At 39.6% G+C, this 72,089-nt stretch overlaps 1 pseudogene; it reads left to right on the top strand.

Moving 5' to 3' along the window:
* The first annotated feature begins 31,050 nt into the window (after positions 1-31,050).
* LOC132223529 (metaxin-2-like) lies at positions 31,051-60,983 on the top strand (annotated as a pseudogene).
* Positions 60,984-72,089: the final 11,106 nt, after the last annotated feature.

The raw sequence follows: 72,089 nt of genomic DNA, 5'->3' as shown, positions 1-72,089 counted from the left end.
TATTACAAATATTAGTAAATAAGTCTCCGTTTTTCCCCTTGACCTCTCCTCAACCATCCCCACTCCCCAACACATGCCCTCACCCCCCCATCTGTGTCCATTGGTTATGCTCATATGCATGCATACAAGTCCTTTGCTTCATCTCTTTCCCCCTTAACCCCCACCTTCCTTCATAGGTTGGACAGTCTGTTTAATGCTTCTTACTCTGGTTCTATTTTTGCTTATCAGTTTATGTTGCTCATTATATTCCATTAATGAGTGAGATCATGTGATATTTATCTTTCTCTGACTGGCTTATATTCTTAACTAGAGGCCTGATGCATGGAATTCATGCAAGAGTAGGCCTTCCTTCCCCTGGCTACTGGCATCAGCTTACCTCTGGCACCCAGTACCCAGGCTTCCCTCTAGCACCCAGAACCTGGGCTTCCCTCCAGCTGCTGGAAGGCACCCAGGATGTCAGGGGCCCAGGCTTCCCTCTGGCACCAGTAGGCACCTGGGACCTGGGCTTCCTTCGCAACCCCATCTTCCCCTGGAAGGTCATCCAAAAGGACTTCAGTGTAATTAGCATATTACGCTTTTATTATTATAGATGTTTTCTTATCTTACATGACACACTAAAGTTAACTTAAATTCACAAGAATTTTCAAATGTGGACACCCACCTTTGAACAAGAGATGTAGTTTGGCCTCAATCAATATAATTTGTCCAAATTCACAGTTCTAATTGAATATAGGCAAATATTTATTGAGCATCTACTTAATGCTAATAGATACTGTGCTAGGTATTTTTTATATGGTCTTCCAATAATCTTCAAAACATTTCAAAAATTATAGATATTATTGTCTTCACATTACAGATCAGAGACATTGAAAGAAATGCCCAGTACAACTCAACTAGTAAGAGTAGACTTGGTTCATATTTTTCTGACATCTAGCCCTTAAAATCACTTTCAAAAGATTTACAAAAACAACTGCTATTTAGGCATATTCTAACCATGTCAATAGTGCTGCAGATTTTTTACTTCATTTTTAAACATAGTATAAGCTTTAGCTTCTCTATATACTTACTAATTCCCTAAATTACTATCAGAACTTTCCATTATAATGTACTTTGCTCTCTCTGAAAGAGGAAGATAATAAATATATTATTACTCTTTGAGAGAGCATGGAAGAATCTGGAGAGTATTATGCTAAGTGAAATAAGCAGTCAGAGATAAATAAGCATTATGTGATCTTACTTATATAAGGAATCTAATGAACAAAATAAACTAATGAACAAAAAAGATCAAGAGGGAAGGGGGGTAAGAGATTAACCAATGGATTTATATGCATATTTGCATAGCCCATGGACAGACAATAGTGTGGGGAAGGCCTTCGGAGGGGACGGGAGCAGGGTGGAGGGAGTCAATGGGGGGGGGGGAAGGAGACATCTGTAATACTTTCAACAATAAAGATAAATTTTTAAAAATGAAATAAAACCATATTATTTAAGCTCACAGAAGGAATATGAAAAGAATATGAGGTCACCTAACAAGAGATGAAAGTTTGTGGTGCACATTCCAAATTTTAAAATTTTCAAAAAATGGTTGAAAGTGAGCTCACAGAACTATCAATTATAACATCTTGTTGAGAATAGATAGCAACATAAGTAAAAGGAAATAGAACATATGGTGACTACTCAGGAAAAAGAGATGAGAATTTATAGGAAAATTGAACTGAGAAAATTAGACTATGAGGATATACTCTCAAATGGCCTTTTTGAATCTTTCCGTCTATCTATTAATGTAACACACCTGGCATATACTAGTAGTGCTGTCTAATTACCAGGAGAGGACCCTTGGGCTTCTCGGACTTTTGTCACATTCTGATAAGCGATTAGAGCATGAAGTAGGCAGAGATAAGGGGTATCAGTTGCCAAAGTCTCTTTTATATGTTAATATAGCAATGAGGAGGAGTCTGTGCTTAGAGAAAGAAAGGGGTGATTTACACATGTTTTTCAATGAGAAACATTTTGGCAACTACTGCTGGCCTGAACAGTTATGGCTATAACTTACTCTCTTAGAAACTGAAGACATCTGAATATCCTGGAGAGTGCCTATAAATGGAACAGTGCATGCAAATTATAGCTCAGTGTTGGGAGTATTTCACTGAAGAAAAATTGGATGAGATCAATTTGATGTCATTACAAATAAAAGATACCTGTGAAAATACCAACCAGGTAAAAAATAAAACATTGGCAACACCACAGAATCTCTCCTTAACCCTGCCTTGTCACCACCACTCCTTCCATCCCTCAAAGATAACTATTTGCTTACTTGTATAGTAATCACTTCCTTGTTGTTGTTTCCTTAGAGTTTCGTAATCTAAGCATGTACTTCTAAGCACAATAATTTAGTTTCAGGTTTCCTGTTGCTTGAAATTTATATGAATGAATTCAATAATGCAGAAAATGTTTTTTTGCCTTTGTTCTATTTTATTTATTTATTTTTAACCCAATCTTACAATCTTTTTTTAACCCAATCTTTATATATATATATATAAAGATGCAATATACAAATTTGTCTGAGATGCGGTAACAGTCACGACTGAACAAATTTGCATATTACTTCTTAATAGGCTGCGCATGCAAATGGGGGGAGGGGACTGCTGCATGGTGAGGCAAGCCATGGATGGCGCAGGCAATGAGCAGGTTCACAGAGAGCAGGTCAGAGCAGGCCCACAGAGAACAGGACAGAGCAGGGCCTGCCAGTGCCACAGCAAAGAGCAGGTCCAAAGAGAGCAGGGCAGAGCAGGCCCACAGAGAACAGGACAGAACAGGGCCTGACAGTGCCGCAGCAAAGAGCAGGTCCAAAGAGAGCAAGGCAGAGCAGGCTCGCAGAGAGCAGGGTGGAGAAGGACCCCCAGAGAACAGAAAGCAGGGCCTGCCAGTTGCTGCAGCGAAGATCAGGTCCACAGAGAGCATGGTGGAGCAGTCCCACAGAGAACAGGATGGAGCAGGGCCTGCCAGTGCCACAGTGAAGAGCAGGTCCGCAGGGAGCAGGCAGAGCAAGCCCACAGAGGGAGAGAGCACCCAGCAGGCCTGGGAGCAGGAGCAGAGAGGCAGGGGGGGTGTGCCCAGGCTGCCACTTCCCCCAGGAGACAGCACCCCAGTAGGCCCACCTCTGCACGTGAGCTGTAGAGGAAATACCTTTTCTTCCAGTGCATTGGCTAAGCTCCCTGTACGTCACTCTCAGTGTTCTTGATAAGTTTAGTAATAAAAATCCAAGAAGGTGATCTAGGGTTTTTCCACCTCACTCCTGGAGAAAAAAAAAGAAGGTCTGCTGCTGGAGGGGCTAAAAAATGTCATATCCTGCCCTAGCCAGTTTGGTTCAGTGAATAGAGCCTTTGCCTACGGACCGCAGAGTCCAGGTTCAATTCTGATCAAGGGCATGTACCTAGGTTTCAGGCTAGTCCCTGGCCAGGGCCCAGGTCAGGGCTCATGCAGGAGGCAAACAATCGAAGTGGCCCTCTCACATTGATGTTTCTCTCTGTCTTTCCCTCTCTCTTCTGCACTCTCTAAAAGTCAATGGAAAAATATCCTCAGGTGAAGATAAAAAAAAAGAGAGAAAAAGAAACGTCATATTTTATGAAAGAGACATCTTGAAAATGCCTAAAGAAAGTTGTAATTTTTTCGTGGTGAAGGGACTGAAGTCAGTGTTGATAAAAACACCTTAGCGGCATGTGGGTGGTGCTTTCCCCTGATCAGCCTGCAGAAAAATACCTTGGTGGCTGTCAGTGGCAACAGCAGCAGGGTGATGGGGGTGGCACCTTCCCCTGATTAGCCTGCAGAGGGAAACCAGACTGGGGTTTAGGCCTGCTCCCAGATTGTGAGAGGGGGCAGGGTAGGCTGAGAGACCCACCCCCAGTGCATGAATCTCATGCACTGGGCCTCTAGTATATCCTATCTAATAAAGAGGGGATATGCTAATTGACCCTCATGCTATTGCAAAGATGGTGGCGCCCACAGCCAATAAGGAGGGAATATGCTAATTGACTGCCACTCCCTCAAAGATGGTGGCACCCAAAGCAACAAGATGGCCTGCAGGGGAGGGCAGTTAAGGGAGACCAGGTCGGCAGGTGAGGGCAATCAGGGGCGACTGGGCTGGAAGGGGAGGGCAGTCTGGGGCAACTGGGTTGGCAGGGGAGGGCAGTGGGTGTTGACCGAGCTGGCAGCGATGGGCAGTTGGGGGCAATCAGGCCAGCAGGGGAGCAGTTAGGAATCAATCAGGCTGGCAGGGGAGTGGTTAGTTGGTGATCAGGCTGACAGGCAGAAGCGGTTAAGGGCAATTAGGCAGGCAGGCAGGCAAGTGGTTGGGAACCAGCAGTCCTGGACTGTGAGAGGGATCCCTGCAGGACTGGGCCTAAACTGGCAGTCGGACATCCGCCGAGGGGTCCCAGATTGGAGAGAGTGTAGGCTGGGCTGAGGAAACTCTCCCCCCGCCCCCGTGCATAAATTTCGTGCACTGGGCCTCTAGTGTATATATATACACACATACATACTAGTGGCCTGTTGCACAAAGATTCACGCAATAGGCCTTTCTTCCCCTGGCTGCCGGCACCGGTTTTCCTCCAGCACCCAGAACACAGGCCTTTGGTCTTGTCTTGCCTCAGCAGCGAGGCTTGGCTTCTCCACTCTGGCTGCTCCCAGATCCTCCTTTTTTTTTCCAGCTCCTTGAGCAGAGACCAGGGCTAGCTGGAAACCTGGGTCACCCCCAGCGACCCAGGCCCCCAGCCCCTCCTTGAGTGGAGCCCAGGCCCAGCTGTAAACTTGGCTTCCTCCGTTGCCAGGAGCAACCCAAGCCTCCTGCTCTCTCCAGCTCCATGGCCGCTGCCATGTTCAGTAGTCTTCATTTCTCACTCCACACCTGTGCATGCAAATTAACTGCCATCTTTGTTGGGTTAATTTGCATAGCCACTCTCATTGGCTGGTGTGTGTAGCGGAGTGACACCAATTTGCATGTTTCTCTTTTATTAGTGTAGGTATATATAATTTATTGACATCACCATTTATCTCTCCTATATCCTCTTCCATCTCCTCCCACAGCCCTTACCCCTGCAAATCACCATACTGTGGTCTGTCCCCATGAGTTCTTTCTTTTATTTTTTTGTTTTGCTCAATCCCTCCTGTTTCTACCAACTACGCCTCCCAAAGCTGTCTACCTGCTCTCTATCTATGAATCTGTCTCTATTTTGCTTATTAGTTCAGTTTGCTCATTAGATTCCTTATATATTCTTTGTGATGAAATTTTTGTTTAAAATTCTGTTTTTGAGATTTATGCATGCTATGACATTAACTATCATTAAATTATTTAATTTAGAAATATACCACAATTTGTATATTCCTACTATTGATGATGGTCTTTTGGTCATTTCCAGTTTAGACATCTTAAGGATAATAGTGTTTTCAATGGAATATTATGCTGCAATAAAAAGTTCTTGCTATTTGTAACAGCATGGATGGAACTGGAGAGCATTATGCTAAGCAAAATAAGCCAGTCAGAGAAAGATAAATATCACATGATCTCACTCATATGTGGAATATAATGAACAACATAAACTGATGAACAAAAACAGATTCAGAGACAGAGAATCATCGATCAGATCAAACCTCTGACGGAAGGTAGGGGAGGATGGGGGTAAGGGGGAGAGATCAACCAAAGGACTGGACACAGACACCAGGGGAGTGAGGGCATGAATGAGGGGGTGGAGGGCAAAGGGGAATAAGGACACATATGTAATACCTTAATCAATAAAGGAAAAAAAATTGAAAAAGGATAATAGTGTTTTGAACATTTTTGTACATTCTTCTTGGTATATACATTTCAATTGGATAGATACCTAAAGTCAAATTTCCAGCACATGGGAAACAAAATTTCACCATTTTCCAAACAATTTTAGCTATTCACAATCACACACCTTCCCCAAATTTTAGTCATTGCAATGTATGTGTTTTAGTATCTCATTGTTATTTAAATGAGCCCTTTTATTGATTATTAATAATGTAGAACATATTTTCATTGTCAACTTATATATTACAATGGTTAATTTAAATGTCAAATTGAATAAGTCATGATACTCAGATAATGTTCAAGCATTATTCTAGAAGCTTCTGTGAAAGTATTTTTCAGATAAGATTAACGTCTATATCAGTAGACTGAGTACAGGAGCTTACTCATTCAATCACTTCAAGCATTAATAGAGGAAGGTTGACTTTCCAGAAGGGAGAGAAAAGTTTTGCAACAGGCTGCCTTTAAACTTCAACTCAGCATTCACACTTCCCTGGGTTTCCAGCCTGCTATCTTACCTGGCAGATTTTGGATTGGTCACCCTCTACAATTGTGTGAGACAATGTATATTTTTTTATGTGAGCCAATTTGTTAAAATAAAAATCTATCTATCTACACATAATATATACATCTATTCTATTGGTTTATTTCTCTGGAGATCCTTGAGCAATGCCAATAGTTTCTTTAAAAAATATATGTTCTTGCCCTGACCAGTTTGTCTCGGTGGATAGAGCATCAGCCTGTGGTCTAAAGGGTCCCAGGTTCGATTCCAGTCAAGGACATGTACCTTGGTTGCGGGCACATCCCCAGTTGGGAGTTTGCAGGAGGCAGCTGATCGATGTTTCTCTCTCATCGATGTTTCTAACTCTCTATCCCTCTCCCTTACTCTCTGTAAAAAAAGTCAATAAAATATATTTAAATATATATATATATATATATATATATATATATATATATATATATATATATATATATTCTAGGTATTCACATTTTTACTATTGACTGTGTTTTGTTTTGTAATTGTAAACAATTCAAATGGCTTTTCATACATTTTTTTAAATAATTTTTTTCAGTCACTCTCAACATTCAATATTATTTTGTAATAGTTTAGGTGTACAGCACAGTGGTTATACAATCACATACTTTACAAAGTGCCCCCCCCCCCCGATATTTCCAGTTCTCAACTGGCACCATATATAGTTATTACAATATTATCAACTATATTTCCTATGCTGTACTTTACATCCCCATTACTATTTTATAACTACTAATGTGTACTTCTTGATCTGATCACCTTTTTCACTCAGTACCCCAATCCTATGCCCCTCTGACAACCATCAGTATGCTTTCAGTAACTATGAGTCTATTTCTGTTTTGTTTGTTCAATTATAAGGTACCTTAGATTTCACATATAAGTGAAATCATATGGTATTTGCCTGTAGCTAACTAACTTATTGCACTTAGCATAATTCCTTCTAGATCTGTCCATGCTATCATAAATAGTAAGATTTTCTTAAATTATATTTTATTGTTTAAAGTATTACAAATAGTAGTACATGTGTCTCCTTTTTTTCCCCATTGATTTTTCCCAAGCCTCCCTTACCACCCCGCCACATGCCCTCATCCGCCCCTCCCTCCCCCCCCCCCCCGCCAGTGTCTTGCATCCATTGGTTATGCTTATATGCATGCATACAAGTCCTTCAGTTGATCCCTTACCTCCCCACCCACCAACCCGCCCCAGCGTTCCCGCTGTAGTTTGACAGTCTGTTCTATGCTTCTCTGCCTCTGTATCTGTTTTTGTTCATCAGTTTATACTGTTCTTTATTATCCATAAATGAGTGAGATCATGTGGTATTTTACTTCATTGACTGGCTTATTTCATTTAGCATAATCTTCTCCAGTTCCATCCATGCTGTTGCAAATGGTAAGAGTTCCTTCTTTTTTTTACAGCAGCATAGCATTCCATTGTGTAGATGTACCACAGTTTTCTAATCCTTTCATCTGCTGATGGACATTCAGGCTGTTTCCAAAGTATAGTTATTATAAATTGTGCTGATATTAACATAGGGGTGCATATACTTTGATTGGTGTTTCTGTTTTCTTGGAATATAGTCCTGGAAGTGGGAATACTGTGTCAAATAGAAGTTCCATTTTTAACTTTTTGAGGAAACGCCATACCGTTGTCCACAGTGGCTGCACCAGTCTGCATTCCCACCAGCCGTGAAGGAGCGTTCCTTTTTCTCCACATCCTCTCCAGCACTTGTCCTTTGTTGTTTTGTTGATGATAGCCATTCTGACAGGTGTGAGATGGTACCTCACTGTTGTTTTGATTTGCATCTCTTGGATGATTAGTGACTTTGAACATGTTTACATGTCTCTTCACTTTCTGAAAGTCCTCTTTTGAAAAGTGTCTATTTAGGTCCATTGCCAATTTTTTGATTGGATTGTTTATCTTCCTTTCGTTAAGTTGTATGAGTTCCCTGTAAATATTGGAGATTAAACCCTTATATGAGATAACATTGGCAAATATGTTCTCCCATGCAGTGGGCTTTCTTGTTGTTTTGTTGATGGTTTCTTTTGCTGTGCAAAAGCTTTTTGTTTTGATGTAGTCCCATTTGTTTGTTTTCTCTTTAGTTTCCATTGCCCTAAGAGCTGTATCAGTAAAGATATTGCTATGACAAATGTCTGCTATTTTGGTGCCTATGCCTTCTTCTAGGCATCAAAGATTTTTATGGTTTTTAAGACTTTTATGGTTTCCCATCTTATGTTTAAGTCCTTTATCCATTTTTAGTTTATTTTTGTGTATGGTGTAAGTTGGTGGTCTAGTTTCATTTTTTTTGCAAGTATCTGTCCAGTTTTCCCAAGACCATTTATTGAAGAGACTGTCTTGTCTCTATTGTATGCTCTTTCCTCCTTTGTTAAATATTAATTGAGCATCCTGGCTTGTGTTGAGCTCTGGGTTCTCTATTCTGTTCCACTGGTCTATATGTCTATTCTTGTGCCAGTACCAGGCAGTTTTGAGAACAGTGGCTTTATAGTATAGCTTGATATCTGGTATTGTGACCCCTCCAACATTTTTCTTCTTTCTCAAGATTGCTTCAGCTACTCAGGGTCTTTTTCATTCCAGATGAATTTTTGAAGAATTTGTTCTAGGGCTTTTGAAGTATGCCGTTTGTATTTTAATGGGGATTGAATTGAATTTATAGATTGTTTTGGGTAGTATGAACATTTTAATGATGTAGATTGTACAAATCCATGAACATGGTATATTCTTCCATTTGTTCATGTCTTCCTCCATCTCTATTTGTGGTGTCCTGAAATATTCTGAGTACAGGTCCTTTGTTTTCTTGGTTAAGTTTATTCCTAGGTATCTTAATTTTTTGTTGCAATGATAAATGGCATTGCTTTTTTTAAATTTTTCTTTCTGTGAGTTCATTATTGGTGTATAGGAAAGCCATAGACTTCTGGGTGTTAATTTTGTATCCTGCTACATTGCCGAATTCATTTATTAAGTCTAGTAGTTTTTTGATGGAGTCTTTGCGGTTTTCTATGTACAAATTCATGTCATCTGTGAACAAGGACAGTTTTACTTCTTTTCCAATTTGGATGCCTTTTATTTATTCTTCTTGTCTGATCACAATGGCTAGTACTTCTAGTACTATGTCTAACAGGAATATTGAGAGTGAGCATCCATGTTTTGTTCCTGTTTTTAAGGGAAATGGTTTTAGTTTTTGCCCATTGAGTATGATGTTTGCTGTGAGTTTGTCATAGATGGCTTTCATTATGTTGAGGTATGATCCTTCTATTCCCACCTTGCTGAGAGTTTTTATCAAGAAAGGGTGATGGATATTATCAAATGCTTTTTCTGCATCAATTGATATGATTATGTGATTTATGTCTCTCAGTTTGTTTATGTGATGTATCACATTTATTGATTTGCAGATTTTGTACCATCCTTGCATCCCTGGAATAAATCCCACTTGTTCATAGTGTATAATCTTCCTAATGTAAAGCTGAATCAGATTTATTAGAGTTATGTTGAGGATTTTGGCATCTGCATTCACCAGGGATATTGCAGATGTAATTATCTTTCTTTGTATTGTCTTTATCTGGTTTTGGGATTTGGTTGGCAAACTCATTAGTCAACAGAGCCAAATATCAAAGGTACAATGATTGAAATTTCTTTTGAGAACCAAATTTTTTAAACTTAAACTATATAGGTGGGTACATTGTTATTAACTTAATTAGGGTACTCCTAAGGCTTAGGAAGAGCCACACTCAAGGGGCCAAAGAGCTGCATGTGGCTCATGAGCCGCAGTTTGCCGACCACAGGATTAGGGAAATGGTGGCTTCATAGGAAGAGATTGGAGGTGTGCTTTCCTCTTGAAATATTTAAATAGTCTGAGAATGGTAGGTTTTACTTCTACTTTGAATGTTTGATAAAACTCCCCTGTGAAAGCATCTGGCCCCAGGCTTTTGCTTGCTGGAAGCTTTTTTGAAGACTGCTTCAATTACCTCCATATTTATCAGACTTTTCTGATTTTTTATTGTTCCTGAATGAGTTTTGGAATGTCCCATTTTTCTAGGAATATATCCATTTCTTCTAGGCTGACCAGTTTGTTGGAATAGAGTTTTACACAGTATTCTTTACAATCATTTATATTTCTGTGTGTTTTTTTGTTATTGCACCTCTTTTATTTCTAATTTTGTTTATATGGGTCCACTCTCTTTGCTTCTTGGTGAGCCTGGCTAGAGATTCATCAATCTTGCTTATCCTTTCAAACAACCATCTCTTGGTTTCATTGATCTTTTGTATTATTTTTTGGTCTCTATGTTATTTATTTCTGATCTGATCTTTATTATTTCCTTCCTTCTGTTCACACTAGGCTTTTCTTTTTGATCTCTTTCTAAGACTTCAACTTGCAGAGTTAGATGGTTTATTACCAGTTTTTGGTTTTTTGTGGTTTTGTTTGTTTGTTTCTTTGTTGTTGTTTTTTGATGGTAGGCCTGTATAGCTATAAACTTCCCTCTCAAGATTGCTTTCACTATGTACAGATTTTTGTATTGTTGTGTTTTCATTGTAGTTTGTTTCCAGGATTTTTTTTTAAATTTCGTCTTTGATCTCTTTGGTAACCCACCCATTGTTTAATAGTATGTTATTTAGCCTCAAAGTCTTTGAACTTTGGTGATTATTTTTTTCTGCAGTTGACTTCTGATTTTATGCCTTTGTGATCTGAGAAGATGCTTGATATGATTTCAATATTCTTGAATTTGTAGAAACTTTGTCCAGGTCCCAATATGTGGTGTATCTTTGAAAATTCCCCATGTGCGCTTGAGAAGAATGTATATTCTGTAGTTTTGGGGTGGAATGTTCTAAAGATGTTGATTAAGTCCATCTGATCTAGTGAGTCATTTACGATGGATGTTCCTTTGCTAATTTTTTGTCTAGAAGATTTATCCAGTGGGGTATTAATATCTCCTACTATGATTGTGTTGCTGTCAATGTCTCTCCTGATAGCTTCCAGATTTTGTTTTTATGTATTTGGGTGCTCCTGCATTGGGTGCATAAATGTTTACCAGAGTTATATCCTCTTGTTGTATTGATCCTCTTAGAATTTGAAGTTGCCTTTCTTTTTCTCTTGTTATGGTCTTTACTTTGAGGTCTATTTTGTCAGATATAAGTATTGCTACCCCAGCTTTTTTTTTTTTTTTTTTCATTTCCATTTCCCTGGTAGATGTTTTTCTATCCCTTCACTTTCAGTCTGTGTGAGTTCCTTGTTCTGAGGTGGGTCTCCTGTAGACAGCATATATATGGGTCATGTTTTCTTATCCATTCACTTAATGTCTTTTGATTGGAGCATTTAATCCATTTTTGTTTAATGTTATTATTGATAGGTACTTGTTTGTAGCCATTTCTGTATTTTATGCCTGTGTTCCTTCCTCCCTTTCTATTTCTTTTCTTTCTTTCTTTCTTTTTTTTTTTTTTTTTTTTTTTACAGCATTTTCTTTAGCATTTCTTGCATTGCATTGCTGGCTTGGTAGTCATAAACTCCCTTAGCCTTTTTTGTCTGCGATGCTCCTGATTTCCCCTTCAATTTTGATTGATAGTCTTGTTGGATAGAGTATTCTTGGACTCAGTCCTTTGCTTTGAATCACTTTGTATACTTCCTTCCATACCCTTCTAGCTTGATATGTTTTTGTTGAGAAATAATTTGATAATCTGATGGGGGATCCCTTGTAGTTAACTCTCTGTGTCTCTTTTGAGTCTTTAAGATTCTCTCTTTGTTGTTAACATTTGCCATTGTAATTATGACATGTCTTGGTGTGGGTCTTTTGGGATTCATCTTGCTTAGGACCCTCTGTACTTGTGTAACTTTTTTCTTCCCCAAATCAGGGAAGTTTTCAGTCATTATTTCTTCAAATAGATTTTCTAATCCTTGCTGCTCTTCTTGTCCTTCTGGCAGCCCTATTATACATATGTTGCTTTGTACTGTATTGTCCCAAAGCTCCCTTATGCTCTTCTCCTGCTTTAAAATTTTGTTTTTTCTCCAGTTGCTGTTCAGATTGGGCTTGTCTTCTAACTCACTGATTCGGTCCTCTGCTTCTTCTAGTCTATGTTGAAACCTTCCATCGTGTTTTTGATTGTAGCTATATCACTTTTTATTTCTTCCTGATTTTTGCATAGGTTGTTGATTTTCTTGTCCATCCGATGTATGAACTGTACAACCATTACTCTGAATTATTTTTCTGTTATGTTGTATGCTCCATTTCACTTATTTCCTTTCTTGGTGATTTCTCTTTTTCTTTCCTCTGGGGATTGTTTTGTTGTCTCCCCATTCTAACTATCACCAGAAGGTTCAATCACCCAGTTGGGGGGGGGGGGGCGCGCTGGGCCGTGTGCAGTGGGAGTTTCGTGCCACCAGAGTGTCACTGAAAAGCTCTGACACCAAGATGTGTGGCTGCCATGGATTGGTGGGAGCCAAGCCCAGGATCTGAATCACCAGTGCTCAGTGCAGCTTCATGTGCACACATAGTATCAGGAACTCCTCCTGCGCCATGCTGAAAAAGGTACCCCGCTGGTGTGTGCCGAAAATCAGAGTCCCTTAGCGCATGCCAGGAATTAGAGTCCCCCAGCAGCACCAAAAATCGAGTATTGGAGTCTCTGTTGCTTGGTGCGGCCTCCCGCTTAGAATCAGGGTCTCTGTGTGCACATGTGCCGAGAATTGGAGTCACTGGCTCTTAGTGCACATGTACTGGGAATCAGGGGTCCCAGGCGTGCATGATGAGAAACAGAGTCAAGTCACTGGAGCTCAGTGCTGCCTCTCATGCAGAGAATCAATGTCCCTGGTCTGCTTGGGGGACTGGGTTGCACAGCCGACATATGTCAGCAGGAGGTCCACTCCTGTGCTGTGGAAAAACAGACTGTCATGTGTGCTTGCCCAGAATCAAAGTCAGGCGTCACTTCCACCCTGTGTGGACATGGGGTCTGGTCATGAGAGTCGCTCTGTGGGAAACAGATTCCTAGTGTCGTGCTCCTAGGCTCAAATTCAGGCAACGGAGCCAGAACTGCCCAGTGTGGGTGTGGTGTCTGGTCGTGCAATTGTGCTCTGTGGGAAACCGATTCCCAGTGTCTGCACTCCCAAGCTCAAATTCAGGCAGTGGAGCTGGAGCCGCCCTATGTGGGCAGGAGGCCTGATTGCAAGGGGCAGGTCCAGCAGTTCCTATGGCACTATAGGGAGCCTGTGGGAAGGGGGATGGGCTTTGTGACACACAGAAATCTGCAGCCTGGATGTCTGTATTCTTGGTGTATGTGGATCTGCAGCTGTGGTCACAGGTCTTTGTCCCTAGTGGCTGTAGGGTCCGTTTTGCATCTGAGACCAGATTGGGTGGTGGTGAGGCTAGAATCCTAGCCTCAAACTTTTTTTTTTCAAGATGGCATGGTCCCTGTGCCTGCACTGGCAGCCCCCAGAGTGTCCGCAGTGGCAGCGGGGTTTTGCTGTCTAAGGCTGCACGGTTTGGCAGCCCCTTGGAAGACCTGCAGGATCTAACTGTCCCTAGCTCACACACATATTCCACACACCCTGCTATTGCTCCCTCACTCTCTCTCACACTCTCCCTCCCTACCTTCTTACCAGTTGCCATCTTTTCACTCTGCAAATAGTAAGATTTTGTTCATTTTTATGTCTAAGTAATATTCTATTACATATATACACTGAGTGGCCAGATTATTATGACCACCCATCAGTACTTCATTGGGCCACCTTTTGCCTTCAATACTGAGGCAATTCTTCTTGGAATTGACTCCATGAGATGTTGAAAGGTGATGCGAGGAATCTGACACCATGCCTGATGAATAGCACTCTCCAATTCTGTGACATTTGATGGTTATGGAACCAGCTGCCTGATGGCTCTTTTAACTTTGTCCCACAAATGCTCAATTGGATTGAGATCTGGTGATTGTGGGGGCCACCTAAGCAAGGTAAAGTCTCCCTCATGTTCTTGAAAGCACTCCTGCACAATACGAGCACCATGGCATGGCACATTGTTTTGTTGGAAGAAGCCATCTCCATTGGGATATGCCATCAACATGATAGGATGAACTTGATCAGCAACGATACTTAGGTATGTTGTGCTATTCAGACGTTGTTCCACATGAATTAAAGGACCCAAATCATGCCAGGAAATCATGCCCCAAACCATAACACTGCCCCCACCAGCTTGAGGGTTGTACTCATGCATGTGGGGTGCATGCTTTCGTGCTGTTTCCACCAAATTCTCACTCTGCCATCTGCATGATGCAACTGGAAAAGTGATTCATTGGACCACATGACTTTTTCCCCCATGCTCAACTGTCCAATCCTTGTGTTCCTGTGCGAATTGGAGACGTTTTATCTTGGTAACTGCAGACAGCAAAGGTGTTCCAACAGGCCTTCAGCTTCCATATCCCATACAATGCAGTGTACGGCTAATTTGCCTACAAATGCCAGATGGTCATAATAATGTGGCCACTCATGTTCAAATATATCCCACATTCAAAGGCTGTTAAATTGCGTTTTTTTCCCATATGTTCAGAAAAAACTCACTTCTGTCATTGTAAACAACCTGCTTCCCTATTTATAATGGTATGGCCCTGTAGCAACTTCAGCGCAAAAGTATAGCTAATTTGCTTACAAACTTCAGGTGGTCATAATAATCTGGCCACTCAGTGTGTGTGTGTGTGTGTGTGTGTGTGTGTGTGTGTTTGTGTGTGTGTGTATAATTTTCTTTTTTCTTTTAAAAAATTATCTTTATTGTTGAAAGTATAACAGATGTCCCCATTTTCCTCCATTGACCCCCTCCACCCCACACCACTGCCTAGGTCTTCATGGCTTGTCTATGTCCATGGGTTATGCTTATCCTATATAATCCTATCTAATAATAGAGAAACATGGTAATTAGCGTACGACCGCTACCCTTCCCATTGACTAATCAGGGAGATATGAAAATTAACTGCCAACTAAGATGGCGGTTAACCACCAACAAAGATGGCGGTTAATTTGCATATGTAGGTACAATGCTGGGAGGTGAAATAGAAAGGACGGAAGAAGCCCCCTGCCACTGACAGTGATCCGAAACCCGGGGGAAGCTAAGAGCCTTTGTCCTGCCCCCCAGCCATGATCAGAGAACCGGGGGCCTTTGCCACCACCGACCAGTGATTGCGGGAAGCAGGGATGGAGCCCGCGATGGGAGCTGGACAGGGGCAGAGCCGGCAGTCCAGGGAGCTAGGGGTCCCTCACCCAGGCCTAAAGCATTGGCCAAAGATGTTAAGCCTGGGCAGGGGTGGAGCCTGAAATCCAGGGAGCTGGAGGTCCCCTGCACAGACCTAATGCCTTGGCCAGAGGCTTAGGCCTGGGCAGGGGCGGAACCAGCCATTGCAGGGAGCAGGGGCAGAGTCAGCAATCCTGGCAAACTGGGGGTCCCCTGCCCAGGCCTAATGCCTTGGCCAGAGGCGTTAGGCCTGGGAAGGGGCGGAGCCTGCTACCGCGGGGAGCTGGGGGTCCCTTGCCCAGGCCTAATGCCTCGGCCAGAGGCGTTAGGCTTAGGCAGGGGAGGAACCAGCCATCGCAGGGAACAGGAGCAGAGTCAGCAATCGTGAGCAGCTGGGGGTCCCTTGCCCAGGCCTAATGCCTTGGCCAGAGGCATTAGGCCTGGGCAGGGGCAGAGCCTGCAATCGCAGGGAGCTGGGGGTCCCCTGCCCAGGCCTAATGCCTTGGTCAGAGGCGTTAGGCCTGGGCAGGGGCGGAGTCAGCAATCATGAGCAGCTGGGGGTCCCCTGCCCAGGCCTAATGCCTTGGCCAGAGGCATTAAGTCTAGGCCGGGGCAGAGCAGGAGATTGCGGGGAGCTGGGGGTCTCCTTCCCAGGACTAATTCCTCCACCAGAGGCCTTAGGTCTGGGCAGGGGCGGTGCCAGAGATCATGGGTAGCAGGGGTGGATCCAGGGATGGTGGGAGCTGGGGGTCCCCTGCCCAGGCCTCATACCGCTGCCAGAGGCCTCAGGCCTGGGCAAGGGGCCTATCCGAGGATCGGAGTGTGATGAGGGTCAACTCCTCTGGCTGAGGCATCAGGCCTGGGCAGGGGGCGGAGCCAGCAATCGGAGGGGGCTGGGGGTCCCCTGCCCAGGCCTTACACCTCTGGCAGAGGCATCAGGCCTGGGCAAGGGGCCAATCTGGCAATCAGAGGGTGATGGGGGTCAACGCCTCTGGCCAAGGGATCAGGCCTGGGCAAGGGTGGAGCCTGTGATCAGGGGAGATGGGGTTCCCCTGCCCAGGCCTGAAGCCTGTGCCAGAGGCGTCAAGCCTGGGGCGGGGGTGGGTGGGGTGCCAAGCCGCAGATTAGTGTGAAGTACAGAGGAAGCACCTTTTCTGACCGCTCATTGGTTAAGCTCCCTGTATGCCACTGGTAATATTCTTAGTAACTCGGGTAATAAGAATCCAAAATGGTGATCTAGGGTTTTTCACCACACTCCTGGTGAAAAAAATGAAGGTCCGCTGCTGGAGGGCTAAGAAATGTCATATCCTGCCCTAGCCACTTTGGCTCAGTGGATAATGCCTTGGCCTGCCGATGGCAGGGTCTGAGTTCAATTCTGACCAAGGGCATGTACCTAGGTTGAAGGAATCCTCCCTGGCCGGGGCCCAGATCAGGGCTCATGCAGGTGGCAACCAAACAAAGTGTTCCTCTCATTTTTATGTTTCTCTCTGTCTTTCCCTTTCTCTTCCACATTCTCTAAAAATCAATGGAAAGATATCCTCAGGTGAGGATAAAAAAATAATAAAAAAATTATTATTATATGAAAGACACATCTTGAAAATGCCTAAAAAAAGTTGTCATTTTTTCATGGTGATGGGACTGGAGTCCGTGTTGATGAAAAAACCTTGCTGGCTGCGGTGACTGGCAGTGGCTGCAGCAACGGGGTGATGGGGCTGGTGCCTTCCCCTGATCAGCCCGGTCACCTCCCACAAAGGGAGGCCAGACTGTGGCTTAGGCCCGCTCCCCAAGGGGAGCTGGGAGCGGGCCTAAGCCGTCAATAGGACATCCCCTGAGGGCTCCCAGTATGTGAGAGGGGGCAGACTGGGCTGAGAGACACTGCCCCCCCCCAGTGCACTAATTTCGTGCACCGGGCCCCTAGTCCTATATAATAAAAGTGTAATATGCAAATTGACCAAACAGCAGAATGACAGGCAGAATGACCAGTCGCTATGACATGCACTGACCATCTGGGGGAAGACACTCAATGGAGGAGGTGCTGCCAGCCTGTAGGCCCTGACAGGCAGCAGTGCCAGGCCAGCCAAAGCGGGTGCCAGCGGGGTCCATCAATTGCCCTGCCAGTCACCCCTCAGATTTTGTTTATGTGATGTATCACATTACTTGATTTGTGGGTATTGTACCAATTTTGTATACCAGGAATAAATCCCACTTGATCATGGTGTATGATCTTTTTAATGTACTGCTGAATTTGTTTTGCTAACATTTTGTTCAGGATTTTTTCATAATGTACTGCTGAATTTGTTTTGCTAACATTTTGTTCAGGATTTTTGCATCTATATTCATCAGGGCTACTGGCCTATAATTTTTTCTTTGTACTATCTTTACCTAATTTTAAAAGTAGGATAATGTTGACCAAATAAAATGATATTGGGATTCATCTTTCCTCTCAAATTTCTTGGAATAGTTTGAAAACATATGTGCTAGGTTTTCTTTGAATATTTGGTATCATTAACTATGTAGTCATCCAGTTCAGACTTTTGTTGTTGAAAGTTTTTTTAAAATATATTTTATTGATTTTTTACAGAGAGGAAGGGAGAAAGATAGAGAGTTAGAAACATCGATGAGAGAGAAACATTGATCAGCTGCCTCCTGCACACCCCCTACTGGGGATGTGCCTGCAACCAAGGTACATGCCCTTGACCGGAATCAAACCTGGGACCCTTCAGTCCGCAGGCTGACGCTCTATCCACTGAGCCCAACCAATTAGGGCTAAAGTTTTTGAATTACTACTTTAATTTCATCAGTTGTAATCAGTCTGTTCAGATTTTCTGTTTTTTCTTGATTCAGTTTTTGGAGATTGTATATTTCTATAAAATCATCCATTTTGTTCAGATTGTCCAGTTTGTTGGCATATAGATGTTTGTCATATTTTCTTATAATCCTTTGTATTTCTGTGGTCTCAGTAGTTACTTCTGTTTCATTTCTTTTATTTGGATCCTCTCTTTATGTTGATGAGTCTGGTTAAAGGTTTATCAGTACAGTGGGGTCTTGACTTACGAGTGTCCCGACTAACGAGTTTTTCGAGATACGAGCCATCTCTGGGACGATTTTTTGCTTTGAGTTGCAAGCTAAAATTCGGGTTATGAGCCAGCTTCAGATACCCCACCGCTAGTTGGCGCAGCGAACGTCACAGTGAACGCCACAACATCAGCCCAGCATCATGTGTCTCACTCGTTCATTTTTTGATTTGACATACGAGTAATTTGAGTTACGAGCTCCATCATGGAACAAATTAAACTCGTAAGTCAAGGTCCCACTGTATTGCTTATCTTTTCAAAGAACCTGTTCTTATTTTCATTATTTCTTTGTTTTATTTTTTAGTCTTATCCTAGTTCTGCTCTGATTATTATTATTATTTCCTTTCTTTTACTCTGAGCTTTGTGCTTCTTTTTCTACTTCCTTTAAGTGTAAAGTTAGATTGTTTATTTGTTTTTACTTGGTTCTTGCAGTAGGCCAGTACAGTAATGATGTAAGTTACACTTTTAGGACTGCTTTCTCTGTGTCCCATAGATTTTGGCTTGTGTTCTAATTTTCATTTGTCTCAAGGTATCTTTTGATTTCTTTTTTATCTCATTGTTAACCCATTAATTTTTTAGAAACATGTTATTTAGCTTTCATATGTTTGTGTGTTTTTTAAGGTTTTTTCTTTTGATATAATTGTTTTCTCGTTTCATATCATTGTCATTGGAGACAATTCTTGAAATGATTTCAATTTTCTTAAATTATTGAGGCTTGTTTTATGTCCTAACATGTGGCCTATTCTGGAAAATGATCCATGTGCACTTGAAAAAAATGTATATCCTGAGCTTGTAAGGTGTAATGTTCTGAAAATATCAAATCCATACTGTGTAATGTCTTATATTTAGGTGTTCCTATGTTGGAGGCATAAATATTTACAAGGGTTATTTCCTCTTGTTGGATTGACCCATTTATTATTGTGTAATGATCTTCTTTGTCTCTTGCTGTAGCCTTTGTTATAAAGTCTATTTTGTCTGATACCAGTATAAGTATTGCTATTCTGGCTTTTTCTGGTTTCTATTTGCATGAAACGTATTTTTTCATCCCTTTATTTTCAGGTTTTATGTATCTTGTTGTGCGGTGGGTCTCTTGTAGACAGTGGGTCTTGATTGGAGCATTTAATTGATACTCATTTAAAATGTTTATTGGTAGATACATACTTATTGCCATTTTAATCTTAATAAGTATTTCCCTCTTTTTTTTCTTTTTAAGAAGTCCCTTTAAAATTTATTGTAACATTAATTCATTGGCGATAAACTTCTTTAGCTTTTTTTTTGTTTGGGAGGCTGTTTATTTCTCCTTCAGTTTTAAATGATAGTCTTGTTGGGTAGAGTAGTAGAGTAGACTTGGTTGTATATCCTTGTCTTTTTTTAATCCCTTTGTATATTTTGTGCCAATCTCTTCTGGCCTGAATTGTTGCTGTTGAGACATCAGCTGAAAGTCTTACAGGAGTTCTCTTATAGGTAACTAACTATTTCTCTTGATGCTTTTAAGGTGCTCTCTTTGTCTTTAATATTTTCCATTTTAATTATAATGTGTCCTTGTGTGGGCCTCTTTGGATTCATCTTGTTTGGGAAAATTAAAATCATTTCAAGAATTGTCTCCAATGACAATGATATGAAACTAGAAAACAATTATAACAAAAGAAAAAAAAAACCTAAAAAACACACAAACATATGAAAGTGCTTTCTGGACTTTTGTGTCTTTTTTCTTCACAGGTTAGGTAAGTTTTCAGTCATTGTTTCTTCAAATAGTTTCTTAATCACTTGTTTTCTGTCTTCTTCTGGAACACCTATGATGTAGGTTTTGTTATCCTTCATGTCCCAGAGGTCCCTTAGACCAGTGGTTGGCAAACTGTGGCTCGCAAGCCACATGTGGCTCTTTGCCCCCTTGAGTGTGGCTCTTCCACAAAATACCACATGCAGGCGCGCACGTACAGTGTGATTGAAACTTCATGGCCCATGTGCAGAAGTCGGTATTTTGTGGAAGAGCCACACTCAAGGGGCCAAAGAGCTGCATGTGGCTCATGAGCTGCAGTTTGCCAACCACTGTCTTAGACATTTTTTCTTTCTTTTCTTTTTTCTCTTTCTTGCTCTGGTTGAGTATATTTTGCTATCTTGCACTCCAATTCAATAATTTGATCCTCTATTTCATGTAGCCTGCTGTTGATTTTTTCCAGTGTGTTCTTCATTTCAGATATGGTATTCTTCATTTCTGACTGGTTCTTTTTTTATGATTTCTATCTCCATTTTTATGTTTCTGATCTCTTTGCTTAAGTTCTTACTGAATTCATTCATTCTTCTCCTAAATTCCTTGAACATCCTTATAACCATTCTTTTGAACTCCGTACCTGGCAAGTGTGATTGCCTCCATTACATTCAGTTCTTTTTCTGGGATTTTCTGTTGTTCTTTCATTTGGTTCATATTTGTCTGACTCTCCATTTTAGTTGCTCGTTATATTTGTTTCTGTGTATCAGTTATAATTGCTCTGCCTTTCAATCTCTGTTTTTTTTTTAATACAAACTTTGTTGTTGTTGTTAATCCTCATCTAAGGATATTTTTCCCCATTGACTTAAAGAGAGTGGAAGAGAGGGGGAGAAACAGAAAGAGAGAAAAATCAATGTGGGAGACACACATTGATTGGTTGCCTAATGCATGTGCCCTACCCAGGGCCAGGGATCAAGCCTGCAACCAAGGTACATGCCCTTGAAAAGAATCAAGCCCAGAACCCTTCAGTCCACAGGATGACACTCTATCCACTGAGCTAAACCAGGTAGGGCTGTGCTTGTCGGTCATGTGTTGGCTTTATATAGTAGGTTTCTTGTGGGGTCAGTCGCACAGTCTCTTGGATCTCCTGACCTGAGTGCTCCAGGAATGTTCCTTGTGTAGTTTATGTGAGCCTCTCTATTGTAGTTAAGTCTTAATTGCTGTTGGCCTGTTAATGTGTGGGGTTGACCTTCAAGCTGGCTGATTATGAGGATCAACCTTGACTATACTTTACAAGTTGCTGTGTTGGGACTGACCCCCTCCCCCACAAAGCAAAATTGCTCCAACAGTGTTTGGTACCTCAGAGGATCTTCCGTTGGGTGTTCCACTTTTGTGGACAATTGGGTTGTGCTCTGGTGTGGTCTGAAGCTTGCTACCATTGTGGTTTTTTTCTGGGGCCTCTTGGAAGAGACTTTATTTCAGGTCAATATCAGATACTGCTTGTAACCAGCCTTGGGCTACCTGTTTTGGTAAAGCAATCCTGTGTGTGGCTGACTCTTCTGGGCCTGGGTGTGCATGGGAGAGGCCAAGTTGTGTACCATGATAGGCCACCAATAGCTCTGAGCCCAACGAACAGATCAGCAAAAGGCATAAGGCACCTCGAGATAGACCTGCACCTGTTGGGCTTTCTCAAGAGCCTTTCCAAAAAATCTGTAGAGTGGGTCCAGGCTGCTTGCAGTTTGTAGTCTTCTTCAAAAGGCATGAAGTTGGCAGGGAAGGTGCACTGGGAGTGAGGAGGACAGGGGTAATGAATATCCTCTTGGAGGAAGATACTGTTCAGACATGCAGTGGGGGAGGAAATGGTCCATACTCTGGAACCATACAACTCAGTCTCTTGTTAATGTAAAAACATACAAACCTGTAAAAAATTTTTGTGAGTTTATTTGAGCCAAACTGTCAACAATTTCTGGGAAGCAGAATCTCAATGGATTGGAATAATTCTCCAGAGAATGGCAGTTTTACACCTATTTTTATACATTACAACCAAAAAAGGAGATGTAGGTGGGTAACATGAAATCCATTGGTGATAGATTAGAGAGGTGGGAGAAAGCAAACGGGGGAAGCCTCTGGGGTTGAATATAAAGTAAAATGATAGACACATAATTCTTTTACTTAGGTGAGTACAGGATAGTTAACAGTCAACAATTAACATGATAACAATAACAATGAAGAAATTTGTGGTATCTTTACTGGCACACAGGGCATTTGGTTGTGCCGTGAGGGGTCTGGAAACAAGGGAAGTTACAAGTTACCTTGACATTTCAAGGATATGTTATCTATGTTATCATAGATCCAAAAAGACAAGAGGCTCAGTTAAGATAAAGATTGACCTTGTCAGGGAAAATACCGGCCTAGGATGTGACTACCCATCATAACTGCTTTTAGTTAAAGTTTTAATTTCAGACCATCCTTTGTGGTTACTTTAGGTCTTTGAGTTTGCAAGACTGCCATGGAAGCCTCCCCTGAGTTTATTAGGTTCTCATGTAGCCTTTTATTCATCCACACTCTGCTCTAGTCTCTGACAATCTCTCAGATCACCTGCATCTCCTCAAGTGCTTCCCAAAAAAGAGCACACCTTGGTTCCAGGGTAGATGTAGCCAGCAGATTTTTCTGAAGGTCACCAGATTGATAGTGTAGGGTCACTGGAATCTGAAAGATGATGATAGAGGGTCTCTGGTTGAGCGATAACACCAGCCAGGTATGCACCAGTGGAAAAATGTCTCCTTCTCTATAGCCACACAACTCAATCTTTGCCCGTCTTCAACAATTCCTAGCTTGCCTCAAATGTCCTCAAGTGTTGCCCAAGACAGAGTGTACTGAGGGTCTGAGTCAGGTACTGCCAGTAGACTTTTCTGCAAGGTGTAATCTTGGCAGGGTAGGGCCACTGGGATTCAGGAGAATGGGGCTAGTAGATCTCCTGTTGGAGGACAACATTGGTCAGGCTGCAGGGGGCATTGATCCCCACTCCAGATCCACAAACTCAGTCTCTGCTTGAATGTCTATAAGAGTTTCCCAAGAAAGATTGCAATGTGGGTCCAGGCTAGGTGCACCCAGCATACTTTTCTGCAGGATGTGAACTCTATAAGATGGGACCATTAGGATTCAGGAGAATGGGGCTAATGAATTCTCTATTGGAGGATAGTGCCAGTGAGGTCCATCAGGGGAGTAATGTTCTTCACTACAGGGCCATACAACTGAGTTTTTGTCCAAGTCTCTGACAATCCCTGAGACTGCCCAGATCTCCTTAAGTGTTTCTCAAGACAAAGCATACCATGGGTGCAGCCAGCAGACATGTCTGTGGGGCATGAACTTGGCAGGACAGGGCCACTGGAAGTTGAGAAGATGGGGTAAGTGCACTCCCTCAGGCTGGTGCTATATGGAGAGTAGTGCTTGACCCAGGGAAGATGGTATCTGTGGGCAGTGTGGGATAGGGACTCAGCACAAGGATCTTTGTGTCTGACCCTCTGGTTCATTCCGCAGGTCCGTATAACCAAGATCTTCTCTGTATGACTCCAGTTTTCTCTGAGTCACCTTCCTTCCACCAGAGTCATGGGTGAGTGACCCAGAACAATATTTTGTGTGGTGGCCCTTTAAGAGGGTGCCTGGGCCCGGCCAGTGTGGCTAGTGGTTGAACATCAACCCATGAACCAGGTTACCAGTTTGATTCCCGGTCAAAGGACACACAGCCTTATTGTGTGCTCAATCCTCCAGTACGGGGTGTGCAAGGAGGCAGCCGATCAATGTCCATCTTTCATCAATGTTTCTATCTCTCTATCCCTCTTCCTACATCTTTCTCTAAAATCAATAAAAAACATATTTTTTTAAAAAAGAGGGGGCCTGAGTTTCTAGGAGTGTCCAGTCTCTTCCTGGCAAACAGAGTCCCTGCTGGTTTTTATAGTCATACTAGAGGCCCGGTGCATGGATCTGTGCACCAGTGGGGTCCCTCAGCCTGGCCTGTGCCCTCTCACAAACCTCGAGGGATGTCGGACTACCAGTTTTGGCCCAATCTGCAGGGATCTAGCTGAAACCGGCAGTCCAACATCCCCCAAGGGAGGTAGTAGTGCACGAAGCAGCAGGCGGCTGATGAGGAGCCGGAGACCAGGCTGGGCACCACGCCACTCCCACTCATCCCAGCCCCGATGGACCTGTTGCCTCCACTGCTCTGCTTAGTAGCGCTGCTGCAGTTGTGCTCACCAGCTGTGAGCCCGCCATCTGGCACATCAGTCAGCTAAGTGGCATTCCCACTATGGGAGTGCACTGACAACTGGGGGGCAGCTCCTGCATTGAACGTCTTCCCCCTGGTGGCCAATGTGCATCATAGTGACCAGCTGGTTGTCTGATAGTTCAGTCGTTCGGTCGTTTGGTTGCTTAGACTTTTACATATATAGATTATGTTGGCTCTTCTTTTTAGCTCTGGTGCTTTGTGTAGGGGAGCCCAACATGAGGTTGAGAACTCTGAGAAATATCACTCCTCAGGGGGGAACTTTTCAGTTGAGGTATCCCTTTGGATTCTCACAGGCTGCAAATGAAAGTGGGGCAAGCCCTTTCCATGTCTCTGCCTTTTCTACCAGTCTCTGTGGCTTTTTCTGTAGATCCTTGGTTGTCAAAAGACTTTTGTCCAGCTAATCTTTAGTTAGTTATTCAGGTTGACTGATCTTTATAATTTAGTTGCAAATTTGGTTTGACACTGGGAGGAGGCGATTGTAGTTTCTACCCACTCCTCAGCCTTTTTGGATCCCCTGTTTTGGTTTTTAATACAGTGAAATAAATGTATTGCATTTCTAATATTAAACCTTCATTAATATTATACCACTTCTTATCTTTTTTTCCTGTGTATGTAATGTGGTATTTTTCTCTTACTGCCTTTAAGGTTTTTACTTTAGCACTGATATTTTAACAGTTTGATTAAGCCTCCCTGTGTACTCATACCTCATATGGTAGGCAGCCTCTAGAAATAGCTCCCAATGGTTTCTATTGATGATATTCATGTTCTTGTGCAATTCTCTCTGCTAGATTGTAAACTAGATCTAGTGACTCACTTTTAACAAACTGAATATGACAACACTGATAAAATGTTGCTCTTTAAACGAGGTTACATAAAGACTGACTTTTGCCTTTGGTGCTTCTCTGACTTGCTGACTCACTCATTTGCTCTGGGGGGAGAAAGTTGCCATGTCATGAGTGTCCCTATAGAGCAGCGGTTCTCAACCTTTGGGGGTTGAACGACCCTTTCACAGGGGTTGCCTAAGACCATTGGAAAACACATATATAATTACATATTGTTTTGTGATTAATCACTATGCTTTAATTATGTTCAATTTATAACAATGAAAATACATCCTAAATATCAGATATTTACATTATGATTCATAACAGTAGCAAAATTACAGTTATGAAGTAGCAACAAAAATAATTTTATGTTTGGGGGTCACCACAACATGAGGAACTGTATTAAAGGGTCACAGCATTAGGAAGGTTGAGAACCACTGCTATAGAGAATCATGTATAAAAATGAGCTGATGCTTCAGGCCAGCAATCAGAAATGACCTGAGTCCTTCAATATCTGTGTGAATGAACTTTTGAGAGGACCCATCTCCATTCAAACTGTGATATTACTGCAGGTCTGATGACACCTTGATTGCAAGCCTGTGAAAACCATGAGTCAGAATTACAAAGTAAACTGCACATTGCATCATAATCCAAAGAAACTTTAAGATAATAAACATTTCCTATTTTAAGTTCTTATTTTAAGATGAAAATTAGAGTTAAGCAAGGCATTAGTAATGCATGTAAACTTGTTATAATTTTCCTCATGTTTATTTTTATTGTTGATTTTGAACTTTTTGGATCAGTAGCTTTATAGTTTACCTCAAATTTGGCAGGTTTTTTTTTCAAATACTTTTTTTTTACTTTAACCTCTTCCTGTTCTTTGAAAACTCCAACCACATACAGATTAAGCCACTTGAAATTTTCCTAAAGTTCATTTTCTGTTCTTTACACTTTTGATTTTTTATTTTATATAATATTTATTGCTATCTATTCAAGATCATGACTCTTTTATAATTAAATTTGTTGTTAATAATTTACAGTATATTTTTCATTGCAGCCATGTTTTTCATCTCTGCAAGTTTGATTTGTTTCTTTTTAAAATCTGTCAGGTCTTTATATAATACAGTTATAACAAATATTTTATTGTTTTAACTTAGTGAGGTATAATTGACAAAATAGAAACATATTTAAAGTGCTTATGATCACTTGATATACATACACATTAATAAAGGATTTCCTCCATTGAATTAATTAACACATCTATCATATCATATATTTACTTTCTGGAAAGAGAAAAAAACCTAAGTTCCGGACAGTAAGATATCAGCTCACATCTCTCAGATTGGCTACTGTTAACAAATCAACCGACAAGTGCTGACGAGGATGTGGAGAAAAGGGAACCCTAGTACACTGCTGGTGGGAATGCAGACTGGTGCAACGATTATAGAAAACAGTATGGAGTTTACTAAAACAATTAAATATGGAACTACCATTTGACCCAGTGACCCCACTTCTGGAAATATATCCTAAGAAACCTGAAACACCAATCAAAAATAATGTATTCACCCCTATGTTCATAGCATCACAATTTAAAATAGCTAAGATCTGGAAACAGACCACGTGTCCATCAGTAGACCAGTGGATAAAAAAGTTGTGGTACATTTACACCATGGAATACTATTCAGCAGTAAAAAAAAAAAAAAAAAAGACTATCTTACCATTTGAGACAGCATGGAGGGACTTGGAGAGTATCATGCTATGTGAAGTAAGTCAGTCAGAGAAAGACAAGTATCACATGATCACACTCATATATGAAATCTAAGTAACACAATAAACTGATGAACAGAGTGGATCCAGAATCATGGAAACATGGAACAGAGTGTGAAATCTCAGAGGGAAGGTGGGGGGAGGGTAGGTGGTTGGGTATAATCAACCAAAGACCTTGTACGCATAATACATGGTCCTTGGACACAGACAATAGGGTGCTGAAGGCCTGGGGCAGGGGTAAGGGTGGGCTGGAGGGGGTCAATGGGAGATAAAAGGTAAAAGGGGACATATGTAATACTTTCAACAATAAAAAATTATTAAAAATAAAATAAGAAATGAAGAAGTAACTATTGATACCACAGAAATAGAAAGGATTATAATAGAATATTATAAACAACTACATGCCAAAAAATTGGACAATCTGAATGAAATGGATAAATTCCTAGAAACATACTATCTCCCAAAACTGAATAAAAAAGAAACAGAAAATCTGAACAGACTGATTACAACTAATCAAATTGAAGCAGTATTCCAAAAATTTTCAACAGACAAAAGTCCTGAACTGGATGGCTTCAGAGGCTCATTGTACCAAACTTTAAAGAAGTAACACCTATACTTCTCATACAATTCCAAAAAATTCACAAGGAGGAATGACAATTAAGCTTATTTTGTGAGGCCAGAATTACCTTAATTCCAAAACCAGATAAAGTCACTACAAAGAAAGGAAAGTATAAGCCAATATCCCTGATGAACATAGATGCAAAAATCTTCAAAAAAATATTAGCAAACCAAATTTAGGAATACATAAAAAATATTATACACAATGAGATGTTTCTGTCTCACATCTTACCCCTCTATCCCTTCTTCTCTCTAAAATCAATAAAATACAAAATAAAAATATTCCTATGATGCCAAGTTGGTATAATATACACAAATCAATAAATGGGATACACTGCATAAATAAAATGAAGGGATGAAGGATATAAATCATATGATCATATCAATAGAAGCAAAAAAAGTGTTTGACAAAATCCAACACCCATTTAGGATAAAAATTCTCAGCAAATTGGGAATAGAGGGAATATATATCAACATAATAAAGGCCATATATTTGAAAGCCACAGCTAACAACGCACTCAATGGGAAAAATTAAAAGTGCTTTTTCTTAAGATCAGGAACAAGACAGGGATGTCTGCTTTCACCAGTGTTATTTAACATTGTACTAGAAGTCCTAGCCACAGTGATCAGACAAGAAGAAACAATCCAAAAAGGAGGAAGTAAAACTGTCATTATTTTCAGATGACACAGTATTGTATATAGAGAACCTTAAAGACTCCATGAAAAAACAAACAAACATGACTAGAATGGATAAATGAATTCAATAAAGTAGCAGAATAAAAATATAAGTATCCAGAAATGGTTGCATTTTTATGCAACGATAATAAACTAACATGAAAAGAAACTAAATAAACAATGCTATTTAAAATTTCATTTAAAATTTACAAATTTAACCAAGGAGCTAAAAGAACTATACTCAGAAAATTATAAGACAATGAAGAAAGAAATTTAGGAAGATATAAATAAATGAAATAATATATTGCATTCATGGATAGGAAGAATTAACATTGTTAAAATGTTGATAATGCATAAAGCAATCTAAAGATTCAATTCAATTCCTATCAAAATACAAATAACCTATTTCACAGAACTAGAAAAAAATCATCCAAAAATTTGTGTGTTACCACAAAAGATCTAGAATAGCCAGAGCCATCTTGGGAAAGAAGAATAAAGTTGGAAAAATCATACTCCCTGATATTAAAGTATAGTTCAAGGCCATAGTTATTAAAACATCATGGTACTGGCATAAAATCAGACATCTAGATTAATGGGATAGAGTTCAGAAATAAACCTGAGGCTCTATGGTCAATTAATATTTGACAAAGGAGAGAAGACCATACAACAGTATAAATACAGTACATTCAATAAATGTTGGGGAAATTGGACAGTTACATGCAAAAAAATGAGACTAGACCACCTTACAACACTATATACAAGAATAAACTTAAAATGGATTAAATACTTAAATATAAGGCTATAAATCATAAAAATCATAGAAGAAAACACAGGCAATAAAATCTCAGACCTTTACCTTTGTAATATATTTCTGATATATCTCCTCAGGCAAGGGAAACAAAGGAAAAAAGAAAAAAGGAATGGCGCTACAACAAACTAAAAATTTTTAGCTCAGCAAAAGAAACCATCAACAAAATGAAAAGACAATCCACTGAATGGGATAATATATTTGCTAATGATACATCTGATAAGTGTTTGATATTTTAAATTTATAAAGAACTTATGCAACTCAATACCAACACACACAAAAAAACACACACAATCTAATTAAACATGTGCAAAGGACCTATGGAAAGAGTTCTCCAAAGATGGCCAATAGACATAGGAAAAGATGTTTAACATCACTAATCATCAGAGAAATACATATTAAAACCACAGTGAAATATCACCTCACATCTGCCAGAATATCTGTCATCAATAAAACAACCAACACCAAGTGCTAGAGATGATGTTGAGAAAAGGGAACACTTGTGCACTGTTGGTAGGAATGCAGATTGGTGCAGCCACAATGAAAAACAGTATGGACATTTCTCAAAAAATTAAAAATGGAACTGTGTTATGACACAGCAATTCCACTTCTAGGTGTATATCCAAAGAAATCCAAAATACTAATTTAAATAAAATTGCACCCCTACATTCATTGCAGCATTGTTTACAATAGCCAAGCTATAGAACCAACCCAAGCAAATATCAATAGATGAGTAGATACAAAAGTGGTGTGGAATATAACTTGGCCATAAAAAGAACAAAATCATAGCATTTCCAACAGCGTGGGTGGACCTAGAAGGAATTATGTTAAGTGAAATAAGTCAGTCTGGGAAAGACAAATGCCATATGATTTCACTTTCATGTGAAGTCTAAAAAACAATATAAGTGAACAAACAAAACAGAAACAGACTTACAGAGTACAGACTGATGGTTGCCAAGGGGGGTTAGGGACCTGAGTGAAACAGGTGAAAGGATTGAGAAGTATAGGTTAGTAGTTACAAAATAGTCAAGGGAATGCAAACTACAGCATAGGAAACATCTATATATATAAGCAGCTGGACAACCGACTGACCATCTGACCATCTGGTAGCTATGGCATGCAGTGACCATCATGGGCAGATGCTCCGACTGGTAGCTATGACACTCACTGACCACCAGGGGGAAGACACTCAATGCAGGAGCTGCAGAGCTGCTGTGACTTGGCAGCTGCAGTTCTCGAGTGACACACCCAGGACCAGAGAGGAGGGAGTCCGATTCTGGGATGCATCACCCGAGAACTGCCTTCTCGCAATCCTGGACTGCAGATGTTGGAGAGTCAGTTTCTGCCCAATCCCCAAAGGCCAGGCCAAGGGACTCCATTGGTGCACAAATCCATGCACCGGGCCTCTAGTTGTTAATAATCCTAATATATGAAGAGCCAGGATCCGTCACAACCTAAATAACCGGATGCACAACCGAACACCAGGTTAGGGAGCTGAGGGAGCGGGAGCTGTGGGCCCCTGGCCACCTGTGGTGTGGTGGCAGGAGGAGAGAGCTGTGGGCCCAAACGACCAAAGGACCACTCAAGCTCTCATGGTGTGGCAGGGTGGGGCCACAGAGGCTGAGGAGCCTCACGGGGTGGGGGCTGTGAGCATGGAGCTTCACAGAGTGACTGAGGTGGAGGAGCATCGCGCTGGCGGTGATTGAGGCTGAGGAGCCTCATGGCGGTGGCAGTTGAGGCCGAGGAGCCTCACAGGGCAGGTGCTGTGAATGTGGAGGTTCACAGGGCAGGGGCCACGGAGGTGGAGGAGCGACGCTGGGCTGTGGACATTGCCCTGATTGCAGCTAGGCCTAGGGACCATAACCACACACGATTTAATTGTGAGCTGGGCCTCTAGTATTGTAATAAATATGTATGGTGAAATTTGGGTACTTGAAATACCAGGGAGCCCTGGCCGGTATTGCTTGGTGGTTAGAACATTGGTCCAAGTACCCAAGGGTTGTGGGTTCGATTCCCAGTCAAGGGCACGTACCTGGCTGTGGTTCACTCCCTACCCCTGGTAGGGGTGCTTGTGAGAGAAACCAATCAGTATGTCTCTTATCTCTCTCTCTCTCTCTCTCTCTCTCTCTCTCTCTCTCTCTCTCTCTCATCTTTCCCCCCTCCTTCCCTTACATTCTGTTTGAAAAGCAATGGAAAAAATATCCTCAGGTGAGGATTAGCAATAAATAAATAAATAAATAAATAAATAAATAAATAAAACAAATACCAGGGGAAACATTTTGTAAAGTACATGATTGTCTAACCACACCTTAACATAATACAAAATCATATTGAATGTAATATGTTATTTAAATGTTTTTAAAAATTAAAAAGAAGTTAAAAAAACTATTAAGTTTGTGATAACATTTTTTGTGCCACATTAGGTAACTAATATAGACTAGAAAGAGTGTATAAAATTGTAAGTACTTCAAGTCATCTTGACTAGAAATCTCAGTTAACAACTTTTAAAAATATTAATAAACTCATAAAAACAGTAGTGTATATTATAAAACAAGATGCAAAATTTAAAATAAATATTTAATTAGAACAATACAATGTTGTTAATGAGTCGGGCAGAGTAAATACATTTATTTAGCATTATTAAATACCTTGCATGAGTTAGTCACTGTGTTGCAGTCTCATTTCAATTAATTCAAGCCCTTTTCTCAATGCTTTCATCACAGTATAATAATGGCATTGAACTTGTAAATTTTTGAGAATGTAACTGTTTCCAAATTTGTTATTCAGATAAGGCTGAATATTTTTCACATAGAACTACTTTATAATACTAAAACTGTCATGTCTTATAAGATTTTATTTTTCTCTGAAGAGAAGTACATTATGTGAGTATAAATACAACACACATAGTAATAAAGGATTTTTATGTACATTTTAAATTAGGATTATTAATGCCATTGAAGTGAAGAGGAATAATCTCATCTCTGGGAAAATTGGTTATATTATATTGACCTTTGAAGTCACTATATATGTCATGACATAATAAATATAAACCTTCCTGAAAAGATATTGAGGTGTTAAGTATGTTTTGTTTCAAATTCCAATGAAATAAGATAGTGACATTCAGCTATAATTGTTTAAAATGAAGAAAAATTTTCTACAATCATTAATTTTTATGTTATGGATGCTGACATAAATTAGTGTTACTAGTCCTGATTAAGTTTTTCAAATCTGCCACCAAATCTCGTCAAGTTTGCCTTCAAAGTAAAACTAATCTGAATTGTTCTCATCAGCTCCATTATGACATATCACCCTCATCCTATCATCATATCTCTCCTGAATTTCTGCAATAGCCTTTTAACTGGGCTCCCTTCATTCACTCATTTCTCAGCAGTTTATTTGATGTATAATTGCTGGGGTCCAACCCCAGCAGGTCCAGGGGTCCCCAAAGGTGTGGATGGAGCCGGCGAAGAAGGAATGACACGGAGAGACAGCGTTCAGTTGATCAGCAGCCTAGCCAGGATCTCTAGCCAGGATCTCCAGCCAAGTTCTGGTCTGGATCTCCAGCGAAGTTCTGGTTAGGATCTCCAGCCAGGTTCTGTGTCCATGTTCTCTTGCTAGGTTCTCCAGCCAGGTTCTTTAGGCATGTTCCCTCACTAGGTTCTCCAGCCAGGTTCAGTCACCAGGTTCTAGTCAGGTTCTCTTGCCATGTTCTATCCAGGTTCTGTAGCCAGGTTCTGTCTCTAGGTTCTTCAGCCAGGTTCTCTCGCTAGGTTCTGTCTCTAGGTTCTGTGGCCAGTTTCTGTCCAGGATCTTTTGCCATGTTCTCTCCAGCGAAGTTCTTCTGTCTCTAGGTTCTGTGTAGGTTCTGTCTTCTAAGTTCTGTCTTGTTACATCTGTATTTATACCAGTTGATTCCAATCCTATCAATCTCTATTCCAAAGGTTAGGGCGTTTCTTATCTCCATTCCAGGGAGTAAAGATTATGTAGCTTAAGCATGATTGTCCGTAGTTAAAGTGATTAATTACCCATCTGGCACTTACTTAAGAGGTTTTATTTCCTCCCTAACTTCAGGGGAAAATCCCTACCTGGGGAAACAACCTTTCTCAAAGACCTCGGTTAAAAAACATAGTGCCAAGAAGGTGAGCAAACATATTAAGAACAGTATGCCATATATGCCAGGTCCCTTGAAACAGCAAGCATGGACCGGCTCCCGGCAGTATAATAACTACAAATTCTCTTAAAACTTCTGTTAGAAAATGTGCCTTCTGCTCAAAATCTTGCAGTACCATTCCATTCACTCAGATTAAGTAAACAATCAATGCCTCAATGAATATGCTATATACTGTGTTTTATTTCACCCTGCAAAATTTAACTATCATTATGACTTTGATCTCCTCTTTCTTTTTATTGGTCTTGTTTTACCTGTTTTTGCTCAAACAATCTAAGCATCCTCCTTCATAACTTTTGCACTTGCTGTTTCCTCTACCAGGAATGTTCTTTTCTATAGATATATTTATGTCTTGACCCCCTGTATCCCTGAAGACTTGGCTCAAATGTCACCTGGCTTTATCATTAAAGTGGTAATCACCCCACTTTTAGTCCAGCACACCATTTATCTTCCCTGCTTTTTTTTCTTCATAGCAATTATCAGTATCTAATTTTTTTTTGCTGGAATGAATAATGTATACTACCATAAAGAAACAATTACTGAAAATGATTTAATTAGTATCCAATGCCAATTTTGCCATAAAAATGCACAGAGAGGCAATTACCAATATGTTATTAAAAGTAAGTATGTATAGGACAAAACAAAATTTTATTCATAATTTCACCATTCTATCTATGGATACCAAGTTATGCTTTCTGATGAAATAGCATATATAATGCAATTGCAAATAGTTAGGCCTCTGGAATTGACAAACCCAATAATAAATTTAACTCCATATTTACCAGTCTTTGAAATATTTAACCTGCCTGAATATCAGTATTATTATCTGTAAAATGGTCATTAAAACAATAGCAACATCATTCAGATACTGTCAGAATTAAATAAGACAATGTAAGTTAAACATAAAGTATAGTGACCATAATATAGCATTTACTCCATAAATGTTAGCTCTTTATAGTAATACTGGAGGCCCGGTGCACAAAAATTTGTGCACTCGGTGGGGAGGAGGATGTCCCTCAGCCAGGCCTGTGCCCTCTCGCAGTCTGGGACCTCTCGGGAGATAATGACCTCCTGGCTTAGGCCTGCTCCCAGGTGGCAGAGGGCAGGCCTAATCCCTGGGTGCAGCCCCTGGTTGGGCTCAGAGCAGGGCCGATTGGGGAGTTGGGGCGCCTTCACCTATCATGCACAGAGCAGGGCAGATTGGGAGGTTGTGATGCCACCCTCAGTCATGCTCAGGGCAGAGCCGATTGGGGGGTTGGGGCACCGCCCCCTGTCACACTCAAGGCAGGGTCGATGGGGAGGTTGGCGCGCCTTCCCCTGTCAGGAACAGAGCAGGGTGGATAGGGAGGTTGTGGCCCCTCCCCCTGTCACTCACAGAGCAGAACCCAATAGGGGGTTGAGGAGCTCCCCCCTGTCACTCACAGAGTAGGGCCGATAGGGGAGTTGGGGAGCCACCACTCTCACAATCAGGGCAGGGCCGATGGGGAGGTTATGGCCCTACCCTGTCACACACAGAGCAGGACCCGTGGGTTGGGGGGTTGGGGCGCCACACCCTGTCACACACAGAGCCGCAGGGCCATCAGGGGTTTGGGGAGCTCCCCCCTATCAGGCACAGAGCAGGGCTGATCAGGGGGTTGGGGCACCTTCCCCTGTCAGGAACAGAGCAGGGTGGATAGGGAGGTTGTGGCCCCTCCCCCTGTCACACACAGAGCCGCAGGGCGATCAGGGGGTTTGGGCGCTGCCCCCTGTCATGCTGATCCCGGTGCCGGGAGGCCTCGCGGCTCCACTGATCCCGGTGCTGGGAGGCATATTACCCTTTGACTATATAGAATAGAGGCCTAGTGCATGGGTGGGGGCTGGCTGGTTTGCCCTGAAAGGTGTCCTGGATCAGCGTGGGGGTCCCCACTGGGGTTCCTGGCCAGCCTGGGTAAGGGGATGATGGCTGTTTGCAGCTGGTCACACACCCTTCAGGTGAGGGTCTCCACTGGGGTGCCTCGCCAGCCTGGATGAGGGGATGATGGCTGTTTTCAGCTGCTCACACATCCTTCAGGGTGGGGGTCCCCACTGGGGTGCCTGGCCAGTCTGGGTGAGGGGCTGAGGGCTGTTTTCAGGCTGGCGGGTGACTGAAGCTCCCAACTGCTCCTTTTTTTCTTTTTTCTTTTTTTTTTCTGGGCCAGCTTTAGCCTGGCTCCATCTCTGAGGCCTCAGCTGCTGAAAGCAGATATCTGGTTTGTTTAGGTTCTATAATCGAAACTCTGTATCAACTCCAGCTCTGAGATCCCAGCTCGCTGAAAGCTGGTTTCTGGGGTTTTGTTTAGCTTCTATATTTGTAACAATGTTTCAAACTGCAGGTTCAGAGGCTGGCAAGGCAGGAGGGGAACGTTGGCTTCCTCCGTCACTGAAGCAAGCAAGCCTCATGTTCGCTTCCAGCTGCCTGGCTGCCAGCGGACAACTTTCCTGGCAGTTAATTTGCATATCACCCTGATTAGCCTATGGGAAGGGTAGTGGAGGTATGGCTAATTACCATGTTTCTCTTTTATTAGATAGGATGAAGTATCACATTTTCAAAAGTCAATGGACACCATTTAGTATATTACTTAATTGTATGGACTCAGACATTGGACATACATGGGTTTGCATCTCAGCTCCCACACTCACCAGCTGCATGACTGTGGGTACATTAGTTGGCTTCTTTTTTTAAAATTAAAGTATGGTTGACATACAATTTAGTTTCAGGTGTATACATGGTGATTTGACATTTATATAACTTAAAATATGCTCACCATGATAAATCTAATAACCATTTGTCTCTGTATGAAATTATTACAATATTACAGAGTATCTTAACTGTGGTATTATGTGTATATTACATCCCCATGACTTATTTGTTTTACCTCTTTTTTTAAAAAAATATATTTTATTGATTTTTTACAGGGAGGAAGGGAGAGAGATAGTTAGAAACATCGATGAGAGAGAAACATTGATCAGCTGCCTCCTGCATGCCCCCCATGGAGGATGTGCCCGCAACCCAGGTACATGCCCTTGACCGGAATCGAACCTGGGACCCTTCAGTCCACAGGCCGATGCTCTATCCACTGAGCCAAACCGGTTTCGGCTTGTTTTACCTCTTAATCCTTTTCACCCATCCACCTCACATTCCACACTGGAAACCATCAGTTTGGCCTCTGTATCAATTAGTCAGTTTAGTCTATTTTTGTTTTGTTCTGTTTGTTTTGCATCTGTAGATTCCACATATGAGTGAAATCATATGGTATTTGTCATTCTGTAACATTTTTTTCTTTTGTTTACATTACCTGAGAAGATATATATATAAAAAAAAATGTTGCTATAAGAAATGTCCAAGATTTTACTGCCTATGTTTTCTTCTAGGATTTTAATGGTTTTAAGTCTAACATTTAAGCCTTTAATCAACTTTGAGTCTATTCTTGTGTATGGTGTAAGAAAAGTGGTTTCATTTTTTTTTGTGTCTGTCCAATATTCCCCAAAACCACTTATTGAATAGAATACCCCATTGTATGTTCTTGCCACCGTTATTGAACATAAAGGTGCCACTTTACATCTAGATTATCTATTCTGTTCTAATTATCTACATGTCTGTTTTTATGCCAGTACCATACTGTATTGATTACTATGGCTTCATAGTAGTATATTTTGATATCAGGTAGCATGATTCCTTCAAATTTGTTCTTTTTTCCCCAAGACTGCTGTAGGTATTTGGGATTTTTTTATGGTTCCATAAAAAAATGTGGGGGTTGCCGTAACCGGTTTGGCTCAGTGGATAGAGCGTCGGCCTGCGGACTGAAAGGTCCCGGGTTCAATTCCGGTCAAGGATATGTACCTTGGTTGCGGGCACATCTCCAGTAGGGAGTGTGCAGGAGGCAGCTGATCAATGTTTCTCTCTCATCGATGTTTCTAACTCTCTATCTCTCTCCCTTCTTCTCTGTAAAAAATCAATAAAATATATTTTAAAAAAATGTCGGGGTAGTTTAATAGGAACTGGGTTGAATCTATAGATTGCTTTGGGTAGTATGGGCATTTTAATGATGTTAATTCTTCTTATCCATTAACACAGTATATGCTTCCACTTATTTGTGTCTTCAGTTTTTTTCTTCAGTTTCTTATAATTTTCTGTGTACAGATCTTTGACCTCCTTGTTTAAATTTATTTCTAGTTATTTTTGAAGCAATTATACATGGGATTGCATTATTAACTTCCCTTTCTGATAGTTCGTTTTTGGTGTATAGAAATACAGCTGATTTTTTGACAATTACCTAAAAAAAAATGAAACTGCATTTTGACCCAGCAGTTCCATATCTGAGAATTTATCTGAAGAAATCCGAAACACTAACTTAAAAGAATATATGCATCCCTGTTCACTGCAACATTATTTACAATAGCCAAGATTTGGAAGTAGCCCAAGTTCCCTCTGTTGATGAGTGGATAAAAAAGCTGTGGTACATTACACAATGGAACACTACTCAGCCATAAAAAAATAAGGGAATTTTAGCTTTTGTAACAGCATAGATGGACATGGGGAGTACTATGCTAAGTGAAATAAGTCATTCAGAGGAAGATTAATAACACATAATTTCACCTATATGTGGAACATAATGAACAAAATTATCTAAGAAGCAAATTAGAAACAAACTTATAGCTGTCAGAGGAGAAGGGGTAAGGTTGCTGGGTGAAAGAGGGGAAGAGATTAAGCAAAAATAAATAAATAAATAAATAAATAAATAAATAAATAAATAAATAAATAAATAAATAAAATCCACAAAAAACCTCATAGACAGATAGTGTTATGGTCATTATCAGAGGAAAATGGGAGTCGGGGGAGGCAGGAGAGGGTACTGGGGGGATAAATGCTGATAGAAAGATACATGACTTTGGGTGGTAAACACACACTACAATATACAGATGACATATTATAGAATTGTACACCTGAAATCTATATAATTTTATTAACAAATGTAACACCAATGAATTCAATAAAAAGCAAATTATGGGTTTTTTCCTTTTAATCTTTAGTAGCTTAATTTTAAAGGTATAGATACTGATAAGTTCAGAAGAGGAGGTGGTGGGTTGATTCAGAGGAAGAGGAAGTTCCAACGGCAGAACATGAGACAAAGGAGTTGAGGGAGAGGAACATGATAGAGCAGGGGCAGAGGGACATGAGACTTTGGGAATTATTTTGTCCTTCAATTGTTTGTTTGCCTCAGTAAATCTTAAAATTTTATTTTGCAAAGAAGTAATTTTTGACTCCTTTGTATGTTTGGAAGTCTCAAAATACCTATCAAAATAGGCATTATATGCAGTTTTAGCAATTTTAGAGATATGGTTGTTTAGTTTTAAGAAAAGGAAGTTTGGAGATTTTAAGTTTCCCATAATAACCATTGGTATTCTAAATTCCTTTTAGTTTAATCAGTCTATTTAGTTAGAGATGTGCATGAGAGGGGACCATGGTTTTTTGTTTTGTTTTGTTTTTTATACATATTTTTTAATATATTTTTATTGATTTCAGAGAGAAAGGGAGAGGAAGATGTAGAAACATCAATGATGAGAATCATTGACCGGCTACCTCCTGCATTTCCCCCACTGGGAATTAAGCCTACAACCCGGGCAAGTGCCCTTGACCAGAATCGAACCTGACACCCTTCAGTCCCCAAGTGGATGCTCTATCCACTGAGCAAAACCAACTAGGGCTTATGACTTTATCAGGCTTCTATCTATCTATCTATCTATCTATCTATCTATCTATCTATCTACCATCTATCTATTTATATTATTGACTGTTTTACAGATGCCCCCTCTTCCCCCACACCTTTGCCTCCCTCCACCCAGCCCCCATACCTCCTAGGCCTTCACCACATTATTGTCTGTATCCATGGGAGATAAATATATATATATATATATATATATATATATATATATATATATATATATATATATATATATACATACACTTTGGTTGATTGGTATTCTAAATTCCTTTTTGTTAAATCAGTCCATTTAGTTAGAGATGTGCATGAAGCAGGGATCATGGTTTTTAAACATGATATTGCCAGCGGTCACTGTGGGTGGAGTGCTCTGAAAATATTTCGATAACTTAGATCCCATTTTTCAGTTTTGTTTTGTTTTCCCCCTAGAGGAATGTCTCAAATAGCCTGAAGACAAAATTCCAGGCAGTTTTAGCAGTGGAACTGTCTGATCCCAGAAGATTCAGGCTGAAGGCTGAACAGCACAGTTCCAAGGAACAGTCTGATCCTGAGTTAGTCAGGTCGAAGGCTGAGTATCAGAGTTCCAGAGGAACAGCCAGATCTCAAAGGAGACAGGTCATATGCCAAATGAGTAGTACACACAGACAAACAAGGCCCTTACCAGAAAATGATGAAGCCTTTTTATATATCCTGAATAGAATCTCAAGAACTTAAAAATGCAGAAAGAGTGGAAGCTCAGATTCAGGAGGAAACTTAACTCTCAAAATCCAGGATTGGTGAAAAGCAGTGAGCTTAACAGGCTCTGTGGGTGCCTCACCAGTTTGTTCACCAGCCTCAGAGTTATGGGGAAGGGGGGTGTTTGTTTGTTTTTGTTTTTTTTGATAACTGTATGCATGAGCCACCACATATGTTGACCTTAAACAAAAAAAAGCCAGCCCTAACTGATTTGGCTCCGTGGATAGAGCGCCGGCCTGCTGAATGAAAGGTCCCAGGTTCGATTCCAGTCAAGGGCATGTACCTTGGTTGCAGGGACATCCCATGTAGGGGGTGTCCAAGAGGCAGCTGATCAATGTTTCTCTCTCATCGATGTTTCTAGCTCTCTGTGAAAAATCAATAAAATATATATTTTTAAAAAAAGTCAGCCAGATATTTCTCTAGCAAAATGGGTTTATAGGGAAACAACAAAGTATTGCAATCCAGAACATACAACCATGGCTGGCCATGTGCAAGTCCACTAAAACAAGGAGAGACATCTTTTTTATAGAGGAAAAGAGGAAATTGGGAGGGCTATTACAAAGGAAGAGTTCTCTGTTGTACTTTGTCATTAACATAGGGCTTGAGAGCACCCCCTTCTCACCTCCCTACTTCATTTTAAATGAGGTTTCTGTTTGCTAATATTTTAAAATTATTTTTGTTGTTGTAAGTATTACAGATGTCCCCCTTTCCCCACCCATTGACCCCTCCTCCCTGCCCCTGCCCCCTTCCCAGGCCTTCACCCCCTATTGTCTGTGTCCATCAGTATTCATATATGCATATAAGTTCTTTGGTTAATCTCTTTCTACTTCTACCTCTCCCCTCTGAGATTCCTCAGTCTATTGCATGCTTTCAGGTCTCTGATCTATCAGTTTATTTTGTTCATTAGATTCCACATATAAGTGAGATCATGTGTTATTTATTTATCTCTGACTAGCTTATTTCACTTAGCATAGTGCTCTCCAGGTCCCTCCATGCTGTCGCTAAGGGTAAGAGATTCTTTTTTTTTTTTTTTTTTTTTTTTATAGCCACATACTATGCCATTGTGTAAATGTACCACAGCTTTCTATCCACTCATCTACTGATGGGCACTTGGGCTGTTTCCAGATCTTACGTATTGAAAATAACATTGCTATGAACATAGGGATGCATATGTTCTTTCTAATTGGTATTTCAGGCTTCTTAGGATATATTCCTAGGAGTGGGATCACTGGGTCAATTGGCAGTTACATTTTTAATATTTTGAGGAAACTCCATACTGTTTTCCATACTTATTGTACCAGTCTGCATTCCCACCAACAGTGTATGAGGGTTTCTTTTTCTTCACATCTTTCCAGCATTTGTTTGTTGATTGTTGCTGTTGATAGACATTCTGGCAGGTGTGAAGTATAAGGTGTGAGGTGGCACCTCATTGTCATTTTAATGTGCATCTCTCTGATGATTAGTGGTTAGAGCATTTTTTCATATTAATCAATTTACATACAATATGATAATCTTTTCTGTGTGGTGACTGGTAGTTTGTTATGAAGCACTCTTATGTCGATAAAGCCTTTTATTTATATAGTATGTAAAATCAGCATCTACAGAGCTGTCTCGCATCTATGGGGCTATCTAGAAAAATTTACTTCCATACATTATTAAAACAGGAAAGAGGGCATATACAGAACACTTTCCCTAACCATGACCTTTACCAGGAATGTTTCTACTTCCAGTTTTTTTTCTGGAGTTTTTTTTTTTTTTTAATATATTTTATTGATTTTTTACAGAGAGGAAGGGAGAGAGATAGAGAGTTAGAAACATCGATGAGAGAGACATCGATCAGCCACCTCCTGCACATCTCCCACTGGGGATGTGCCAGCAACCCAGGTACATGCCCTTGACCAGAATCGAACCTGGGACCTTTCAGTCCGCAGGCTGACACTCTGTCCACTGAGCCAAACCGGTTTCGGCTTTTCCTGGAGTTTTAATCAATGAATTTGTTCTTTTGTGTCAAAGATCACCTGTTGCTTGTGGGCATCTTTTTAACTGCAAATATCTGTGGGAAGGAAAAAGTAGTGAGTTAGACATCTTTTTCTTTGCATGAATTGATAGGATTTTTCTAAGTAGTGGTCATCTAGGGTTCACCTGGCCTTGGGGAAAGCAGAAAGAAGAAGGAAAATACTCATGTAAAAAATAGCTTCTCATTGAATGCATCAGTAGTTTTACACTTTAAGTGTAAGACATTTGTTCTTCACTATCAAATTTCTGTATTTGACCATAGCACCTACTTCAAAACTAATTCTATTTTAAAATCACCATAAAGTTGTTTGAGCATATCCTTTCTTTCTATCCTCACTCCTAAAACTTGTCTACTCAATGAATATTCATCTAATAAGATGCGACTATAGTTGAATTCCTGCGTACTTTCAGAAAAATACAACAGATTTTCTGACTACTATCTTTTTAAACCAGGGATCAAACACACAGTGCCCCCACAAATATATGTACACAGACCTTACCTTATAGCTCAAGAGCCCATATTAATAATTCATTTTTTTAGCAAGTGAATCCTTGTCACCTATGATCAGTAAAGTATTATTAAAAAGCATCAAGCAGCACATATCTATGGATTCATTTATTTTGTTATCACCAGGAAGAAAGCAGGTAAGCTGATTAACTGCTGGCTACTATATGGCCAATAATAAAAAGATTATCATTACTTTTTTGGTTCACAGGAAATTAGAAGTATGCAGGCACAATTTAAAGGCAGCCTAAAGCTATATAAAAACAAACAAATAAATAAACAAAAACTGATAATGTTATAACTCATTCCCCTCCGCCCCCCGCATTTAAAAATATCAGAACAATGCAGAAATGCAAGCTAGATTTTTTTTTATTGCTTAAAGTATTACAAAGGGTATTACATATGTGTCCATTTTTCCCCCCGCCCTAGACAGTCCCCTAGCCTCCCCTATCCCCCAGTGTCTTATGTCCATTGGGTATGCTTATATGCATGCATACAAGTCCTTTAGTTGATTTCTTACCCCCCTACCTCCTGCCCCCCAACCCACCCCAGCCTTCCCACTGCAGTTTGACAATCTGTTTGAAGCAGCTCTGCCTCTGTATCTATTATTGTTCAAAAGTTTATAATGGTCTCTATTATCCATGAATGAGTGAGATCATGTGGTATTTTTCCTTGATTGACTGGCTTATTTCACTTAGCATAATGCTCTCCAGTTCCATCCATGACGTTGCAAATGGTAAGAGTTCCTTCCTTTTTAGAGCAGCATAGTATTCCATTGTGTAGATGTACCACAATTTTCTAATCCATTAGTGGTGATGGGCACTTAGGCTTTTTCCAGATCTTAGCTATGGTGAATTGTGCTGCTATGAACATAGGGGTGCATATATCCTTTCTGACTGGTGTTTCTGGTTTCTTGGGATATATTCCTAGAAGTGGGATCACAGTATCAAATGGGAGCTCCATTTTCAATTTTTTAAGGAAACTCCATACTGTCTACCATAGTGGCTACACCAGTCTGCATTCCCACCAGCAGTGCACAAGTGTTCCTTTTTCTCCACATCCTCTCCAGCACTTGCCGTTTGTTGATTTGTTGATGATAGCCAGTCTGACAGGTGTGAGATGGTATCTCATTGTTGTTTTGATTTGCATCTCTCAGATGATTAGTGACTTTGAGCATGTTTTCATATGTCTCTTGGCTTTCTGAATGTCCTCTTTTGAAAGGTGTCTATTTAGGTCCTTTGCCCATTTTTTGATTGGATTGTTTATCTTCCTTTTGTTAAGTTGTATGAGTTCCCTATAAATTTTAGAGTTTAGGCCCTTATCAGATATGACATTGGCAAATATGTTTTCCCACTCAGTGGGTTTTCTTATTGTTTTGTTGATGGTTTCTTTTGCTGTGCAGAAGCTTTTTATTTTGATGTAGTCCCATTTGTTCATTTTTTTCTTTAGTTTCAAGTGCACTAGGAGCTGTATCAGTGAAGAAATTGCTGCGGCATATGTCTGAGATTTTGTTGCCTTTGGATTCTTCTAGAATTTTTATGGTTTCCTGTCATACATTTAAGTCCTTTATCCATTTTGTGTTTATTTTTGTGTATGGTGTAAGTTGGTGGTCTAGTCATTTTCTTGCATATATCTGTCCAATTTTCCCAACACCATTTATTGAAGAGACTATCTTGACTCCATTGTATGTTCTTGCCTCCTTTGTCAAATATTAATTGAGTGTATTGGTTCGGGCAGATTTCTGGGCTCTCTATTCTATTCCATTGATCTATATGCCTATTTTTGTGCCAGTACAAGGCAGTTTTGAGAACAGTGGCTTTGTAATACAACTTGATATCTGGTATTGAGATCCAACCTACTTTGTTCTTTTTCAGGATTGCTGCAGCTACTCAGGGTCGTTTTTTATTCCAGATTAATTTTTGGAGAGTTCGTTCTGGATCTATGAAGTATGCCTTTGGTATTTTAATGGGAAGTGCATTGAATTTATAGATTGCTTTGGGTAGTATAGACATTTTGATGATGTTGATTCTACCAATCCATGAACACGGTATGTTCTTCCACCTGTTTATGTCTTCCTCTATATCTTTTTTCAACGTCCTGTAGTTTTCTGCATACAGTTCTTTTACCACTTTAGTTAAGTTTACTCCTAGGTAGCTTAATTTTTTTGGTGCGATGGTAAATGGGATTGTTTTTATAATCTCTCTTTCTGAAAGTTCACTATTGGTGTATAGAAATGCCTCAGTTTTCTTGGGGTTAATTTTGTATCCTGCTACATTGCCAAATTCATGTATTAAGTCTAGTAGCTTTTTGATGGAGTCTCCAGGGTTTTGTATGTATAATATGTCGTCTGCAAATAAGGTCAGTTTTACTTCCTCTTTTCCAATTTGGATGCCTTTTATTTCTTCTTCTTGCCGAATTGCAATGGCTAACACTTCCAGTACTATGTTGAACAGGAGTGGTGAGAAGGGGCATCCCTGTCTTGTTCCTGTTCTTAGGGCAAATGATGTTAGTTTTTGTCCATTGAGTATGATGTTGGCTGAGGGCCTGTCATATACGGCTTTTATTACGTTGAGGTATGATCCTTCTACTCCCTCCTTACTGAGAATTTTTATCAAAAAGGGTGTTGAATTTTGTCAAATGCTTTTTCTGCATCAATTGATATGACCATGTGGTTTTTTTCTTTCAATTTGTTTATGTGATGTATCATGTTTATTGATTTGTGGATATTGTACCATCCTTGCATCCCTGGGATAAATCCTACTTGGTCATGGTGTATGATCTTTCTGATGTACTGCTGGATCCGATATGCTAAGATTTTGTTTAGGATTTTGGCATCTATGTTCATGAGGGATATTGGCCTGTAATTCTCTTTCATTGTGTTGTCTTTACCTGGTTTTGGTATTAGGGTGATGCTGGCTTCATAGAATGAGCTTGGAAGTGTTCTTTCCTCATGGATTTTTTGTAGTAGTCTGAGGAGGACAGGTTTTAGTTCTTCCTTGAATGTTTGGTAAAACTCCCCTGTGAAGCCGTCTGGTCCTGGGCTTTTGTTTGATGGAAGCTTTTTGATGAGTGCTTCAATGTCTTCCATAGTTATTGGCCTATTGAGATTTTTAGATTCTTCATGATTGAGTTTTGCAATGTTGTATTTTTCTTTGAATATGTCCATTTCTTCCCTGTTGTCTAGTTTGTTGGAGTAGAGCTGTCCATAGTATTTTTTAACAATCATTTGTATTTCTGTGGGATCTGTTGTTATTTCGCCTCTATCATTTCTGATTTTGTTGATTTGGGTCCTTTCTCTTTGCTTCTTCGTGAGCCTGGCTAGAGGTTTTTCAATCTTGTTTATCCTTTCAAAGAACCAGCTCTTTCTTTCATTGATTTTCTGTATTGTTTTTTTGGTCTCTAAGTCATTTATTTCTGCTCTAATCTTTATTATCTCCTTCCTTCTGCTCATTCTGGGATTTTCTTGTTGCTCTCCTTCTAATTCTTTGAGCTGCACATTTCGATGATTTACTACCATTTTTTCTTGTTTGTTGAGATAGGCCTGTAGAGCTATAAACTTCCCTCTCAGGACTGCTTTCATTGCGTCCCATAGCTTTTGGATTGTTGTTTTTTCATTGTCATTAGTTTCCAGGATATTTTTAATTTCTTCTTTGATCGCATTGGTAACCCAATGTATATTTAATAGAGTGCTATTCAGCTTCCAAGTGTTTGAGTATTTTGAGTTGTTTATATTGTAGTTTATTTCTAATATTAAGGTCTTGTGGTCTGAGAAGATGCTTGGTATGATTGCAATCTTCTTGAATTTGGGGAGACTTTGTGACCCAATATGTGGTCTATTTTTGAAGATGTCCCATGAGCACTTGAGAAGAACGTATATTTTGTGTCTTTGGAGTGAAGTGTTCTGAAGATGTCAATTAAGTCCATCTGATCTAGTGAGTAATTTAGGATTGCTGTTTCTTTGCTGAGTTTTTGTCTAGCGGATTTATCCAGTGATGTCAGTGGTGTATTAAAGTCCCCTACTATGATTGTATTGTTGTCGATCTCTCCTTTGATATCTTCCAGGAGTTTTTTCATGAATTTGGGTGCTCCTGCATTGGGTGCATATATGTTTACCAGGGTTATATCTTCTTGTTGTATTGATCCCTTTAGTATTATGAAGTGGCATTTCTTATCTCTTGTTATGGCCTTCACTTTGAGGTCTATTTTGTCTGATATAAGTATTGCTACCCCAGCTTTTTTTTTCATTTCCATTTGCCTGAAAGATATTTTTCCATCCTTTCACTTTCAGTCTGTGTGAGTCCCTTCTAATGAGGTGGGTCTCTTGTAGACAGCAAATATATGGGTCATGTTTTCTTATCCATTCAGCCACTCAATGTCTTTTGATTGGACCATTTAGTCCATTTACGTTTAAAGTTATTATTGAAAGGTACTTGTTTGTAGCCATTTCTATTTTTTTTTGTGTGTGTGTGTGGCTGTTTTCTTTCTGGGCTTTTTAGTTCTTCTTTTTACACCAGTCCCTTTAGCATTTCTTGCTTTGCTGGCTTGGTGGTGATAAACTCCCTTAGCCTTTTTTTTGTCTGTAAAGCTTCTTATTTCCCCTTCAAGTTTGAATGATAGCCTTGCTGGATACAGTATTCTTGGATTCAGTCCTTTGCTTTGCATCACTTTGTAAATTTCTGTCCATTCTTTTCTGGCCTGATATGTTTCTGTTGAGAAATCATTTGATAATATGATGGGAGATCCTTTGTAGGTAACTCTCTGTTTCTCTCTTTCAGCCTTTAAGATTCTGTCTTTGTCTTGTACATTTGCCATCATTATTATGACGTGTCTTGGTGTGGGTCTTTTGGGGTTCATCTTGCCTGGGACTCTCTGTACTTGTGTAACTTTTTTCTTCCCCATATCTGGGAAGTTTTCTGACATTAATTCTTCAAATAGATTTTCTAATCCTTGCTGCTCTTCTTGTCCTTCTTGCAGCCCTATTATGCATATGTTACTTCGTTTCATGTTGTCCTGAAGCTCCCTTAGGCTCTCCTCCTTCTTTTTAATTTTTTTCTCCAGTTGCTGTTCAGATTGAGCTTGTTTCTCTGCCTTATCTTCTAATTCACTAATTCGGTCCTCTGCTTCTTCTAGTCTGCTGTTGAAACTTTCCATGGTGTCTTTGATTGTAGCTATATCACTTTTCATTTCTTCCTGATTCTTGCCTAGGTTGTTGATTTTCTCATACATCCGGTGAACGAATTGTACAACCATTATTCTGAATTCTTTTTCTGTCATGTTGCATGCTTCAACTTCATTAATGTCCTTTCTTGGTGACTCCTCATTGTCTTTCCTCTGGGTATTGTTTCATCTCTTCATTCTGATTGTCTCCTGATGGTTCAAATGTCGAGTTGCGTGGGCCTGAGCCGTGTGCAGTGGGAGCCTCCCACCACCCTAGTGTCACTGAAGAGCTCTGACACTAAGATGTGTGGTTGTTGTTGGTTGGTGGGAACCAGGCTCGCTCAGAGTCAGTGTTGTCAGCGCTCAATGTGGCCTCATACGCACCCTTAGAATCAGGGACCCTGCCTGCACCATGCTGAAACAGAGACCCCCTGAAGCGTGTTGAAAACCAGAGCCCCCTAGCGTGCACCAGGAGTCAGAGTTCCCCAGAATCCAGTGTCAGAGTCTCTGTTGCTTTGCGTGACCTTGCCTTGAGAATCAGGGTCCCTGTGTGCCCTTGCACCAGGAATTGGAGTCACTGGGTCTTAGTATGAATGCACAGGAAATCAGGATCTCAGGCACAGGTGAAAAGAAACACAGTCAAGTCACTGGTGCTTGGTGCTGCCTCCTGCCCAGAGAACTGGGGTCCCTGGGCCTGTGATATGTTGGATAAATTCCTGGTGTTGGCGCGATTGCTCCCAGCCCAGGGCTCAGAAGCTGGCAGTGCACCTAGGCTCAGTTCCTGGGGTTCGCGCATTTGCTCCCAGACCAGGGTTCAGAAGCTGGTTGTGTGTGCAGGATCAGTTCCAAGGTGCTGTGCACTTCCAGGCTAAAGTTCCTGGAGCGCTGAGGCCCTGGCAAGGGGTTGGTCTTTCAGTTAGTTACTCTGGCGCTGCCCACAAGCCTGTGGGAAGGGGGGATGGGCTCTGTTACTCAGGGATCTGCAGTGGAGATTTCTGAACTTTTGGTGTCCGCAGGTCTGTAGCTGTGGTCACAGTTCTCTGTCCCCAGTGGCTGCAGGGTCCTGGTTTTCATCTGAGATCAGACTGGGTGTTGCTGAGGCCAGGATCCTAGTCTCAAGCAGCTCTGTTTCCCAAGATGGTGTGGTCGCCTTGCCTGTGCTGGCCTCCCAGGAGTGTCCGTGCAGGGAGCGGGACTCCACTGCCTAAGACTGCCTGGTTCAGCAGCCCCTTAGAAGACCTGCAGAATCTAACTGTCCCTAGCTCATACACACACCCCACAAGCGTCCACACACTCCTCTATCACTTCCTTGTGCTCTCACACTCTCCCTCCCTACCTTCCTGCTGGTCGCCATTTTGGAAGTCCTACCCCAAGATTTTATTTTTTTTTATTTTTTTTTAATTAAATCTTTATTGTTCAGATTATTACATTTGTTCCTTTTTTCCCCCCCATAACTCCCCTCCTCCCAGTTCCCGCCCCACCCTCCGCCCTCACTCCCCACCCACTGTCCTCATCCATAGCTGCACGATTTTTGTCCAGTCTCTTCCCACATCTCCCACACCCGTTTCCCCCCCAAGAATAGTCAGTCCATTCCCTTTCTATGTCCCTGATTCTATTATAATCACCAGTTCATTCTGTTCATCAGATTATTTATTCACTTGATTCTTAGATTCACTTGTTGATAGATGCATATTTGTTGTTCATAATGTGTATCTTTACCTTTTTCTTCCTCTTCCTCTTCTTAAAGGATACCTTTCAGCATTTCATATCATCCTGGTTTGGTGGTGATGAACTCCTTTAGCTTTTCCTTATCTGTGAAGCTCTTTATCTGACCTTCAATTCTGAATGATAGCTTTGCTGGATAAAGTAATCTTGGTTGTAGGTTCTTGGTATTCATCACTTTGAATATTTCTTGCCACTCCCTTCTGGCCTGCAAAGTTTCTGTTGAGAAATCAGCTGACAGTCGTATGGGTATTCCCTTGTAAGTAACTGAGTTTCTTTCTCTTGCTGTTTTTAAGATTCTCTCTTTATCTTTTGCTCTTGGCATTTTAATGATGATGTGTCTTGGTGTGGTCCTCTTTGGATTCCTTTTGTTTGGGGTTCTCCGCGCTTCTTGGACCTGTAAGTCCATTTCTTTCACCAGGTGGGGGAAGTTTTCTGTCATTATTTCTTCAAATAGGTTTTCAATATCTTGGTCTCTCTCATCTTCTGGCACCCCTATAATTCTGATGTTGGTACGCTTGAAGCTGTCCCAGAGGCTCCTTACACTATCCTCGCATTTTTGGATTCTTTTTTCATTTTGCTTTTCTGGTTGGATGTTTTTTGCTTCCTCGCATTTCAAATCATTGACTTGATTCTTGCGCTCCTCTGGTCTGCTGTCGGGCGTCTGTATAATGTTCGTTATTTCAGTCAGTGTATGCTTAATTTCTAGTTGGTTCCCCAATATAAGATCGAGGGTCTTATTAGTTTTTGTGTAGATCTCATTAAGTTTATCGGCAGCTTCTAAACAGTTCTTGAGAGACCTTAAAAGTGTGGTTCTGAACTCTATTTCTTCCATTGACAATTTTGTCCTGTTTCTTTGTCTCCGCATTTTGTTATGCTTCCTTGGTGCACCCCCTAGTGGTCTTTGTTGGCAGTCTTATAGATAAATCTTGATTGTTGTAGCTAATTCCAGGGAGGGTTTGACCTCCAGGCCAAGTGGCTATGAGAATCAGCTGTGTCAGTAGTGAGAGAACTTCTGTCCTCTAGGGAGGTGCTAATCTAGCCTTTGCCTGAGGCTATCCGGCAAATGCCTCTGCGCAGGGCTTGGGCGGGGCAGGTCGAACAGGATCAACAGGGTGGGCCGGAGAGAGCAGTTATGGCGGCTCTCAGTCCTGTCCCCAGGGGCTCTGCCTCTCTGAGTCCCAGCACCCGCTGCAAAGCTCGGAGAGAAAGCTACACTCGCTCTGACCGAAGCCAGACAGACCCGCTTCTGCCGTTTGAGTCTGGGTCCCTAAAGACTCGCCTGGATCTGGTGCTCAGAGTCTGTGACTCCCTCCCGATTGAAAACGCCAACCGCGCCCTCGGCCGCCAGCCCGCTCCGCGCACTCCGCACCTCAGAATTTGACTTCAGCACTGCGCCTCCTCTGAGTGTCCGTGTGCGTTTCTCTTTCCTCCTAGTTGTAGGACTTCCACTCAGCCAGCGTTCCTGTGGTTCTGGGTGATGTCCCTTCCGTTTTTTGGTTACACTTTTGAAGTAGTTGTTCAAAGCAGCAAACTCCGGCGTTAACCTATGCCGCCATCTTGGTTCTCTCCCTACCCCAAGATTTTAAATGTAACACTTTTCTTATAGAAAGCATTAACACCTTCAAGAAATATAAGATTTAGCCCTGGCCAGTGTACCTCAGTTGGTTGGGCATCGTCCCATGCACCAAAAGGTTGCTTGTTCAATTCCCAGTCAGGGCATTGTCCCACTTCACTCTCACATGGTATTTCTCTCTCTCTTTCCCTCTCCCTTCCTCTCTCCTAAAAATAAATAACAAAAATCTTTTAAAAATAAGAAGTACAAGGTTTATTCGTAACAATGGTGAAACCCCAGCAGAGAAAGTAGGTCATAGGTCTTGATAATTCCATAAACAAATGTTACTTACAGAGGCATTTAGGATGCAGTCAACAATTACAGAGAGATTTGTTTTCTGTTTTGTACACAAATTGATCAAATGGCTCTAAATGACTAGGACCACAGATAGGTGTTTATTATAGTTTTTAATGGAGTTTTTTTAATTTAAACTAAGGACTCCTGATGACTCAATAACTTAATCACATATATTAGGTCGATAGTAGTTGTATTATATTTGAATGTAAGTATTCTGATACCAATTTCAATGTGTGGGTTTTCCAACACCTCCAAGCAACTCTTAGAAACCAGCTGGATATCTTACAATTCAATTCAAATTTGAGATGCCACAGGTTAAGGGCTCAGTCAGTCCTACAATCTTCAAAAAAATGAAGACAGTTCCCAGTTCAGATGCCAATCACCAGTTCAGGTTGTCACCTGTGCTTCTGATTGACTGGCTATAAATTAGAGTTTCCTATGACCCCCTCTTTAATTTTGATTAATTTGCTATAGCATCACACAAAACTTAAAGAAACATTTTACTTGATTACCAATTTATTATAAAATGATATAATTCAGGAACAACCAGATGAAAGAAATGCGTAGGATAAGGCATGGGGGAAGGGTTCAGAGCTTCCACACCCTCTGAGTGTGGCTCTATCCCACATCTCCACTTGCTCACCAATAAGTGATGAAGTGGAGACTTCATTACACAGGCATGATTGATAAAATCATTGGCTGTTGGTGATCAATTCACCCTCTAGCTTCTATCACTCCCCAGAAATCATAAAGGTGAGACTGAAAATTTCTACCTTCTAATCACATGATTTGTGCTTCAGGCACCAGCCACTCCTTCCTTAGTTGCCTCAAAGTCACCTCATAACATAACAAAACACATTTCTTGTTTGCTTTTATCTCTTAAGAAAGTCCAAGTTTTAGGAGCTTTGTGCCAGAAACAGGGTGAAGACCTAATACTAGTATATACTAGTATTTCTTCTTATAAAACACAATACCACATGAAGCATAAACACAGGCTTCCTTTCTGGCCCTGCTAAATCTTACCATGTAGGTAAATATCCCATTTCCAAGAACTAAATCTAACTTTGGTAACATTATATTAGTATAAGCTGTTAAGAAACATATTCTTGAAAGATGGCACCATTGTAAGGATAATTCTCATTAATCATTATTAGCCCATAGTCACATGCATAAATATTGTTTTTGAGATCACGGTTTTTCCAGTTAATTCTTTTTATTGAAATTCTAATTTATTGATTTATATTATTGATTTTTAATCTTCACACAAGGATGTTTTTTTATTGACCTTTTAGAAAGAGAGGAAGGGAGAGGAAGAATGAGAGAAACATCAACCAGTTGTCTTCTGGATGCACCCCGACTAGGGATCAAACCTGCAACCTGGGTATGTGCCCTGACTGGAAATCAAACCCGCCACTTTTTGGTGTATGGGACAATGCTCTAACCAACTGTGCCACACTGGCCAGTGTGAGTTACTCTTAATAAAGAAATAAGGTTTACTTTGACTTTAAATGTTGGGCATAATGAATGAGTATACCTAATATACATTTAGGTATTGCTGTGCATTTAGAAGATGTTTTAAACTAGCATATACAAACATCTAAGAGACGGAAGATGGAGGCGATATGGGCAGACGCGTCCCAGGTCGTGTCCCGGAGCAAATGGAGTGAGCAGCTGAAACTATTAACACCCACCCCGAATTGGTGAAATTGCTCAGCTGGTGAGACGGTTTGCAGCCGGGAAGAGCAGAACTCCCCTGGAAAGATCCAAGCAACAGCAACCTCCTGAGCACCACACCCTTTGCTGAGGAACAGCAGTTGTACGTGAAACCTCGCCCCACCAGTCAGAAGAGCCACCACAGCTGTGAACAGCACCCACCAGAGGAGCTGCTGCCAACTGAAGAGCAGCTGCTACCGCAACCGCCCTAAGAGCAACCACAGACCAAGGAGCCACTGCCACCAAGGGAGCAACCACTGAATGACTCAACATCTAGATATGTCAATGAGATCAAACATGGGTAGACAAAGAAACCCCGAAAGGAAAGAGAAGGAGGACTCTCCAGAAAAGCAGCTAAATAATACAGAGACATGCAACTTGACAGAAAAAGAATTCAGAATAAGGGTCCTAGAGTGCATAAATCGGATGGAGGAAAAAATCGACAACCTCTGCAAGAAGCAAGAAGAAACAGATGAAAAAATCAATAACATATGGAAGAAGCTAGAAGAAACAGATGAAAAAATCAACAACTTAAGTAAGACCCAAGAAGAAATGAAGAGTGATATAGCTGCAATGAAAAACACCATTGAAAGTATCAACAGTAGACTAGGAGAAGCGGAGGACCGAATTAGTGAATTAGAAGACAAGGAAGCAAAACACACCCAAAATGTACTGCAATTGGAGAAAAAAATTAAAAGACAGGAGGAGAGCCTAACGGAGCTTTGGGACAACATGAAACGAAACAACATACGAATAATAGGGGTACCAGAACAACAGAAAGATGAACAAGGATTAGAAAACCTACTCGAAGAAATAATATCAGAAAACTTCCCTGAGGTGGGGAAGAAAAAAGACACACAAGCCCAGAGAGTCCCAAACAAGGTGATACCAAAAAGACCCACACCAAGACACATCATAATTACCATGGCAAATGTTCAGGACAAAGAGAAAATCTTACAGGCCATAAGAGAGAGACGGAAAGTTACATACAAGGGAACTCCCATTAGATTGTCAAATGATTTCTCAACAGAAACACATCAGGCCAGAAAAGAATGGACAGAAATTTACAAAGTGATGCAAAGCAAAGGACTGAATCCAAGAATACTGTATCCAGCAAGGCTATCATTCAAACTTGAAGGGGAAATAAGAAGCTTTACAGACAAAAAAAGGCTAAGGGAGTTTATCACCACCAAGCCAGCAATGCAAGAAATGCTAAAGGGACTGGTGTAAAAAGAAGAACTAAAAAGCCCAGAAAGAAAACAGCCACACACACACACAAAAAAAAATAGAAATGGCTACAAACAAGTACCTTTCAATAATAACTTTAAACGTAAATGGACTAAATGGTCCAATCAAAAGACATTGAGTGGCTGAATGGATAAGAAAACATGACCCATATATTTGCTGTCTACAAGAGACCCACCTCATTAGAAGGGACTCACACAGACTGAAAGTGAAAGGATGGAAAAATATCTTTCAGGCAAATGGAAATGAAAAAAAAAGCTGGGGTAGCAATACTTATATCAGACAAAATAGACCTCAAAGTGAAGGCCATAACAAGAGATAAGAAATGCCACTTCATAATACTAAAGGGATCAATACAACAAGAAGATATAACCCTGGTAAACATATATGCACCCAATGCAGGAGCACCCAAATTCATGAAAAAACTCCTGGAAGATATCAAAGGAGAGATCGACAACAATACAATCATAGTAGGGGACTTTAATACACCACTGACATCACTGGATAAATCCGCTAGACAAAAACTCAGCAAAGAAACAGCAATCCTAAATTACTCACTAGATCAGATGGACTTAATTGACATCTTCAGAACACTTCACTCCAAAGACACAAAATATACGTTCTTCTCAAGTGCTCATGGGACATCTTCAAAAATAGACCACATATTGGGTCACAAAGTCTCCCCAAATTCAAGAAGATTGCAATCATACCAAGCATCTTCTCAGACCACAAGACCTTAATATTAGAAATAAACTACAATATAAACAACTCAAAATACTCAAACACTTGGAAGCTGAATAGCACTCTATTAAATATACATTGGGTTACCAATGCGATCAAAGAAGAAATTAAAAATATCCTGGAAACTAATGACAATGAAAAAACAACAATCCAAAAGCTATGGGACGCAATGAAAGCAGTCCTGAGAGGGAAGTTTATAGCTCTACAGGCCTATCTCAACAAACAAGAAAAAATGGTAGTAAATCATCGAAATGTGCAGCTCAAAGAATTAGAAGGAGAGCAACAAGAAAATCCCAGAATGAGCAGAAGGAAGGAGATAATAAAGATTAGAGCAGAAATAAATGACTTAGAGACCAAAAAAACAATACAGAAAATCAATGAAAGAAAGAGCTGGTTCTTTGAAAGGATAAACAAGATTGAAAAACCTCTAGCCAGGCTCACGAAGAAGCAAAGAGAAAGGACCCAAATCAACAAAATCAGAAATGATAGAGGCGAAATAACAACAGATCCCACAGAAATACAAATGATTGTTAAAAAATACTATGGACAGCTCTACTCCAACAAACTAGACAACAGGGAAGAAATGGACATATTCAAAGAAAAATACAACATTGCAAAACTCAATCATGAAGAATCTAAAAATCTCAATAGGCCAATAACTATGGAAGACATTGAAGCACTCATCAAAAAGCTTCCATCAAACAAAAGCCCAGGACCAGACGGCTTCACAGGGGAGTTTTACCAAACATTCAAGGAAGAACTAAAACCTGTCCTCCTCAGACTACTACAAAAAATCCATGAGGAAAGAACACTTCCAAGCTCATTCTATGAAGCCAGCATCACCCTAATACCAAAACCAGGTAAAGACAACACAATGAAAGAGAATTACAGGCCAATATCCCTCATGAACATAGATGCCAAAATCCTAAACAAAATCTTAGCATATCGGATCCAGCAGTACATCAGAAAGATCATACACCATGACCAAGTAGGATTTATCCCAGGGATGCAAGGATGGTACAATATCCACAAATCAATAAACATGATACATCACATAAACAAACTGAAAGAAAAAAAACACATACTCATATCTATTGATGCAGAAAAAGCATTTGACAAAATTCAACACCCATTTTTGATAAAAACTCTCAGCAAGGTGTGAATTGAAGGATCATACCTCAACATAATAAAAGCCATATATGACAAACCCCAGCCAACATCATACTCAATGGACAAAAACTAACACCATTTGCCCTAAGAACAGGAACAAGACAGGGATGCCCACTCTCACCACTCCTGTTCAACATAGTACTGGAAGTGTTAGCCATTGCAATTAGACAAGAAGAAGAAATAAAAATGGCATCCAAATTGGAAAAGAAGAAGTAAAACTGTCCTTATTTGTAGATGACATGATATTATACTTAAAAAACCCTAAAGACTCCATCAATAAACTATTAGACTTAAAAAAAGAATTCAGCAATGTAGCAGGGTACAAAATTAACGCCAAGAAATCTATGGCATTTCTATACACCAATAGTGAATGTGCAGAAAGAGAGACTAAAAAAGCAATCTCATTTACCATCGCACCAAAAAAATTAAGCTACCTAGGAGTAAACTTAACTAAAGTGGTAAAAGACCTCTTCTCAGAAAACTACAGGACGATGAAAAAAGAGATAGAGGAAGACATAAAGAGATGGAAGAACATACCATGTTCTTGGATTGGTAGAATCAACATCATTCAAATGTCCATACTGCCCAAAGCAATCTATAAATTCAATGCACTTCCCATTAAAATACCAATGGCATATTTCACAGACCTAGAACGTACTCTCCAAAAATTCATCTGGAATAAAAAACAACCCCGAATAGCTGCAGTGATCCTGAGAAAGAACAAAGTAGGTGGGATCTCAATGCCAGATATCAAGCTGTATTACAAAGCCACTATTCTCAAAACTGCCTGGTACTGGCACAAGAACAGACATATAGATCAATGGAATAGAATAGAAGCCCAGAAATCAGCCCCAACCAATACGCTCAATTAATATTTGACAAAGGAGGCAAGAACATACAATGGAGTCAAGATAGTCTCTTCAATAAATGGTGTTGGGAAAATTGGTCAGATACATGCAAGAAAATGAAACTAGACCACCAACTTACACCATACACAAAAATAAACTCAAAATGGATAAAGGACTTAAATATATGACGGGAAACCATACAAATACTAGAAGAATCCAAAGGCAACAAAATCTCAGACATATGCGGAAGCAATTTCTTCACCGATACAACTCCTAGGTCATTGGAAACTAAAGAGAAAATAAACAAATGGGACTGCATCAAAATAAAAAGCTTCTGCACAGCAAAAGAAACCATCAACTAAACAACAAGAAAACCCACTGAGTGGGAAAACATATTTGCCAATGTCATATCAGATAAGGGCCTAATCTCCAAAATTTATAGGGAACTCATACAACTTAACAAAAGGAAGATAAACAATCCAATCAAAAAATGGGCAAAGGATCTAAATAGACACCTTTCAAAAGAGTACATTCAGAAAGCCAAGAGACATATGAAAACATGCTCAAAGTCACTAATCATCTGAGAGATGCAAATCAAAACAACAATGAGGTACCATCTCACACCTGTCAGACTGGCTATCATCAACAAATCAACAAACAACAAGTGCTGGAGAGGATGTGGAGAAAAAGGAACCCTTGTGCACTGCTGGTGGGAAGGCAGACTGGTGTAGCCACTATGGAAGACATTATGGAGTTTCCTCAAAAAACTAAAAATGGAACTCCCATTTGATACTGTGATCCCACTTCTAGGAATATATCCCAAGAAACCAGAAACACCAGTCAGAAAGGATATATGCACTACTATGTTCATAGCAGCACAATTCACCATAGCTAAGATCTGGAAACAGCCTAAGTGCCCATCAGTAGATGAATGGATTAGAAAACTGTGGTATATCTACACGATGGAATACTATGCTGCTGTAAAAAAAGAACTAACTCTTACCCTTTGTAACTGCATGGATGGAACTGGAGAGCATTATGCTAAGTGAAATAAGCCAGTCAATGAAGGAAAAATACCACATATCTCACTCATTCATGGATAATAAAGACCATTATAAACTTACGAACAATAATAGATACAGAGGCAGAGCTGTCTCAAACAGATTGTCAAACTGAAGCACGAAGGCCGGGGAGGGTTGGGGGGCAGGAGGGAGGGGGGTAAGAGATCAATCGAAGGACTTGTATGCATGCATATAAGCATAACCAATGGACATAAGACACTGGGGCATAGAGGAGGCCAGTGGATTGTCAAGGGCAGGGAAAAAAAAAAGGGACACATATGTAATACCCTTTGTAATACTTTAAGCAATAAAAAAATAAATAAATAAATAAAATCTTAGTTAAGGACTGATAAAATACTATGACAGTGGAACCAATCTAAGGTCAGGAAGGTAAAATCAATGAATGAGCACCAGAAGTTCCTGGCCTAACCTGGAGGTAATCTCACTCAGACCTTCATGATGGGCTTTGTAAGTCCCAGTGTCAGCATGGGCCAGGCCTGTTAGCTGCCAGGAGCCGCTGGGGTTGTGGAGGAGAACAGGACGCTGAGGGTCACAAGGAGCAGGAACCACGGACACAGGGCCGCCCCGCTGACGTGTCTCTAGTCGTGGAAGCCTTCGTTTCACAGGTCACAGCTACAGAGCCTTTCCTAAAAATCCTACAGTACCATCAGCAATGAAAGGGGAACAAATTTTGCTTTCTGACAATACAGCTTCTCTTGCTATGCAGCACTTTTTGCAAATGTGTAATCTGCCTATCAAATTGTTTTTTAAGGCAAATGCAGACTATATGTCCCATCTGGTAAAGGAACTTTTATTCATGTAGAAATTCAAATAGTATCAGAACTTGGGTCAAAAGTCCAATTTGTTAAAGCCAAGGGCCATTCTGTTAGTGATGGGATTGGATGAAGTCCAAAAAAGCAGAAATTCAAGCCTTCATGGAATTAGTCAGGAATATGCTGTTGACTGCAGAGTTGTGCCTTCAGTGGTATGATGAAGCTACAGTAGGGGAGATCCCACATGCTAGATTTGGATCTGCTTAGCTTGGCCTCTGAATCATATTTTGACCTATCAAAATAGTTTTTTGTTTTTAAACAGCATCTTCTTTATTTTGCATACTTTAATTTCAGAACAAAATAAAAAAAAAAGACAATAAATAAAAAATCCAAAACTATGTCAAATATGAGAAGAGAGGGCTTGAGGCCACTGTAACCTGCCTTAGGAAAAGACAGGAGAGGGGAAAAGCCACTAAACATCAGAGGAAACCAGGTGGGCTAGGGCCACGCAGGGCTGCTGAGGGAGCCATGAAGACTACACAGAGGACACAAGGTCTGCTGGTAGAAACTCCTAGTCTACTTCTTCCATGCGAGAGGCATCCTCATCACCCTCAAGGGGTTGGATCTCATCAGGAACAACAACATTGGGTTCTTCTGCTGTCACTTCATCTTCATCAATGCCTAGGCCTAGCTTGATCATGCGGTAGATGCAGTTGGAGTGGGTCTGGGGATCCTCAAGTGAAAAGGCAGAAGAGAGCAGTGCAGTTTCAAACAGCAACACCACAAGGTCCTTGACAGCTTTGTCATTCTTGTCTGCCTCTGCCTTCTGGCGCAGAGTCTCCACAATGGGGTGGTCAGGGTTGATCTCCAGGTGCTTTTTGGCCATCATTTAGCCCATTGTAGAGTTATCCCTAAATTCCTGGGCTTACATGATACATTCCATGTTAACTGTCCAGCTGTAGGTGCTGGTCACAATGCAGCAGGGTGAAGACACAAGCCTATTGGAGATTGTCACCTTCTCAACCTTCTTATCCAAGATTTCTTTCATAAGTTTGCAGAGGTTCTCAAATTTGGCCTTGCTCTCTTCCATTTTCTTTTTCTCCTCTTCATCCTCAGGTAGCTCCAGGACCTCCTTGGTAACTGAGACCAAGCTTTTTCCATCAAACTCCTTGAGCTGCTGCACACAGTACTCATCGATAGGCTCTGTCATATATACTACCTCGAAGCCCCGCTTCCACACTCGCTCCACAAAAGCAGAGTTAGCAACTTGCTCTTTGCTCTCACCAGTGATATAATAGATGGATTTCTGGGTCTCCTTCATGCGAGAGACATATTCTGAGAGAGAGGTCAGTTCATTTCCAGACTGGGAGGTGTAATAGCACAAAAGCTCAGAAAGGCGTCGCGGATTAGTCGAGTCCTCATGGGTTCCAAGCTTTAGGTTTTTAGAGAACGCCTCATAGAATTTCTTATAGTTCTCCTTATCTTCCGCCAGCTCAGGGAAGAGCTCAACGCACTTCTTAACAATATTTTTACGAATGACCTTCAAGATTTTACTCTTCTGGAGCAATTCTCGGGAAATGTTCAGGGGCATGTCCTCAGAGTCAACCACACCTCGGATAAAGTTGAGATACTCTGGTATCAGCTCATCACAGCTGTCCATTATGAACACACGGCAGATATAGAGTTTGATGTTCTTCTTCTTGTTCTCAAAGATGTCAAAGGGAGCCCGACAGGGGATGAACAGCAATGCCCTGAATTCCAGTTGACCTTCTACAGAGAATTGCTTGACTGCCAAGTGGTCTTCCCAGTCATTGGTAAGACTCTTATAGAACTCTCCATATTCCTCCTGGGTGATGTAAGATGAAAGCTATTGGATGGGGTAACAAGACTTTGGACCATGTTTTAGAAGGTGTTGACTAGTACTGTCAAGCTTTCTCAAAGACTGAGAACACAACCATATTCCTTCAAAAAGCAGCCCTACTGAACTAGATGCACTGGTATTTGGCCATCTGTACACCATTCTTCCCACACTGATGAACTTTCTGAGGAGGTGAAAAACTATAGCAACCTTCTTGCTTTTTGTAGAAGAATTGAACAGCACTGTTTTGAAGATCATAGTAAAAGCATCTCATCTATCAGCTTATCTTAGAGTTATGTGTTCGTTTAGTTATTATTTTTAAACATGTTAACTTTGGGAATATGTGTTGTTTGAATGATATGATGATGATGGTATCAGAATTTTAAAATAAAACACTGCTTTCTGAAACCTCAAAACAAATTACATAATGCACTTTATAGATGTATTTTATACTGTTTATGCACATATTGAAATAATTCTGAATGACTGAATTTGATATGTTATACTCTATATCTTGATTTTTTTTGTTGTTTTCTTAAAACTTGTATGCATGTAAAAATAAACCTTAAACAACTGTTAAAAATAAAAATAAAATAAATGAATAAACCTGGCTACATATGAGACAGTATGGTGTGGTAAAGTATATATGACAAACTTGAAAATATGATATACCGAAAGACAGTAAAATATTTTTTTTTAAAATGCTGAATAAGATGAACAAAATATGTCTGCTGGAGGCCCACACTTGAAACTACTGCCTGCATTCAATTGTGTTGGTTTGTTTGCCAGTATGACAGAATGCAGCTCCCTGGGATTCAACACATAATTAACAAATAGTCCTTGGGTATTATTATGAGGTGACCCTTTCTGAGTATTTTTAACATCTGTCCTTACAAAAATCTTTCTAATTTTCTCAGTAAGACACAGTCACTCTCTTCTCTGTGCCCCTAAGATGATTTGTGTATATTTATTTTATGGCATCTATCATCTTATGCTGTAATGGTTTGTTGGAATGTCTTTCTCCTTCACTGGACCATGAGCACCGTAATGCCAAAGGCTAGTGCTTATTCTACTGTGAAAGCTCAACACCCAGGATTTTATTTGTATTCACATATTTGTCTTTCATGAATGTTCAGCTTCTTCTTGGGTATAAATACTAAAGAAGGAGGAGATGCAGATTTTAGATTTTATTTTTACTATATTTTGAAAGCATAAATTTAATACAAAGGAGGTTGAGCATTTCTCAGGGAATATTTCAACTGTAGCTTGATGAAATTGCTCTGCTTTCGACCAGGGATTTAGATGTTTATTTTTTAAATTTTTTATTAATCCTCACCCCAGGATAGTTTTCCATTGATTTTTAGAGAGTGGAAGGGAGGGGGAGAGACAGAGAGGGACATTGGTGTGAGAGAGACACATCAGTTAGTTGCCTCCCACACACACCTTACCTGGCCAGGGATCTAGCCTGCAACTGAGGTACATGCCCTTTACTGGAATTGAACCTGGGACCATTCAGTCCATGGGCCGATACTCTATCCACTGAGCCAAACCAGCTAGGGTAGGATGCACATGTTTAAAGAAAAAAAAATATGGAATCAGAATTCTAAAGCTGACAAATAGTATGGAAGATTCAGAGGCACATTTGTGGTATTTGAAAGAAATACTCATCAATCAAAAAAGTTTTTGGCATAACACCATTATTTCATCATAGATATATGGTAAGGAATTAGATTTCAGTAAAATTCATATTAGTTAAATCTAATATATTTCTGAGGGTACAGTAGACTGTTTGAAAAGATTTAGGAAATGGGTAACTTGTTGAACACTCAGATCATACCTCCTGAATGGAGTACTCATTTCAATAGTAATAATATTCTGACATTTTACCTGTATCCAAAAGTTAAACTGTTGCAGTGTTATCATCTCTGTGATTAATTATGCTTAATTATTTAATATAATATTAAAAGAATTTATGTAACATGTATGTTAGGACTCTTTTTTTCTAAAATATGACATTTTTAAGGCAATCTAATTAGTTACCACTAAAAAAAGGGCATGATTTTCTCATAGACTATTATTTGCCTTGCATATAAATCCTATGAATCACTAGTCCAGGATGAAAGAACTGTTGGAGCTGAAAATGACAGTAGTAAATTTAGACTTTAGAACTCACAAAATCATTCTTGAGAGGGGACAAAGGAATGGCTTTCGACACTGTAACATTAGGTAGTGATTCCCTGTAGTTCCTATTATGTATTGAACACCTTCTAGTTGATTAACTCTTTAGGTTTTTACTGTATATATATATATATATATATATATATATATATATATATATATATATATATATTATTGAAAGCAACATTAGAAACACTTTTTAAAAGTCTTAAATTGTGTTTTCACCATTACTAGTTGTATTTTCTTTTTCTGTTATATATTCACATTCTAGTCATGTTTATATTTACCACAGAGTGTGATTTGTCTCAAAACCTGACTATTATTTTTCTCCTCTTTAAGCCCTCTAAAGTAAACATATAAAAATGTAGCTAAGTTCTCTCTTCCTAAATAATCATGCCTAAATTTAAAAAAATTAAAATACACTAAGAATACAATTTCTGTTTCATAAAAGAAGGTTACTGCCACAATATAAGCAAACATTTATCTTAATCCACCCAATGCTGTCTAGAACATATCCCAAGTCTCTGTTAAAGTAATCATTTCTAAACAATGTTCCTGCCCTAGCCGGTTTGGCTCAGTGGATAGAGTGTCAGCCTGCGGAGTGAAGAGTCCCAGGTTCCTTTCCAGCCAAGGGCACATGTCCGGGTTGTGGGCTCAACCCCCAGTAGGGGGCGTGCAGGAGGCAGCCAATCAATGATTCTCTCTCATCATTGATCTCTCTCTCCCTCTCCCTTCCTCTCTGAAATCAATAAAGAAATATATTAAAAATAAATAAATAAACAATGTTCCTGAATTTGTGGTCAGTGAAAACTGGAAAGAAAGCAAAAAACAAGACTGCTGACACAGCTGATTCTCATAGCCACTTGGCCTGGAGGTCAAAACCTCCCTGGAATCAGCTACAACAATCAAGATTTAACTATAAGTCTGCGAACAAAGACCACTAGGGGGTGCACCAAGGAAGCATAACAAAATGCGGAGACAAAGAAACAGGACAAAATTGTCAATGGAAGATATAGAGTTTAGAACCACACTTTTAAGGTCTCTCAAGAACTGTTTAGAAGCTGCCGATAAACTTAATGAGATCTACACGAAAACTAATAAGACCCTCGATCTTATATTGGGGAACCAACTAGAAATTAAGCATACACGGACTGAAATAACGAATATTATACAGACGCCCGACAGCAGACCAGAGGAGCGCAAGAATCAAGTCAATGATTTGAAATGCGAGGAAGCAAAAAACATCCAACCGGAAAAGCAAAATGAAAAAAGAATCCAAAAATGCGAGGATAGTGTAAGGAGCCTCTGGGACAGCTTCAAGCGTACCAACATCAGAATTATAGGGGTGCCAGAAGATGAGAGAGAGCAAGATATTGAAAACCTATTTGAAGAAATAATGACAGAAAACTTCCCCCACCTGGTGAAAGAAATGGACTTACAGGTCCAAGAAGCGCGGAGAACCCCAAACAAAAGGAATCCAAAGAGGACCACACCAAGACACATCATCATTAAAATGCCAAGAGCAAAAGATAAAGAGAGAATCTTAAAAACAGCAAGAGAAAGAAACTCAGTTACTTACAAGGGAATACCCATACGACTGTCAGCTGATTTCTCAACAGAAACTTTGCAGGCCAGAAGGGAGTGGCAAGAAATATTCAAAGTGATGAATACCAAGAACCTACAACCAAGATTACTTTATCCAGCAAAGCTATCATTCAGAATTGAAGGTCAGATAAAGAGCTTCACAGATAAGGAAAAGCTAAAGGAGTTCATCACCACCAAACCAGGATGATATGAAATGCTGAAAGGTATCCTTTAAGAAGAGGAAGAGGAAGAAAAAGGTAAAGATACAAATTATGAACAAATATGCATCTATCAACAAGTGAATCTAAGAATCAAGTGAATAAATAATCTGATGAACAGAATGAACTGGTGATTATAATAGAATCAGGGACATAGAAAGGGAATGGACTGACTATTCTTGGGGGGGAAAGGGGTGTGGGAGATGTGGGAAGAGACTGGACAAAAATCGTGCACGTATGGATGAGGACAGTGGGTGGGGAGTGAGGGCGGAGGGTGGGGCAGGAACTGGGAGGAGGGGAGTTATGGGGGGGAAAAAAAGAGGAACAAATGTAATAATCTGAACAATAAAGATTTAATTTAAAAAAAAGCAAAAAACAAAATATGCAAAGATTAGAATAGGAAAGAAGTTATTATTATACTATGTAGATATTTTAAATTCAGAAAATTAAAAAATCCAATTAAAATATTAAAAGTAATTTTAATATTACTTTTAATATTATGGTAATATTTTTTTCCTTTTAATCTTTATTTTTGAAAGTATTACTTAGGTCTTCCTTTTTCCCCCATTAATCTCTTCCAGCCTGGTCCAGTCCCCTCCCCCCAACCTCACCACCCCATTGTCTGTGTCCATGGGTTATGCATATATGCATACAAGTTCATTGGTTGATCTCTTACCACCCACCCTTCCCTCACTTCCCTCTAAGGTTTAACAGTCTGTTTATGCTTCTATGACTCTGGGTCTATTTTTGATCATCAGTGTATTTGGTTCATTAGATTCCACAAATGAGTGAGATCATGTGATACTTACCTTTCTCTGACTGGCTTATTTCGCTCAGCATAATACTCTCCAGACCCATTAGTTTTCTTTTTAAAAATCTTCCTCGTTTTCCACCATCTCAGTAAATACCACTAACACCTACTTAGTTACTAAAAATACAAATCTTGCTATTCCTTTTCCTCCGTTCCCTCCCCAGAATATCCATCCCACCAATAAATCTTGATAGTTCTTTCTCCAACATGTATTATAGTAGAAGTTTTTAAAACTTATCTCCACTTAACCAACTTGCCAAATTACTGGCTACCCTTTATTCACACTGTAGATAATTTTGACTATAAATAAGTTGTTTTTAGTGACATCTATGTCAAATTTTTAGAAAAACTCCACAGATACATGTCTCTACAAACGATATTGAAACATATAATGTTACTAACCAATGTCACAACAATAATTTAATAAAAAATAAAGATAAATGATATTCAGTTAGAGAGATGACTACGATTATAAATAATTAAGAAAAGTTTCTAAATTTGTACATGAATTCTGCACTTTCACTACAGGGGTGATCACAATGATTTATATAAAATGATACTTGTTATAATAATGTCTATTTTTATTATTTAAATAAGATATTTTAGTTATTTAAATAATAAAATATTTCAACTATATAGGAAACTAAAGGGAGTAATATAATCAAAACTTATGTAATCATCACTTCTATGAGATAAATGCTAATATTTTGTCATATTTGCTTTAAATAATAAAAAATAAAAAATAAGCTAAAATCCACCCCTCCTATCTGCTTTCCTTTCTCTTTCAGTAAGGTAACCACTGTACTGAATTTAGCATTTATAGTTGTTTTTCTTTCATCAAACATGTATATATCCAGAAACATTATATAACATTGATTTGCAGGCTTAAAATTTGAAAGCAAATGACAACATACCACAACTTATTCTACAACTTTCTTTTTATGTTTCTGAGATTTAACTATGTGAGTCAACTAATTTTAAATGATGTCTGGAGACTCATTTTAATAATATACCACAATTTATCTATTTTCCTATTGATTATTTGTTTCTAATTTGTCCCTATAAAAAAATGCTACTATGAATATAGTTGCTGACCTTTTCCTTTTTGAAATGTCCTTTTGATGTTTTTGATACTTATAATCCCTTCAAAATTATTAATGGTTTCTTTTCATTCTGTTGTACTGAATTCACCACTACTCAGACTGAAAATGATGGGACTCAGTCCTTGGATACCTTTTCTTTTTCTGGGCTTAGTCTTGGGACATTTTTCCCTCTATATATTTTTTCTCCCTAGACATTCTCATTAATTTAGATAACTGTATATATTCATAAAGTGATTATTACTATGTGGGCCTCTCTATTCAAAATCTGCCATCTGAGCTCAGACCTGAATAAGCATAGGCTTATTGGGCATGTCTACTTGCATGACTGATAGCCAGCTCAGAATTAGCAGGCTAAGAGGAAACTATGGATTCCTTCTCACCAAATAAGAAAAAAAAATTCTTTCACAATCTCCACCATCTCAATAATACCAACATCCACTTAGTTACTAAAGGAAGAAATCTTCGAGTCATCATTGACCTTTCCTTTTCCTCTGTTCTCTCCCCAGAGCATCCATTCCTCCAGTAAATCTTATCAGTTCTATTTCCACTATGTGTCTTACATCTGCCCTGCTTGCTCCATCATTACTGTTACCATCTTAATCTATCAATGTTATCACACTCACAATTGTTTCCTAACTGACATCTTTGCCATAAAATATTATTAATTATTTTGTTATATTTATCTTCACATATAAGTGCAATCCATTAAAGAAGAAACATTGTAGGGGTTTAATAATATTTTTGTATTTTCAAATGAATGAATTTGGTTTTTAGAGGAAAATATTAATATACTGAATTTCATAATGCTTTGTCTCAGGTAATATGAACTTTGGTCTTGAAACTTGGAAGTTAACATTGGGCACTTTGGGTCCTTGGAATTAGGCAAGTTACTTCAGGTGAGGAGTGCTTTTGGAATTTCTCCTATCATTTTTGTTTCAGAGAATAAGGCTAACTTTATATGAATAATATGTCCGAGGATTTGCTTTAGATTTTAATAGTTTCCGAGCTCTTTGAGGAAGGTTGAATTCAAGCCTTTCTTCTAATCTTTGGAAACAAGTCTATTTCTCTAAGTAGGGGTTATTTAATACATTTTGTATTATTTTTCCTTTTGGCACTCTGGTGAAGCTTGTGGAATTCTCATCAGTGTGATGCTTTAAAATGCATAAAAATTAAACAGAATTAGAAAATAAATCAATTATATTGAAATGCAATTGTGAAATATTTTTAAATTTATGATACAACTGTGATACAAGAATATATATCCTTTTGTTGTTAACCCATTGAATAACAAAGTCAAGTAACTAACATAAATTTGGGGTAATGACGTGTATAAATGACATTTCATGATATTTCATGCAACAACAGCAATGCAATCTGAATATATCTGTTATTGCTATTGGTGATAAAGTCAGAGGACTACTACTCCTGTGATTTGTTGTTTACATCCACATTTTAGGGAGATGCTAAAGCTTAAGTTAGTGAAAGAATATAATTTTTTTCTATTCAAGTTCACATATGTTTGAATTTCCTTATATTAAAAAACCATCTTCAGAGATCTACAAAATTAGCTCCCAGAAGACTGACTCAGCCACATCTCTGCTGGTGACAGGACTAATATCCACATGAGAAAAGAGAGAAATCAGCCTCAATATATTGCTTTTAATTGCTTTCATAGAAGATAATCTATAGAGAAATGAAAAAAAGACATTGTGACACAAATGTTGTGATGGAATCTCTCTGACTTTCAATACAGTATCAGTTTTATTTCCTTGAGGATGGGAAAGCTATAGTAAGCAGGAAACCTTTACATTAGAAATGAGAGGTAATCAAATTCTTAATCAAACTAACTTCCTACTTTCCCAGAAATACTAATTACATGCAAGGATGCAAACAACATGGAGTTGTAATAAAATTCTATATTCAATTCAAAGAACAAGTGTTCTAATTTCTAGCAATCTATATATCAAGAAGATTTTTCTTAAAAAAATCAGAAAACACTTTTATATAGTAGTTTGCATTTTTTTCAATTAAAATGTTAATGGAAATTGGCAAATGTTGTTTTTTAATATCCAGATTATGTCTCTAATTAACAGGTTGTAATATTCCACTCAGCATCTAAATCTGCTATTCCAAGTGCTAGAACAAGAAAAGCTAATGCCTAACAAAAACACTAACTTGTACAAGGGTAACTATAGAGTTTCATGACTTTCATGTTTATCTAAATTTATAAATTTTTGTACAAGTTCTCTTTAGGGGAAAGATATAATTTTAACTTAATTATTCTATTTAACAAAATCCTGGTAGGATACAGCAGAGGGGGTTTTGATATTGATCATAAATTGAGAACTCCTTATTTTTCTGCAATTTTATAATTACCTTTATTCAAACATTCTAAGAAAGTATGCACTTAGGAAGAGGTGGGGAGTTAATTTCTAAATATGCAACAATCTTTTAAAAACAATTTAACTATCAATTAATTGGAGTAGTAATAAGCATATGTTATATTTCATTTGCTGACCTCAAAATAAAGGTAAAATAGCTTGGAAAAAAAGAGAGTTTTTATATGTGTTCATTTTCACTTCATTTTTTTCAGGTCACCCTCATTTTACTCACAATGATCAATAAGCAGAACATAGTTACCTGTTTCACACAGATAATTCCTGTCCTCATAGTCTTGATATGACATTTTAACTTGAAATTAGTTAAGGGTTTCTTCACTTTTTATAGATAACTATGGTATAGCTTCATTTTCTGTTGACCTATTGTCCGTGGTTCCTAGAAGTTAAATCCCCTATCAAGTAGCATGGAATAGCACAGTGTTTCTCAGGATGCTTAGATAGATAATGTAAACACATTTTCCATGACCATAGAAATTTAGACAAGTATCTATAAAGTTCATTGATTTCATTACTGAGAAACTTAGATTTTTAGTATGCTAAACTAGTTGTACTTTCTTCAAAAGAAGAAATATATTCACCTCTTTTCCTATACTTCCTCAGAATGAAAAATATTTGTTCAGAGTACTTCATGGAACTTTTAGGGTAGTGTTTTTAGCAAGGTGTAGTGGTTAAAGGCACATAGCCAGAAATTACAATGTCTAGGCTTGAATTCTCATTCTCCTATTATCAGCAATGGTAGATTGAGGTGCAAACTAAGTATGGTGATAATATTTACCTAATTGTGTTGTTGTGAGAATGACATGAGTTAATATATCCAAAGTTCCTAATATATAATAATAAGTGCACAGTGAAATTATTATTATTTTTAGTATTATTATTACTATTGGGAACTCACTTTTTAAAAGCCTTAGCCAGCTTTACTCAGTGGTTAGAGCATTGGCCTGAAGACTGAAGGGTCTCAGGTTCAATTCCAGTCAAAGGCACGTATCTTGGTTGTAGGCTCGATCCCCAGCCCTGGTCAGGGCATGTGTGAGAAGTAACCAGTCGAAGTGACCCTCTCACATTGATGTTTCTCTCTGTGTGTGTTTCCTCCTCCCTTCCACTCTCTCTAAAAATCAATGAAAAAAATATCCTCAGGTGAGGATTAACAACAACAACAAAAATATTCTGCAAAGAGCATTATATTCTAATATAGGATGTACAAGTTATACTTGAGGCCGTGACACTATGTATGTGATTTTGGACAGTATTTAATTTTTTGAATACATAATATATTGTATTAAGAGAATAAAACACATAATCATCTCAATAGATACAGGAAAATCTTTTGATAAAAACTATACACCCATTCATGCTAAAAAAACAAGCAAACAAACAACCCACAAACTTAACAAACTAGGAACTTTCTCCATCTAATAAGTGACATTTTCAAAAATCCCACATCTAACATCATACTTAACTAGAGGCCTGGTGCACAAAATTCATGCACTCGGGGAGGGGGGAAGGGTGTCCTGTAGCCCAGCCTGCACCCTCTGGAATCTGGGATCCCTTGGGGGATGTCCAACTGCCAGTTTAGGCCCAATCCCTAAACCGGCAGTTGGACATCCCTCTCACAATCTGGGACTGCTGGCTCCTAACCACTTGCCTGCCTGCCTGCCTGATTGCCCTTAACTGCTTCTGCCTGCCAACCTGTTTGCCCCTAACTGCCCTCTCTTGCCAGCCTGGTCCCCCCAACTGACCTCCCCTGCTGGCCTTGTCACTCCTTACTGCCCTCCCCTGCAGGCCTGGTCGCCCCCAATTGCCCTCTCCTGCAGGTCATCTTGTGGCCACATGGGAGTGACCATCTTTTGCAAGGGCATGATGGTCAATTTGCATATTACCTCTTTATTATATAGGATGGTAAAGACTAAAAGTTTTCCCAATGAGGGGAAAAACCAAGATTTTCCATTATCACCAATTCACTTCAACATTGTAGTAGAGGTTCTAGCAAGGGAGATTAGACAAGAAAATAAAGTAAAAGATGTTCATATTGAAAAATAAGAAGTAAAACTGTATCCACAAGCATGAAAAGCAGATGTCGCCATACTTTTATTTGGAAAAAAAATAGATTTCAAGATAACAAAGGTAATAAGAGTCAAACAAATGGAAGAAAAAACCTTGTCAATAAATGGTGCTGGAAAAATTGGAAAGCTACATGCAAGAGAATGAAACTAGATTACAGTTTGTATCCATGTACAAAAATTAATTCAAAATGGATCTAAAATGTAAATATAAGATCTGAAACAATAAATCACATAGAAGAAAATATAGGTACTAACTTATGGACTTATAGAGAATATTTTATGAGTTTGACCAAATGCAAGAGAAGTAAAGCCAAAAATACATGAATGGGACTATATAAAACAACAACAACAACAAAAAACAACAACTTCTGCACAGCAAAAGAAACCCTCAGCCAAATAAAAAGGCAACCGACCAAATGAGTGATAATATCAAGGGGGTAATATAAAAAAATATAAAGAACTCATACAACTCAACACCAAATTAAGAAACAATTCAATTTAAAAAAGGGCAGAGGACATGAACAAACACTTCTCTCAAGAAGACATATAAATGGTCAACACATATATGAAAAGATGTTCAACTTCAATAGCTATTAGAGAAATCCAAATCAAAACTACAATGAGATACCATCTCACACCTGTTAGAATTGCTATTATCAACAAAAGAGGTAATAACAACTGTTGGAGCAGTTGTGAAGGAAAATAAACCCACATTCATTGCTGGTGGGAATACAAACTGGTACAGCTACTAGAGAAAAGAGCATGACAAATCTTCAAAAATTTAGCATAAAGTTGCCATATGACCCAACAATCCCTCTTCTGGGTATCTACTCATAAATTTAAAAACTTTTATTTGCAATGATATATGCACCCTATGTTCATTGTAGCATTATTCATGGTGGCCAAGACATGGAAACAACCAATGTGCCCTTTGATAGAGGATTGCAGAAAGAAGATGTGATACATATTTACAAAACAAATGCTACTCAGCCAAAAGAAAAGATTAAATACTGCCATTAGGAACAACATAAATGGAATTTG

The sequence above is a fragment of the Myotis daubentonii genome, chromosome X (genome assembly GCF_963259705.1).
Source record: "Myotis daubentonii chromosome X, mMyoDau2.1, whole genome shotgun sequence".
Classification (NCBI taxonomy): Eukaryota; Metazoa; Chordata; class Mammalia; order Chiroptera; family Vespertilionidae; genus Myotis; species Myotis daubentonii.
This window is presented reverse-complemented; position numbering and strand designations above follow the sequence as displayed.